The following is a 72,089-nucleotide window of genomic DNA, read 5'->3' on the forward strand; positions in this document are numbered from 1 at the left end:
CAGATCAAATCCCTGGAACCTGTTAATGTGATCTTATTTGGGTAAAGGGTCTTTGCAGATATGATTAAATTAAGGATTAGGTAATAAGGAGATAATCCTGGATAATCAAGGTAGGTCCTGAATGCGATCACATGCATCTTAATAAATTAGACATGCAGAGAACAGACACATACAGAAGAGGAGAAGGCATGTGATCACAGAGGCAGAGATCAGAGGGCACGGCCACAAGCCAGGGAACACCCTGATCTACCAGAAGCTGGAAGAGACAAGGAAAGCTTCTTCCTTGAAGCCTTGGGTGGGAGGACGGCCCTGCTGCCACCGTGATTTCTGCCTTATAACCTCCAGAATGGTGAGAGAATCCGTTTCTGCTCTTTTGAGCCACCCAATTTTCGGTAATTTGTTACAGAAGTCCCAGGAAACTATATATCCTATAAAGGGATCATTTTGAGCATGAAGAAAAGTATTGGTTGCAAGATGACCCAAGGCAGCTCATTTTAAAATTCAGTGGAGCAGACCCTCTCATGCCATCAGAATGACACAGGCAAGTTCTTCGTGAAAGACACCGAAACAAAGGCAGTGGGAATCCTCCTTCCAAAAACTTCCAGCTGGAAAGAAGGCAGCGGACAAGTTAGCAGGCTAATTAGTCAAGTTTGGAAGGGTGTCATTAGCCCCAGGTTTATTCGTGAATGTCCAAGGACGACTCCATCCCTCCCCTTCAACAAACAGGGCCCATGTGTGTCCTCCATGGGAGGCCACTTGTGGGGCTCTGAAGAGGGACACCACACAGCCCCTTCCTGTGGGGCTCATCATCCAGTGGGGGAGCGACAATGTTGGTCCCCGTGCTTCGAGGCAGTGCTGACATCCACTGCGAGGTACTGATACAGGAACAGTGTGTTAAAATGGTGGAAAACTACAGTTGGTAAAGAGCCGCTTACCTGGACCCCTGAGTGCCACCTGCCACCTTGACTACACCAGCCTCTCCTCTCCTAGGACCCACGGATCTCTCCATTATCCAGTAACCAAAGGGATAGCGGTACCCTGGTGCAGCAGAGAGGGCCTCCAAGATCCAACTTCTGTTCTGGCTGGTAAAGCCCCTGCTGTCCTGCATGTCACATACATTGAGTATCACTGCTGATTGGACCTTGATGCCAAGAGAACGAGAGGCTGGCTTTGAACCTCTGTCTCTCAGCTCTTTAACCCGTTACACATCTTGGAGTTGCGGGCCTTAGGTGCAAGAAAAGTGAGTGAGGGTGCACAGTGTGCCCACATCGTGCATGACAATGGCCCCAGAGGTGCCACCAGTTTTCCAAGGCCACTCAAAGGGTCTAAGGAGGGCTCTGGGACCCAGATCAGCTAACAGAATGGTCAAGTCCATCCCGGTGAGTTGCCAAGGTCACAGAAAGGTCAAAAGCATAGACCAGGCTGCAAACCTCACTGTGGGTTGCCCTGATGAAAGTCAGGGTATGGAGCTGGCAGGTGAGAAGGTGGGGCAGATGGAGGAGTCCAGGTAGGGTGCCGAGGTTGCCAACTCCAGTGCCCGCAGGAGCCAGGCAGCCAGCCAGTTGGTGAAACATTACTGGGTCAGCCTGAACACACTTCCAAAAACTGTATCTATAATTCTTGCAGCATGAAGAGCATTTTTGTGGTGGGAGGGCTTCTGGCCCATGAATATGTTAGGGAATTGGCTGCAGGTGCCATAGAAAGCGTGCATTCGTATATTCCTTCTTCAGCTTTCTCTATGAGGCCAAGGGTCTAAATAAGCAAGATTCTGGAATCATCCATTTGTTTTTTGAGAATAGAAGCTGGACAAGCCCTTTCCATGAAGGCTAAACAGGAGGTAACACCTGGTCATCCGCATGGTTGCTATTATTCAGGCGTGGGGATGTTGGGACCAGGAAAAGACAAAGTTTCCCAATAGTTCAGAAACCAAAGACGGAGTGGACTGCCTTGCCTCACTAAACCATCGATTCATTCCATAAATATTTTTGCAGACTCGTGATGTGCAGCCTCTAGGACAGCCCCTGGGGAACAAGGGCCAGTGGGAAACAAGTCAGAAGTGTCCCCACCCTTCTGGGATTTTCAGTGAACTGAGTACCTAGTATGTGCCAGGCCTCTTACAAAAATGATGTCAAATAATCCCCCCTACCCTCACTTCTGCAATGCCAGGAACTGTCAAGTTCAAGTACATTCTTCCAACTAATAATAGCAGCGACAGGAATTGATCTCTTGCCATGTGCCAAGCATGCATTGCCTACTTTGTGAATGTTACTGGAATTGAATCTCCAGCAGCCTCTCCAGGCTAAATCGTATTAGTGGCCCCTCCATCCACATAAGGACACAGAGGCACAGAGAGGCCTAGTAAGTGGCCAAGGAGGGGTTGGAACTTGTTCAGATTCTAGAGCAGATGTTTAATTATGCTGCCTGTGTATTCATTCTCAAAACACCCCTATGAAGAGTCATGCTTCACCCCCTTTTGCAGATAAGAAACTTGAGGCTCTATGAGGTTTCTGTTGTGGCTGCCAGGACTAGGCTGCAAAGGTTAAAAGAGCTCACATCACAAAAAACTTAGCAACCAAGATAAATAGTATTGAATGCAATATCTTTTTTAACTCAAAAGGAGCGCCCAAAGAATCCAGGGTGAACAAAACATTAACATTTTAAAGAAAGACAGGATTCCAGTCTGCCCTTGCAAGAGTTCACTTGCCACACCCTAACCCAGTCCTGTCTTAATTCACACGTTTTGTAATTTGTTCAGTCACAGATTTTTTGGCGTCATTTTTCAGTTCTTAAAAATATTGTTTTCAAATATCATCATTCATCATGAGGGCTGAGATGTTTGGCTTGCCCTTAAGTTTTGTACCTCGGGCGAGTGCCTCAGGCACCTCACCCTAGCCAGGCCCTGCTGTGTCACCTCTCAGCTGCCCTTCAAAGGGCACTCACTCTGTGTCAGGCTTCTTCTTGGGCTTCCCCTGTGTCTCCTTTCATTCCGTCCCTCCCCGCCCCCCAGCTCACCCCAGTCCTAGGAGGCAAGCGTTATCATCGCCCCTGTTTTACTGAGGACCAGAAAGGTCAAGAGCTTTGTTTAAAGGCACACAGAGGAAGGGCCGGGAACTTGAACTCAGCCAGGCTCCCCTGAGGAAGAGAGTGAGCTCCGCGTGCTGGAAACAGCCCAGGCACTGGCGGGGAGCCGACAATAGCCCAGCGTCCAGGGAATCCTGCAGGGCGTGGGAGGCGGGACGTCATGACCCCCGACTTCCCAACTACGCCCCATCCCAGCTTTCTACAATCCCATTGTTCACAAGAAACGGTCTGTGGCTCCGCGAAGCAGCCGAGCCTGGGCCCTGACCTGGGTCTGGGGAACTCGGAGTGGGGCTGCGGGGACCCTGCGCGTCCCCGGACGGCGGCTCCCGGGAAGGGGGTCCCCGCTGCTCACCGCGCCAGAGCAGCCCTTGGGGGGAGAGGCGTTGCGTGGCAGGAAAGCTGTTGGTAATAAGCAGAATTGGGTTTTAATGGGGTTCGCATAGACAGAACAGAAATCAAATTAAGGCCTAATTGGCATGCAGGAGGCAGGGAGAGCGGTGGCGGCGCGGCGCGCCCGACGCCGAGCAGCGCAGCCTCGCGGGGGGCGAGCGTCCGGCCTGCGGGGGCTCGGGGTGTGTGGAGACCCCCCTCTGCGTGTGATACAGCCTCCAGCGCCCGCGCGCAGTCCCGCCCCGCAAGGCCCGGGAGCGCCTGGGAGCGCGCATCTCACAGCGCCAGCCGGTAACCTTGCGCGGGGACCCGCGCTGGGACAGCCTCTCCCGGTGCCGGCCGCTGACCGTGACGCCGCTCCTCGAAAACGCCTGTGCGCCTGAGCAGCGTGCACGGCCTTTTTGTTGTGTGTTGATGGAAAAGGAAAAAGGGTGTAGGGGAGGTGGTCAGGGGAAGGAAGTAAAGGGGAGGGAAAAGAGTTAGCCGCAAAAGGAACCGAGAACCCGGTGAGTAAAAATAAATAGTAGTTTTAATAATAGTGATACTGGGTGCTGGCCCTGGGCCAGGTCCTCTGCCCGCAGTTGCATGGATTTACATCATGACCCCTATGAAGTTCGGTTCTCCTCTTTCTCTCCGTTTGACACAGGATGAAGCAGACGCTCAGAGAGGTTTAGTTGCTTACCCAGAGTTGCCCAGCGAGGACGCCATTGAGCTGACACTCTCACTCAGAGCTGGGTGACTCTGGAGCTTATGCTTGTATCTGTATCTGCCTCAAACAGTGCAAATCGTTTATTATTTTTTCTTATCTATTTTTAAATACACTTAGAAGATTCTCAGAAGCTCATGATGTGTTGGTTTCATTGCAGCAATGTGAAATGATTTCTTTCCAAGGTTTTCCAGTTTGGAGTTTTCACTCTATTCCCGTGAATCTTACATCTCTCATGTTTCCCTGCAATGTCCTTGGAAGGCCAAGCCCTCTGCAGCCTCCCAAGGTCCTGCGCCGAGAGCACTCTGAGTGTTGAGGGGTAAAATCAGACACAAGCCAAGAGACTCTCAATCCCACAGATGAGCCAAGCAGCGGGAGTGTGTGACTGATGGGGCAGTGACAAAAACTCTCGCTTCTCGTCCCCTATATAGTGCGTCTATTCCTCAAACAGTTCTTCAAGAGGAATTCTTACCCCATTTTTAAATGTGAAAACAGGCTCAGAGAGGTATAGGGACTTACCCAAGGACACACAGTGTGTCCATGATAGACATAGTATTCAAACCCAGGTCTGTCCAGCCCCAGATCCCACTTTTTTTTTTAAGGACCCGGGCACAGGGTGCTAAACAGGGAGCTCAGCATCTTTTCAGAAAGCACCAAGAGGCAGTGCGGGGCACCCTCTACGCAGCTGTAAAGTACGGTGTCTTGCTTCCATCCATGCTACAAAATTGTTGCCGTCTTTGGGGTATGACAAGATTGGAGAAAACTTGGAGTACCCAGTACTGACCATTTCAAGCCCGGGGTGGTGCCTTGATCTGTCTCCAAGTGGGATCAAATATTTCTTGGTGGCAGCTGATTGAGAACATTCTAGGGCAGCATTTTTCAAAGTTTATTCCATGAAACATGTCCAAAATTGTTCATGAAACAAAGGGCCCTGTGATCAAATGATCTGGAAAAATTTGTAGTTGAACAAAGTTAAACCTGCTTCTTTACTGCAGGACTTTTCAGAGCCTTTAATGTGTTCACAAGCATATGCATCTCCAAGAGGGTCAGTAGTGAAAAGCATTTTGCAAATCATAGACTTCTTTTTCTTAGAGCATTGTGCAGGACTGGGGTTCCACAGAACACACTCTGAGACACATGATCTCGTGTGCTCTGGAATTCATGCCTTAGAACTCTGGTCTGGATTGGGGGTAGAGCTCATCCTCTGCATTACTACCTACTGTCTCTTTTGTTAGGAGAGACATTTTAAAGTCCTGCTCAAGTATAAAAGTGTTCACAGTTAAATAAGGGAACCCCAGTCGTATAGTTCTTCAAAGCATTGCCAGCCACACTCTTCAATCAAAAATATTTATCGGTCCTTCTGCCTGCCCAGGACATCATAAAGAATCTGACTTACAAGTAAATGAAATTAACTAGACAATGTATGTAGCACATTTATTGCTCAGCAAATGGTGGGCTTAGTGTTGGGACTTCTGGTATCAGTACTGCCATTAGATCCAGCCCCTGCCCTCTTCAGCAGTCTGGTTGGAGAAATAAAATACACGCACCCAATGTGATAACTAACAGCTTGCTGTATCTGTAACAAAGGCCAATTGCAAATATTTTGGAAGCACAGCTATTCTATTCCCCAAGCACATTTAAAAGTCTTTATTAAAATTTTAATTATAAAATTAATACAGTGCCCACTGGAAAAAAAATAAACACTTCAGAAAGTTGAAAATGAAAAGCAAAAAGTTCCCATTCATATGTTCTACTTCACCACCCTGACTCCCCAGAAGTAATCACGTTAATGCATTATGTACCTTTCCAGACTTTTCTATGCCTAAAAAACATGTAAATGTAGGATTTTTCTATTTGCAAAAAATTGGGTCATAAGACATGTTGCTTGTAGCCTACTTTTTTTCACTTATGATTCACTGTAGACCTCTTCTTTCTAAATGCAAGGCTAACCTCCCCCCACTTCCAGCTCTCCCCTACACCCCACCCCCCAGGTGCAGGGTAGCCGGCTCACTTGGTGAACCCAAGAGGAGGGAAAAGCAGTAAGAGCCAGCTCATCTTCTGGACATTTTACGGTATCCCAAACACATGTGTGCTGGGGGATTGGGAAAAATGGAAAAGCATTTAGATGGAGGGAACAGCATATGCAAAGACATGCAGGTGACAATTTAGGTGAGTTGTACCAGGTGGGGAAGAGGTACCTCTCCATTTTGAAGGCCTGCAGGCCATCCCGTTCTGCACATGTACCGCGATTTATTTGCCTGGTCCCTTTCATCTGGAAAGCCTTTTTATACAGGAGGCTGGAATATAGCGGGTTTGGTGTGGCCATAGCACAAGCACCTAGAAAGCAGTAGGTCAGGTCTCCATGGGGTTTTTAATCCTTTCCCTGTGCATGCCGTGACTGTTAAATCTATTAGCCAATTTCATGATTGTTTCCAAAGGCACCGGAATCACCTGGTGTGAGAGACTCTTTCACTAAGAAGTGCACAGTCAAATGGTAGGCTCAGCGACACAAATGAGTGACTTGAGTATGTCACCAGCCACTTGTCACATTCATTCACACACTCAAGGGGTCAGTTGTAACTGCAATTAGCTGGTTAATCAGCATTTGTTGGGCTCTCTGGAGTTGCTAAAATACGGCGAGGATGGTGGTAGGGGGGATTCCAATCGCAAAGGCAAATATTCATCCCTGTGGTAGGGGGAATAGGGGAAAGGGGCCCCTTTAAGAGTCTCCCCAGGAGGCAATGGAGAATTAGACAGCAATCACAATTAGTCTTCACAGTGAAACTGGATGGGCCGAGTGTCAGATACCCGTCCCTTCTCGGGGCTGCGGACTCAACCAGACAGGTCTTCCTCTCATTCCCGCACTCCCATATCGTGCGAGGAGGCTGGGAGACTCGATTAAAAAGCCCAGATAGTTGAGATTCTCGAGGATCAGCAAATCCACACAGAAGGCCTTCCATCAGCAGAATCTGCAGGCTTTCGGCTTCAGCGGCTGGTGTGCAGCGCGTTTCAATTGTCTCCATTCAGTTCCTCGAGTGGATCTCATAGGCTGAATGAGATCTTTATCATTTGTCACAGGGGCGGTGCACGCTGGGCCTGCCGCAGTGGAGTCAGTCCCAGCCACATAAAGACATCAGCAGCTCGACAGGGCCTGGCCTCTGCCCGTCACTGCACATGGGATATGTGGTCCCAGCTGAGGATGGCGATGCCTCTGGCCTCACCCACCTGTCCAGAAATGGCGCCACCTCTTCTCCCATTCAGCTACTGCCCTCCCAGTGCCAAAGTCCAAACCTCAGAGAAGCAATCTGAGTGGCTTTTTAAAGGGGTCATCACAACCCAGCAGGTGACTGTAGATAGGTAGTGGGAAGATCCCTGAATCTAGGGGCTGTCCCAGCTCAGCCACTTGCTTGCTGAGTGTCTGTGGGTGTGTCATTAGTATTCTCAGAGCCTCCAGTATAAATGGGAATGATAAAACCTCCCAGACATCTTGAGATGGTGACATTCAGGTAAAGCAGAGACTTAGAGTCCATGACTGGTTCTCTGGGAGACCATGTCCCATCTCTGGGAAAATTCACACCATTAAGGCTTCTGACATCATCATCATAATAATAAAAACACTTACTGACACAATAATGTGAATGCACTTAATGCCACTGAACCGTACATTTAAGAACAGTTAAAATGATACATTGTCTGTTATTATTTTATACCACAATTCAGAACAACACTTATTAAACAACTGCTTCACAGCTCAGTGTTTCACCTGCTCTCAATCTGCACAACTCCATGAGGTGGGAGAAGTTATCTCCATTTTTAAGATGAGGAAATCATCTCCCAGCAGCCACCCTGCTAGCAAGTAGTCGAGTCAGGATTTGAACTAAATCCATCTGACTCCAGAACCTGTTCTCTTAACCTTGACACTTTGATGTCTTGTTTGCCAAAGGGTGGTACTGTTGGCCTCCTGCTCAGGTATCACAGTGGATCCCAGCTCCACTCATTCATTCAGTCATTGCACTTGGATGAGTGCCCAGTGGGTGCCAAGGACCATGTAGGTGTCAGGGAGGCAAAGAAGAGTGAGACCCCAAGGGTATTCTTATCATAGGCTAAGGCAGGAAACAGGCAGAAGAATAAAAAAAAAACAATAAGTCCAGGAAAACAATTCCATTCACAATTGCATCAAAAAGAATAAAATACCTAGGAATAAACCTAACCAAGGAAGTGAAAGACCTATACCCTGAAAACTATAAGACACTCTTAAGAGAAATTAAAGAGGACACTAACAAATGGAAACTCATCCCATGCTCCTGGCTAGGAAGAATTAATATTGTCAAAATGGCCATCCTGCCCAAAGCAATATACAGATTCAATGCAATGCCTATCAAAATACCAACAGCATTCTTCAATGAACTGGAACAAGTTGTTTTAAAATTCATATGGAACCACAAAAGACCCTGAATAGCCAAAGCAATCCTGAGAAGGAAGAATAAAGCAGGGGGGAATCTCGCTTCCCAACTTCAAGCTCTACTACAAAGCCACAGTAATCAAGACAATTTGGTACTGGCACAAGAACAGACCCACAGACCAGTGGAACAGAATAGAGAGTCCAGATATTAACCCAAACATAAACGGTCAACTAATATATGATAAAGGAGCCATGGACATACAATGGGGAAATGACAGCCTCTTCAACAGCTGGTGTTGGCAAAACTGGACAGCTACATGTAAGAGAATGAAACTGGATCATTGTCTAACCCCATACACAAAAGTAAATTCGAAATGGATCAAAGACCTGAATGTAAGTCATGAAACCATAAAACTCTTAGAAAAAAACATAGGCAAAAATCTCTTGGACATAAACATGAGCAACTTCTTCATGAACATATCTACCTGGGCAAGGGAAACAAAAGCAAAAATGAACAAGTGGGACTACATCAAACTGAAAAGCTTCTGCACAGCAAAGGACACCACCAACAGAACAAAAAGGCATCCTACAGTATGGGAGAATATATTCATAAATGACAGATCTGATAAAGGGTTGACATCCAAAATATATAAAGAGCTCATGCACCTCAACAAACAGAAAGCAAATAATCCAATCAAAAAATGGTCAGAGGAACTGAACAGACAGTTCTCCAAAGGAGAAATTCAGATGGCCAACAGACAATGAAAAGATGCTCCACATCACTAGTCATCAGAGAAATGCAAATTAAAACCACAATGAGATATCACCTCACACCAGTTAGGATGGCCAACATCCAAAAGACAAACAACAACAAATGTTGGTGAGGTTGTGGAGAAAGGGGAACTCTCCTACACTGCTGGTGGAAATGTAAATTAGTTCAACCATTGTGGAAAGCAGTATGGAGATTCCTCAAAAAGCTCAAAATAGAAATACCATTTGACCCAGGAATCCCACTCCTAGGAATTTACCCTAAGAATGCAGCAACCCAGTTTGAAAACGACATATGCACCCCTTTGTTTATCGCAGCACTATTTACAATAGCCAAGAACGGAAGCAACCTAAGTGTCCATCAGTAGATGAATGGATAAAGAAGATGTGGTACATATACACAATGGAATACTATTCAGCCATAAGAAGAAAACAAATCCTACCATTTGCAACAGGATGGATGGAGCTAGAGGGTATTATGCTCAGTGAAATAAGCCAGGTGGAGAAAGACAAGTATCAAATAATTTCACTCATCTGTGGAGTATAAGAACAAAGCAAAAACTGAAGGAACAAAACAGCAGCAGACTCACAGAACCCAAGAATGGACTAACAGTTACCAAAGGGAAAGGGACTGGGGAGGAAGGGTGGGAAGGGAGGGATAAGGTGGGTGGGAAGAAAGGGGGCATTACGATTAGCATGTATAATGTGTGGGGAGGCACAGGGAGGGCTGTGCAACACAGAGAAGACAAGTAGTGATTCTACAGCATCTTACTACGCTGATGGACAGTGACTGCAATGGGATATGTGGGGGGAACTTGGTGATAGGGGGAGTTTAATAAACATTATGTTTCTAAAAAATAAAAAACCAAAAAAACAGTAAGTCCTTTAGGAGTGGACTGAGTTGTAGACAGAGGACGTTGACAGGAGGAGTCTGAAGGGGAAGTACCATCTGAGCTGAACTTTGCAGAGTGTGGCGACTTTACCAGAAAGTGGGAAAGGGGATGGTTTTGGCCAAGGCACGGAGGCCAGTGGTACATGGCTAGTAGCAGGAACAGAGTTCAGAGGAACTCAGGGAAAGGATCTTGAGAATATGCTGGAAAGCTAGGCAGGGGCTGACGGTGTGCAGATTAAGCTGGACGGTGTCTTGCAAGCACTGGGAAGCCTCAAAAGATGATGGAACAGGGGAACAACATTATATTTGTAGAGCTACAGGGAGAAGAACCCAATTCACCTTTTTTTTTTAATGGTAAAAACAATCTAACTGAAACAACCCGAATATCTATCCCCTGAAGAATAAATAAATAAAATGTAGTATATTTGCAGTGGCTATTCCACAATGGATTATTATTCAGCCATAAAAAGGAATAAAGCAGGGACACATGCTACAGCATACATAAACCTTGAAAACATGAAGCTGAGTGAAAGAAGCCAGACACAAAAGACCACATATTGTATCATTTCACTTATAAAAAATGTCCAGGATAGGCAAATCCATAGAAACAGAAAGTAGATAACTTATTGCCTGGGGCTGGATTGTGGGTAAGGGTGGGTGGGGAGAATGGGAGTGACTAATGGGTACAGGGTCTCTTTGTAGGGTGATGAAATGCTCTGGAATTAGATCTATGCACAGCTTTGAGAATATATCCAAACCCACTGAATTGTGTGCTTTAAAAGGGTGAACTTTAGGATATATGAATTATATCTTAATAATGGTGTCATTAGAAAACAGTTTAACTGTATTAAATAAAAGTTTGAACAATGGAAATCACCTATAGTCCTACATGCACAACATACAGCTGTTTTCCACTTGTGCATTTCCTTCTTTGTTCTGCGCTTACCTATTTTATACATAAATATCCTTTTTTAACTTAGCATTTCATCATAAACATTTGTCCACATTCCTATGAGGTCTCCATAATTGTTTTCAGATCTGAGTTTTAGAAAGATGAATGAACTCATTCAACAAGTATTTTTTGAGCACATGCCAGGAACTAACCTAGGCCCTGGACAAGGCCCCTGTTATCAGGGAGCTTGCTTTCTAGTTGAGGAGACAAACAGCCAACGAACTGGTGAGTGAAGCAGAGAATCTTTGAGAGTGAGGAGTACAATATGAACGGAAATCTAAAAGGGAAATGAGACAGAGTCCCCGTAAAGAGGCAGGGTGTGGAGGTAACTTTACAAAGGGTGGTCAGGGACAGAGGTGACCCTTGAACTGACACCTGAATGACGAGAAGATGCCAACTATGTAAACACTGAAAGGAGGTATTCTAAGAAGAAGATAGAGCAAGTGCAAAGGCCCTGGGGCAGGCACATGCTTGGTGTGCCTTAGGAACGGTAAGAATTTAGCTGACTATATGGAGGGTACATTTGGGGGAGGAAAGATGTGGCAAGGGGATGAGGGAGGTGACAGGGGAATTTGAATCATTTGCAGCTACTGTGAACATCACATTGGCCAGGAGCAGGGACCAAGTAGTGCTGGGTGTTAAAGTCTAGTCCTAGAGTAGTTGTCGGTTACTTTTTAGCCTGTGCTTGAGAAGGAGCCCTGGGTCAGAGTTCTAACTTTCCCCGGAGCCCAGGTGCTTTCCAGCACAGCCACAGGAGGCCACACCCAGAAAGCCCCCTTGAGGCCTCTGGAGCCTGGCTAGTGCGTAGGCAGAACCGGCAAGTGCCAGCCCGACAGCTGACAGCAGCCCACCCTCCCTGTGGCCTCTCCACCTGCATATCAAAGTGGCAGTGCCCCTGCACAGCGCTTCCTCTGGTCCTGAACCAAACAGCTGCCACCACGCCCTCCTCCCAGCACAAAACCTCTACCTTCCACCTCCCACTGGCTGCCCCCAGTGCTGGGCTCAACCCTAACCCTAACCCTAACCCTAATCCTAATCCTAACCCTAACCCTAACCCTACAGCTCTCTCCTTCCCTAGCATCCCGGGATTGCTTTGGAGACAGAACAATGTGGGTTAGGTCCCCCGTGAAACATACAGCTCCCTGATTTCTGCTTTGCGACACTCATTCTTCACTCATTATTCTTTAGATTAATTACTTAAAAGCTGGCTCTCCCTTTTGACTGTACGCTACAGGAAGGTAGCAACTGTGAAACCATAACACTTCGTAAGCCACACAGTGCTGTCAGCAGACATATAATGAGAGCCATGTATGTAATTTAAAATTTCCTAACAGCCACATTCAAAAAAATAAAAAGAAACCAATAAGACGATTTCTGTTATCATGTTTTATTGAACCCAGTATATCTTAAACATTATCATTTCAACATGTGATCAATATAAAAAGTAATATATAAAATATAATATGTAAAAAACTTAAAAGAAAATATGAGATATTTTACATTCTTTTTACTCAAACTAAGTCACAAAAATCCAGTGTGTATTTTATATTTCAGCACATCTCGATTAGGATGTTAAATTTTCATCAGAAATATTTGATACTGTTTAGATGTCATCAAATTTACAGAGAGTAGGTTCACTTACCCAGGTTTTTCCGAACATACATACAAGTTTTCCTGTAGTTGAATGAACAGCTTTAAACATTAAGTGAAGTGATGTGAAATGAAATTAAGAATACAGTTCTTCAGGCACACTAGCCATATTTCAAGTGCTCAGTAGCCTATGTGGCTAATGGCCACCACACTGGAAAGCAAAGATACAGCAAGTGAATGAATGGACTGGTGTTTGTGGAATAGGTGGATCGAGAAATCCTGCTCACACCATTTTCCAGTAATATGACATGGGCCTTGGGGTGGTTTTTAAATACTCACAACTTCTATGATACTCCTCCTTTCAAAAGGTGGAGCCTGATTCTCCCTTGAGTGTGGGTCAAGCTTAATAAGTCACTCCTAAGGATTGGAAGGTGGCTAAGTGACAGTGTGTGACTTCCAAGCGTAGGTCATATTTGCAGTGGCTAATGCAGTGCATTGGGGGTCTGTCCACCTCTGCCCATGCTCCCATTTGTTCCATGTCTTAACCTCTGATTCCCCCAGAGAGAAGGTCTCTCTCACTGGTCACTGTGCAGTGGGGGCACCTCCTGTGGTCTCTCATCGAAGACCACCCCTCAGTCCTGCTCTTGGTGTCAGGCCCCTGCCTGTCCAGTTGTCTGTGATCAGGGTGGCAAGGTCATGAGGCCACGAGGACACCTTTCCTCAGGAGATGGCCAAGGCCCCAAGGACATAGTCGCCTTGTCTCACAGTGACCCTGGGTGACTCCGCTGAAGAACGTGGACTGTTTCCTTGTCTGTGCAGCCCTGGGTGACAGTGCTCTTCGGGCTGCCCCTTCAGGTGGCTCGAGGATCCAAGGAGGGAGCTCGTCGAAAAGCCCTTTCCAACAGCAGCGTGTCATTTCAGTATGTCCGCGGGGACAAAGGCATCCTTCTATGTACCTGGCGTAGAACATGTATTCATCATGACATGAATCAGGACTGTCCCTTCAAAGGGGTCACAGAGACTGAGGACCCTGGCCCCATTTTAAACACCAGTGAGATGAGAGATGAAGCTGCATTTAAAAGAAGAAGAAGGAGAAGCCGTTTCTTGCCTGTGGTGTTTTAAGCTTGTGCATATCGTCCTTGTAATGTTTCTTCTTCCTTTTTTGTTAATGGCTTGGGGGTTTGAACACTGTTTTGTTCAGCCACACGGGGAAATGTTTAATGAATCCTTGTGAATATTCATTAAATGCTGTTAATATTTTCTGGGGGGGGAGGCCCTGCTGCCCATCCGGTGGGTCTCCAAACGGCAGCTGGGGAAACAGCCCACCGCTTGATTTGTGCTATTTGTTTTCCATTTCGATTGCCCTATTTTCTGAGACCTCAGGTGGTTTTCAGGGGCCAAGGGTTCCTTGCCTCCTCTCCCCAGACCCAGAGGAGTTTTAGAGAGGGGTGGTGCGGGGTCAGGGATGCATAGGCTGTGCACACCAGCAACCACACTCCTCCCAATGTACCGCCAAGAGACCCTCACACAAAGAAATATGCAGGGGATGCTCGTGGCGGCACTGCTCGAAATAGCAGCAAAGTGAGAAACCACACAAATGTCGGTTAACGGGAGAATGGAGAGACAAGTGGATTACTATGCAGCAGTAAACACAGATGACCAGGCCTACCTATTAGCTTCATTACTGGGATATAATTCACACACTGTAAAATTCACTCTTTGAAGTGTTCCTTGCAGTGGTTTTTAGTATATAATATTCAGTTTATTACAGTTCTAATTCCAGAATATTCTCATCACCCCAAAAGGAAACCCTACATCCATTAGCTGTCACTCCCCATTCCTCCCCTCCCCAAGCCCTCAGGCAGCACCTAATGTGCTTTCTGTCCATATGGATTTGCCTGTTCTGAACATTTCATGTAAATGGACTCACATCAATATGTGGCCTTTTACATCTGGCTTCTTTCACTTAGCATTGCGTCTTCCGAGTTCATCCACGCTGTGGCATGGATCAGTGCTCCCTTCCTTTTTATGGTTGAATCTCCCACTGGGTGGATATGCCATGCTTTGTGTATCCATTCATCAGCTGATGGACATGGGGGTTGTTTCCTCTCTCGCTACGATGAGTAAAGCTGCTGTGAATGTCCACACACAAGTGTTTGTGTGGACATCTGCATTAAACATCTTGAGTATATATACCTAGGCATGGAATCTCTGGATCATGTGGCAGTTCTATGTTTTACTTTTTTTTTAGAAACTCTCAGATTGTTTTCCAAAATGACTGCACCATCTTCATCCCTACCAGCAATGTATGAAGGCTCCAATTCCTTCCCATCCTCACGTGGCTGAGTTTTATACAATGTAGAGAAAAAAGCAAGTCATGGGAGAATCTGCTCAGTATGATCCCATTTCTACATAGCTTAGAAACATGTACGACAATACCATATATTACATAGGCCTACATTATGTGCAGTTAAAATATAAAGAAAGTCACAGGAAAAGCACTGAAATATGGGTAGTTGTTCCCACTGGGGGTGAGGAAAACAATGTTATCGGCTTATATGAACATATGGGGCCTTCCATCACATGAGTATTGTTTTATTTCTTAAGCTAGGTGGTGATTCATGCAAGTTGTTATTCTTTACCCTTTGTTGTATATTTTTAATATTTGCTAATAAATTACTAGGTTTAAGTTTATTTTTAGGTAGGACATGTTTATGCAGGTATGCCTACCTTTAAGCAGGCCCACTCTGAGATTCCTATGGAACTGGACAGTTTCTGAGTTGCAAAGTTTTCCGAGAATGTGGGTCTGCCTTACCTCCTGCACCGTTTCCTGCCCAAGCTGGCAGTGTCATGTGCTGTCAGGAATATTGACTTTGGGATCTTTACAGGCGAAGAAGACCCAGCTACAAGTAACTGCAATTCACTACAAAAATTCTTTGATATTAGGAGGTGGAGCTTAATTTCTCTCTTCTTGAGCGTGAGCTAGCCTAAGTGACTTGCTGCTAATGAATAGAAAAAGGCAGACGTGGCAGTGTGTGATTTTAGAGATGAGGTCATGAAAAGCCTTGTGGCTCTTTCCTGTCTCTCTCTTTTGGTCACTCATCTTGGGGAAAGTCAACTGCTGTGTCGGGAGGATGCTCAAGCTGTCCTAGGGAGAGGCCCATATTGGGAGGAATTGAGGCCTCCTGCCGATAGCCATGTGAGTGAACCTTCTGCGGAAATGACACCCCCAGCCCCAGACAAACCTTTGTATGACTGCAGTCCTGGCTAGCATCTTGACTGAAACCTCGTGAAAGACCCTGAGCCAGGACCTCTCAGCTAAGCTGATCCTAGATTCTTGGCTCTCCAAACTGTGAGATCATAAATCATTGTTGTTAAGAGCTGCCATTTTTATAACATAGGGGGGCAATTGTTTCATGGTCATAGATAACTTAACTGATAAGGAATTTATTATCTCACATAACAAACCTCTGGAGGAGGGATATTCCAGGGTGGTTAATTTAGGGACATATTGATGTCACCAAGGACCCATGTTCCTTCCATCTCCCTTCTCTTCCTTCTTGAGTGCATTGGCTTTTGTCTTCCTGTTTGTCTTCACAATCTGAAGGTGGCTGCCATAGCTCCAGACATCACATCCCCATACAGCTGCACCAAGTGAAAGAGGAAAATACACTTTTCTAACAAGTGCCCCAGTAGACTTTCCCATGTGTTTGATATGTCCAGGCACATCATATACTCTTACCTAAACCAAGCATTGCCAAGGGGAGTGAAATCACTCTGAGTGACTTGGGCTGATGCCATGCACCTGTGGTGGCCTTGGAGGTGTGCCTCTTAGATCTCCCTTCAAGAGAACCTGATGCAATGAGGGTAGTTGTCTGACAGCCTATAGGTGCTATAACGTTCATGCAAACACCCTGTTCTTACTGGACTCTGTGGTTCTAGAGCCAAGTAATTTCTGTGCAGTGTGGAACCTTAATTCCACATTAGGCTGGTGGAGGCTTTCTCAGAGTTGCACTGCAGTCTGAGACTCCTTGTTCCCACTGTTCCTTCCTTCTTTCCCTTCCTAGGTGTCAGAGCAGCATTGCAGTTGAAGGGCTCTCCCTGCTGCTGTTGCCCCCTCCCTTCATCCTTCACAGTCATCTTCCCTAATAAATCTCTTGCATGTCTAATGCTGTCTTGGTGTCTGCTTCCCACAGGACCCAAATTATCACATTCCCTCTGGGTCTAGTGATGGAATGGTGTACACCCAGACAAAATCAGCAGAGGGTGTGCAGAGGAATGGCTGTTAGGTAGATAATCTACAGGGCATGCACAATGTCAGATGTACAGCATGCTCTGGGATTAAGGACCACTTTGAATAGCATGTGTAAACTCCTAGCATATAATAGTAACAGCTGCCATTTGAATTGTAGTTTAAGGCACTTAATGTAGTTCATTTAAAGTTCCACAATCACCGTTTGGGTGGGTAGCCCTTTTTACCAAAGCTGAAACTCAGAGAAGTTAAGCAGTTTGCAGAAGTCCCACGTGACTAAGTGGCAGGACAGCCAAGGAAAACAGTCTGCTTGTAATGCTTACGGGGGCCTCGGGCTGCTCTATGCACTGTAGGCGCTTGACAGGCACTGTTGTAGATATGGAAGCTCCATCACGAGCAGGTCAGCATGATGATGGCCAACATTTATTGAGCACCAGCTGAGTGCCAGGTGCTTTGAGTAAATTATCTCAGTTAAACTTCACAGCAATCTGTGCAGGAGGGTTTTTGCAACCCATTTTGCAACCCATTTTACAGCCCAGGAAACAGATGCACAGTGAGTCAGGGATGAAGCTGGGATTGCAGCCAGACAGCCTGACCTCAGATACAACAAGCAACTACTGCACTGGGTCCTGAAAAGAGCCAGAGCTTCCAGAAAAGGGTGGGCCTGGTTAGAATCCCAGCCCCATCTTTGAGTCTGTGATCTTGGGCAAGTTACTTAATATCCCCCAGCCTCAGTTTTCCCAACTCTTAAACTGGAGATAAATAACACCTACTTCAATAGTGTTTTTTGTTTCCTTTTCTCTATGTGTGTGGAATTTAAATGAGAAAACATCTTTAAAGCTAGGACAGTGCCTATTACACTGGTAGGCTCTTAATTAATCATCCCAGGATTCCAGCACTGTTGACATTTATCTCTGATTTTTGTCTTTATAGAAATCATAAATCTGGTTCTGATTATCACCTCACACACAGATTCTTCCCAAAGATTCAGTCTTATTCTTTTATCTCTTCTCTAAAATATGATCCAATTTACAAAACTTTGACTTACAACTCCTTTGGAAGCCCAGCTTGTGCATAAAATGATGTGCTGTGCAGCCCACTGCCCCACAAAACACAGGACCCCAGGGACCTGGTGAGAAATGGGGTCTTTAGTTCTTTGACATAATAAAGGGTCCTCTTGTAAAATGAGGAATACCAGATTGTGTATCTTTTGGGACAATCCACATTTTCCTGCTTAAAGCAGAATCCTTAGCATCTAAATCCCATAGGGGGGCTCAGCAGAATAAAAATCAAATTGCCTTACCCCCAGCTCTTCCAGACCTCCTCAAAGTCATGGGGCTGAAGAGCTCACCCCCCTCTCTGTTTCCTCATCTGTAAAATGGGCACGAATATTTACATTCCACAGTATCTGGCACCTTGAAGGATAAATGAACCCAGGCATGGAAAGGTACTTGAAGAGGTGAATATTTGTAGACTCTGAATTGATTTAGTCATTCATGACACTCATCAAGAGCTCACTGAGCAATTCTTTGGACCCAAAAGAACTGTAAGATGTGATCACTGCCCTTCAGGAGGGTTACTGTCCAGTCAGGATGACATCTTATTACATAGAGCAGTATTTCTCAAGGCTTGGTTAAACCTGTGCCCATCTCTCCATACACTCAACTATTTCATGTACTGATATTATTTGAAATTGTAAAATAAATGAAAACGTGTCCAGGGAAAAAAAAAAAGAAAAAGAAAGCAAAAGAAAAGAAAAGAAAAGAAAGCAGGGGGAAAAAAAATGAAAAGAAATGAAAATATATGTCCACTTAAAAGTTTGTAACTGAATGTTCATAGCTGCATGATTCGTAATAGCCAAAAGGTCAAAACACCCCATATGTCCATTGGTGGAGAAATGGAGAAATAAAATGTGATGTATCCGTAAAATGGAATATTATTTGGCCGTAAAAAGGAATGAAGTACTGATTCATGCTAATACATGGATGAGCCTCGAAAATATTATGCTATGTGAAAGAAAACAGCCCCAAAAGATCCAGGATTGTGTGATTCCCTCCACACACAGAAGTCCAGAATAGAGAAATACAGAGACAGAAAAATAGATTAGTGGTTTCTTAGAAATAGAGGCCTTGAATATTGGAGAATTTAAGAAAATAATAACAAAACATTGACAGTGCGTGTTCAGTGGCGCTCACCCATGTACTGAGATGCTTGCCCCAGGGACACCCTTTGAGTCTATAGAAATGCACGTCCCTAACTTGCCAGTGTGGTAGGAGGTACCTGGAGACGAGCGTGGGCTAAATGGATTGAGGAAGCCTTAGAGAGGAGACAGAGGCACAGAAAACATAGCCCCTGTGTGGGTGAAGGCTGGGAAAGCAGCACAGAGGAGCGCCCGCTGGGAAGGTTGGGGTGGAATTACCAGGGTGAGCTCAGAGGACGTGGAAGAGACTGCTGCGGAAGGGGGCCTAGTGGGTGAGGTCAGGGTGCAGAATAGGGTGGGGTCAGGGGGTGAATCCCAGGGTGCCGTGACTTCCTCTGGCAGCTCTGGGAGCTGTCAGACTTGGAGAAATTGCTCAGAGCAGGCAGGCTGTCAGCTGTCTGCTAGGCACCTCGTGGGGAGCTGACATGATGGCATGATTTCAGATGCAATAAGGCTGTCCTCTTGCTCTGAAGGCTGCACACACACACACACCAGCATGGCTCCCCAGGTTTCAAGCCTATCTGAAGGAAGCAACCGGTGGTCTAACCCACAGTTTTGGGGTGGGGTGGGGTCCTTGGGGATCCATTTCCAGGGCCTCCTGTCTTCAGAATTAGGCAAAAAAAAAAAATTAATCTCAGCCCTTTAAACGACTGCCCCAGGAGCCCCAGCATGAATAAATTCTAGGCCCTCTCCCAGAAGCTGGCCCCTGAGAGAGCCCCTAGTGTGGAGCTGGGAGGTGGGGGAAAGGCCCCGGGGTTGGGATGGGGACCAGGTCAGCCCTCACCTGGAGGAGACTGGTGGAGAGGAAGGGCAGGGGAGAGAGGGAGGACGGGCTTCAGGGCCCGCAGGCCAGGTGTGAACGCGGCTGAGTGCTCCGCGGAGGCTGCTTGAATAAGTGTTAATCTGTGTGCATCCCCAGGGGGAGCCCCAGGCCTCCATCTCTAATCAGGTCGCTACTCTCATTTAGAGGGCTTAATGTACCATCCCTCATAGTGGGACACGCAGTGTCAACCCTCTGGATGCTCCGAGGCCGAGGAGCTGCTCTGCCGTCTCTTCCTCCCCTGCCCACGAATCTCACCTGGGCCCTGCATGGAAGCCGGGCTGGCCACCTCGCTCCCCCTCTCTCTTCTAAGTTGTCCTCCCCTGCACTGCTTAGGACACTGATAGTCCTAAGGCACAAACCTGCTTATACTTCAAACCCTACCTGTCTCTGGGTCGCCCACCCCTCGCCTTACTCCAGCCGCCCCTCCAGTGTTATCTCCTGCGCTGCCTTCGCCAGCTCCCCCATTGGGTGCCCGGCAGCCAGCTGGCAGCCCACCTGCTGTGTGCAGTGTCTCACCCGGGCACTGCTGACATGGGGGCCGGGTAATGCTTTGCAGTGGAGGCTGCCCTGTGCACTGTAGGGTGTAAAGCAGCACCGGGCTCCACCCACTAGATGCCAGCAGCCTCCCCCCAGGCCCCCAGTTGTGACAACCAAAAATACCTCCAGACATGGCCAAATGTCCTCTGGGGGGCCAAACCACCCCGCCTGAGTGCCACAGCTCTGTGGGAGTGGACAGAAGGCATGTGCTTCCAAGCCCGACAGACCTGGATCTGCTCCTTGGCCCCTGGAGCCGCACACACTGGGCAAGTCACTTGAAATGAAGATAAAACGGTGCCTGTCTTACAGGATTGGGTGATTGTCAAATGAGGTGATCCATGAAAACAAGCTCCCCAGCCAGCACATGGCAGACGCTGCCTGGCATTGTTATGTTCTGTTTTGTTCCAGATTCCTGGAATTTCCTTTCTTCCTCTTCTCTTGGCCAACAAACTTCTGTTTGTTCTTCAAACACCTGCCTGCAAGCCCTTAGGGGTAGAGGACACCTGCAATCATGTTCAGCTCCTGTTTGGGATGGAAAGGCAGGAGACAGTGAGTGCTGGTGTGGACACACTCTGATCCGCGGACATGGAGTCCCTGTGTCTGACCTGGGTTAGCGCAGAGGCCACCACATAGGGGGCAGGACGCTCCTTAGCTCCGAGAACGTCACCCCGAGGCTTGACCTCATCAGTTCAAGGCAGTGGTAATGCAGAGAAAGTGCCGTGTGCTCCAGACTCAAATTCATTCTCTGCAGCTGGCAGAGTCGGCTGATGCTGGGATCTCAATTTTCCCATCTGTATAATGGTGATGATGACAGCTACCTCCACCCCCCAGGGTCACTTTGAGGGTGGAGGTGATGTGCTGAGAGCAGTTTGCCTTTATAAGGACGTGCATTGAATGGCAAACCTGGCAGAGGGCAAGGCCTTGGAAAGCTCATTTCTTTACTAACTACGGCAGACCCGCCTGTGGGGGTGGGGGTGGATGGCACTGGGTTTGCACGTGAGGGAGCGTTTCCTCTCCTATGTTTGTGGTCTTAATCTAGGAGATGGATGGAGTACACCACTTTTTTTCCTGTTGAGATGTACAGAAAGGTCTCCGTGTCCACAAAGGATAGATGCAAAAGAAAGCCACTTAAGTCGTAGTAGCCGCTATCTAGCTTGGAATCACCAGCCCAGATAATAGTTTTGGTTCCTGGAGGGTTTCCTGTCTATTAAAGCCCTCCCGTTCCTACAAGGCAGTGTTTAACTACCACAGCCTCCAGGACACCTATTCCGCCACCTCATTGCCTGGGGTTCTCATCATCCTTTGGCCTCTAGAAGCTCTTACTGCCTGTGCCCTGTCTTGGTATGTGTGTGTGAGTCCCAGCTAGATGGCAGAATCCTTGAGGGTAGGAAGCTATGTCCTATACTTTGTGGTAGCTTTCTCTCCTAAACTGCTTTTGTAAGGTATTCAATCAATATCATTCCTCATCCAAGAAAACAAGTTCTCAAATTGCACAGATAACAGATACTCACTCATTCTAGAAAATTAGAAAACCCAGCAAGCCACAAGAAACTTAAAAAATTCACCCCAAACCCCTCTACCCAGAAAGACCCAGTGTTAACATTTCTCCACGATTCTTTCTTGTTTATTTTTAAAATTCATCCAGGTATTATATGAATGCATGCAAATTACTCAAAAAAGAGGTAGGATATAAAGCAGAAAATGTCTCCCCCAATCCCTCCCCAGAAGCGTGACCCCAGTTAACTGTTCAGTGTGAATCTGACTTCTGTCCATGCATTTATAGACATGCGTGTGCATATAGATAGATACGTAGTTGTTTTTCAAACAGCATGACAGGATCGTGCAATGAGTATGTTTCTTTGATTTGCTTTTTTTTCCCTCCACCTAGCAGTATGTCTTAGAGCACTTTCAGTACCTACTCATTTAGCTATTTCTTATTCTCTTTGACAACTGGGTAACATTTCATTACATTGACAAACTGCAATTTATAGACCCTCTCCCCTACTGATGGGCATTTAGATTGTTTCCGATATATCACTAATTTACAGTGCATATCTTTGTCCCCTTGTATAAGTACTTTGGTGGGAAACATTCAAAGAAATGAAGCTGTCGAGTCACTTGATTTAAATTTTGATGGACATTGTCACATGCCCCTCCAAAACGACTGTACCAAGTTATACTTCTCCTTACAGTGCGTGAGAGAATCTAATCCACCAGGCTCTTGACAAGACTGGAAATTAGCAGTCTAATTCTGGGGTCAGTTTCTTGGGTAAACATGGTATTGTCATCTTATTCCATGTTTCCCTGATTACTGTGAAGCTAGGCATCTTTTCACACGTTTATTGACCATCGGCCTTCTTTCTGTACATAGGCAGACATACACGCTTCTCTAATGTATTGCACCGCTTTGTAGTCATCTGCCTTTTTTCTCCACTGTGCATAAAGGACATCTTTCTATGTCAGTTCACACACTTTTGCATCATTCTTAATGCCCATACCGTGTGTCAGTATCACACTTTTCAATCAGTCCCTTATTGTTGGGCATCCAAAAGTCCCCTTCTTTTGCTGTTTTTGCCAAAACTGGGGCAAGTATGGTTGGAGCTATGCAACATGTTGAGCACGCTCTTATTTCCTTGGGGTGAATTCCTAGGAGTGGAATTGCTAGTCAAGGGGCATGTGTACTTTAAGGCTGTTGCTACTTATTACTGAAGTGTTGTCCAGGACAGCTGGCTGGCAAGGTGACGTTCCCACGGCAGTTCGTGAGAGTGTCCATAACCAGACATTGCCGAACGTCCCCTGAGAGGGCAAAACCGCCCCCAGTTGAGACCCACTTCCTTAGAGACAGAATAGTTTGAATGCCCCTGCAGCTGTAGATAAACATTTCTCTTCTTTCCTCCTTTGGTCTGACTCAGTGGTTCTCAAACCTGAGTGGTCCATGAAAGATACCCTACATACCCTACTTTATAGGCAGGGATTTTTCAAGGGTAATTTGATTCCATCCGTTTTTACCGTACTGTTTTTACTGACAGGAGCACCTAACCCCCTCTTAGGTTTAATACCACTGGCCTCCTGAGGAGCCCTGCGGTGGTCACAAGGGTCTTTCCAGTCCTGGCTTTGCCGCCTCTCTCATGCCCAGGCTTTCTGTGAAGCCAAAGGTGACGGCCGCCATTTTGAACACTTCCCATGGGGTTGGGCCAAGTCCTCACGCTGACTCTGTGAATTAGGATTATCACCGCCCCATTTCACAGAGGAGACACTGAGGCTCACACAGCTTCAATAACTTGCCACAAATTACACAGCTAGTAAATGGGGGAGTGCTTTTGATGCCAAGCTATATTGCTTTTTGATAGAAAGCATGCACCAGCAGTTAAAGAGAATGTTTGTCACCAGCTCTTGCTTATTGGTTGACATTTCTGCCTTCATGATTTCAAATTGACTAGGTGAAAAGCAGGAAGCGCAGCCTCCGTGGCTACTGCTCTGTGTGTCTTCAGGGGGACAGAGAGCAGCGTATGGTGAACTACCGGCAAAGAGAAGGCATCCGTCATGGCTGGCATGGAAGTGGCCATGCCTCGAGGCAGGGCACTGAGCCGGTGGCCTCCTAAAGGACTATCTAAGTCCCTGGGTATTGCTGGAGGAATTTCCACTGCAGGGTTAACTCTTTACACGAGAGGACTGCCATTTAACATCAGAAGATGATGCTTCTCTTGTAACTGGGAGGAATATTTTTTGCAGCTGGGAAAACCACCCCTTGCCCTCTTCCCTCACCTCCAGAAAGACTCTTGACCCTAATACGAGTGAAGCCTTGTGAGCTCCTTGGGGGGAGGTGTGGCTCCAAAGCCAAGGATGTGATTAGGTCAGCCAGGATCTTCCTGTTCCAACCAAAACAACCAGTTAGATGATCTAATGGGAATCCTTTTTGTCATCCAGGAATTACATGATGGTGTGAAGCCACCCACTATTATGTATCCTTGATGATAATAATAACATCTCTTTCCAGGGTCACATAACAAAGTGTAATAAACTCTCCCAACAGCCTCATTTTTAATGAGCCTGCACCCATTTTGCTGTTGGGTAGAGTGAGGGAAAAAAAAAAAAGACGGGGGCCTGGCTCACATTCCCTCAGCTGGGAAACTTGTCCAAAGCGCTCATCGAAAGCAAGGAGTCTTGTTTCCTATGCTGTCAATCTGAAATTCCAGCTACAGAAAATTTCCCCCAAGTTTTTTGGAGAAAAGTAGTGTTTGGGGGCAAGTCTGGGAAATGCTTCATTTCTAGCTCTCCATTGGATTTTCTAAGAACATTAGCGTATTAAAGCCTCTGAGAAGTTCTGCAGTGAAGACGTCTTTTTTTTTCTTTATCATAATTTTATCATAGTTGCAGATGTACAGCATAGTTCAAGGCATCTTTCGCATTGTGATTAACCAGATATTTCCAAAATTTTCTTGACCACAGAATTCTGCCCTCATGTAGTGGCCCTTAATATCCTCTAGATGCCTTTCTGGTAATCCTGCGTTTGAGATATTTCAATGGCCTGTATTGTCCTAAACCCTTTTGCAGAGAGGCCCTTTAACGTGGTACAAGGGAGCAGAGGCCATGACTGGAGAATGGGCTTGGTCCTCAGGATAGCAAGACAGCTAGCTTCTGGGGAATCTTTGCCTCCTTAACAAATGCCCTATGTCTATGAACCTAAAGGCCCCCAGACAGGAAGGCTGCCTTCACCCACACCAGCTCAGACACAGCTTCATCATTGGGAAATGTCAGTATTTTCCAGCTATTTTCAAACTGGGGAAGAATTGTTGCTTGGTGCCAAAGTGGATGGGAGTGTGACTTGGGAACAGTGTTGGCCGAACTGAGAAGGGTCCACAGGAAGGAATGAAGACAGAGCCGGAGAACAGGCGTGATGCCCCAGGAGCAGAGCAGGCTAGGACGAAGGGTATGAGGGGCCCCTGAGATGCACCTTGAGATCATGGCAGACAGGCAATGCCGGTGTGAAGGAGCCGAATGCCACCTGCACTGTGGCAACATGGCGGCACGGCTGGCTAGTGTCCGTGTGTCTGCACACCTCCTTCTACAATTGTCTAAGGCAAAATGTCACTGAGGAGGACAGCCAAGTGACATTAACTGGAAGGAAGTGGACAGGAGGAGGTAGGGCAAACAGACAGGGACAGAACACAGACAGGAACGAGGCTGGTACAGTGACTGCGACCACAGTGTCCTGGGCAGTGGCCGTCTTGAAGCTGCCTGTCAAGTGCACACATGCAAGATGTGCGACTGCCTGGGCGGGCTGCAATTTACTGAGCACCTGCAATGGGGTGGTGCCTCTGCTAAAAACATTTTTTATTTTTTAGCAATAAAGAGACTAAACACCTTATATTTTCTCCTATGAGGAAGGCTTTTCATCTATTATAGAGATGAGGAAACCAAGAGGCCCAGAGACTAAGCATTTGGTCCAAGCATGCACAGCTGGTAGGGATGGAGCTGGGGTTTGAATCAGGGCCTTTCTGAAGCCAAAGGCCATTATCTTGATCCGGTTCTCTTGACGTCTTGATCTGTGTATGGCCTGAGCCATGTGGACGAACTGATGTCCCCTTCTTTCCTTCCATCTTCTTTTACTGAGATAGAGGACCTCCATATACAAAAGGACCTGAACCATATATGTCAATATAAGAATAGTTATAAATCGAACGCTCACCTATCAACCACCTACCTAAGAAGTGGAACATAACCAGTGCCTCGGGGGCCCCTTGTGTGTCTCCCCCCGAGGTATCCAACATCCTGAATCTTCTTTAGATATTCATTTTTAATTGTCTTGCAACATATGTCTACAGCGCTAAACTATTTTGTTTTGTTCTGTCTGATTTAGAACTTTATATAAATGGACTCATGCATAAATTATTTTTTTTCCTCTTGCTGCTTTGTGCTTGACAGAATGTTTGGGAGATGCACATGTACTCTTGTTTATCCATGTAGTTCATTTATTTTCATTGCTCTATTGTATTCCTTCTTGTGGACATGCAATAGCCCATCCCTTTGACCTTAGATGGGCATTTGGGTCATTTCCAGATTCGGACAGTCATGCCCGCAGTGCACTGTGATGTGTGTGTATGAGTGCGTGTGGGAAAGAGTTTCTCTAGAACATATACTTGGAGTGGACTTGCTGGGTCGTAGAACATGTCTGTCTTTGCCTCTTCTGGTAAGTGGCTGTATGTAGAGCTCCTGTTTCTCCACATCCTCACCAGCACCTTTTTCTATCCCTTATCTTTTATTCACTGTGCCCATCTGCCACCTCCATCCTTCACCAATCTGTTCATAAATCTGCAAAGGCAAGGGAAGAAGCTTAGCATATACACTGGCCGCACATACCATGGACACTGTTATTTACAAAATCAGAATCACCAAGGAAGCAGCCCAGGAATCCATGGTTTTCACAACCTACCCCAGTGGTCCAGATAACCAGCCCTGTCTAAGGACCACAGATCTAGAGCCTTGACATATTTTTTTAAAGTCCTGGAGTCTTTTTTTCAAACTCAGTCTTATACAGAATGCAACATATAAAATAAATAAAACTGGAGCTGTCCTGCTTGGAGTAGGAAGTTGGATTGGCAGGTCCCATGAAACAGACTGGCTGGCTCTTCACCACACCCATTCCTCTTCCTCCTGTAACTCCACTAGACTGTATTTCCCAGCTTCCTTTACAGGTAGGGTGGCCACGTGGTTGAGCTCTAGCCAGTGAATGACAGTGGAAGTGATGAGGGGCATTTCGATGGCCCATGAAAGCCTGCCCCACCTGTAGGCTAAAAGCAATGGATGCTGAGGCAGAGAGGTGAGCTGAGTCAAAAGCCAAGTCAGCAACTGGAAGCTCCCCACGCATGGTGCAAAAGGCTGCCTGCCAATCAGCAACGCCCATTTGGGATTCCATATAATGAGAAATAAATGTCTGTTGTGTCAAGTCATAGGTATTTGGGGGTCAGTTTGTTACAGCAACTAGCGTTGCCTTAGCCCATCCCTGCTGTTTGCCCCCCAGGGCACCTCCATGGAATCTTAGTCCCCTGTACGGCCACGTGGAAGACCACAGGTGCGGATGAAAGAATACGTCACATGCAATCCAAAGACCTGGGCTTTGAGTGTCCAGGCCCTCAGAAGAGGAGGGGGTGGGCACCCTGCCTCCCTCCACTCCAGTATGGATTTAATGAGATAATATATTTGGAAAGCACTCCGGGTGCAGTGAAAGGCATTTCAGATGTGAGTTATATTTAGTTATTGATACTGTGTTTCTGCATGTGTTTCTTTCACTACCTCCACAGCCAAGCTTCTCTCCAGTGGCTACTCCACAGAAACTGGAGAAGCATTAATGCAGTAAATCTCAGAACTCAGCCCCTCGCTCCGTTCTCTGGGCTGGGCTGCAGTCCCCAGAGCAGCTGACCCTGAGCATAATGCAAATGCTGTGTTCCATCAGGCTATTTTAAGACAAGCAAGGAATAACTCCCACTCTCCCCATAAGAAATGTACATCATTCCCTGTTCTTTAATTTCCTTTTGATTAAAAAAAAATCAGCCTATCTGAAAAATATCTGCTCTCTCTTCTCTATACTGAGAGAGATGAGAATTAAAAAAAAAAGACAAATATGCTTTCTGGCTCTTCAGAGTCATAAGGAACAGTTAGGACTTCTTTTCTGTGAGAGTTGCATGGATTTCTTAGTGAGTAATGAGTGTATGGAAATCGGACTTTAATAGGCCATCAACTTAGAATCATCTTGGCAAGGTCAAGTTCTTCTGAAATGTGGGATGGAGGTCATAACCTCCAAATTAGCCAATCCCTGTCTGATGGCTGACGGAGAAGAGGAGGCAGTCTCTGCTCTCCTCCTGGCCCCCAAACTTGGCTCAGGCGCCTTATATTCTCTCTCTTCTTTCACTCAGTCCATCCCCATGATATTCAAATGCCTGTTCACAGATTAGCACCTAGTAGGGTGGACAGTTCCCATTACCACAGGCACTGTTAGAGCCCCTACTGTGTGCCAGGCAATGAGCACAGCCCTGAGCCCATTCCTGTGGATGAAGCTCTCAACCACAGCAGACTTTCTAACTGGAGTCCAGTCCTCTGTCCCCTTTTCCCCTGCATCAGACCAAAGCAGAGAAAGACTGGGCCCTGGAGCCAGAATCCCACATCTGCCTCTTAGCTTCCAAAGTATCCTAGGGCTACCATAACAAATTACTGTAAATTGGGTGGCTTAAAACAGCAAAAATGGATATTCTCCCATAGTTCCGGAGGCAAGAAATCCAAGATCAAGGTGTCAAGCAGGATGGGTTCCTCCTGGAGGCTCTGAGGGGGGATCTGCCCCACGCCTCTCTCCTCACTTCTTCCCGGCGGCTCCCAGCCATCCTTGGCGCTCCTCGGCTTGGAATCACAATCTCTGCCTCTGTGACCATGTCACCTTCCTCCCTGATTGTCTCTGTTTCCTCTCCTCTTTTATAAGAATACGAGTTATTGGATTCAGGGCCCACCCTAAACACAGGGTGCTCTCATCTTGAGACCCTAAACTGATTCCATCTGCAAAGACCCCATTTCCAAATAAGGTCACATTCTGAGGTTCCAAGTGGGCCTGAACTGGGGGGCAGGGGGCACTATTAAGCCCACTACATTCCATCCTCTGGCCTGCCCAAATTCACACCCATCCTACATGCAAAATATACCCACCCTTTCTCAACATATGGAAATGGAGGGATGGACACCGGCAAACGGGGGTAAAACATCATGCTAAGTATCATTTGGACAAGGAAATAAGGCATTAACAGGCTTAGATGATAAAGAAAGAAATGCACTCATGAAGGGTAGTATTTGTAATTATTACGACAACGTGCAATTGGATGGATTTTCCGAAGACGCTGCTTTTATTTTTTTTCATCACTTTTTCCTTAAAAACCAACAAGGTTTTCCCACTGCCTATAGAACAAAGCTGAGCTTGCTCTGTTGGTTGGTTAGCAAGGGCTTTGCAGTCAGCCTCGCCAGCATCTCCTCTGTCTCCTACCTCTTGCCCTGAAGCCTGCCTGGCACCTGAATTCTCCCAGCTTTTTCTTGTGTCTCATCTAGTGGCTCCTATCAAAATCCTCCCACATCCACTTAGCAGTGCCTCCTGGAAGCCTTCCTGCTCACAGTGAAGTCTGCCTCCACGGGGCTCACATAGCCCATCCAGGTGTTCATTTGGGACCACTGACTGACTTCTGGCTCTTTTTTGTTCTGTGTGTTCAGTTGTACAGCTTCTGGAGGCGGGGACTGTGTTTCTGCACCAGGCACTTTGTGCTGCAGAGCAAAGCCCATGGCTCCAGCCGCACAGCTTTGCCCTTTAGGCGAGAAACTTGACATCTCTGCACCTCAGTTTCTGAATCTGCAAAATAAGGGTAACTCTGTCTCCCTGTTAGGGTTCTTGAGGGGTTAAGCAAAGCAACCCAGGTAATGTGCCTGATACCAGGTAAGCAGTCAATAAATTCCCTTCCACTGCAGGGTGTTACCTGCTGCATCTGGTCGGCATGTCACGGTTGCTTGGGGCTTTGAAATGTTTGTGGCTCATAGGGAGCACTGAAGAGGAAAGGACATATTCTGGCATAAATTAGGACATAAATTTTTAGCCAAAACAATAACAGCGGGTCGGTACGTATCAGGTGTGGTTGTAACACTTTCCATGCATCATCATGTAACCTTCCCATCTCACCAAGGGAGGTGTGTCCGCACCAGGCCTGGTAGAGCACCTGCCATGGTGCAGCTGTCAGTCAAGGCAGCCCTGGGGAAAACTGTCCTGGCCAGGATTAAATCGGGATCTCTCCCCAACTTTATGGCCGCCCTCTATCCTCCAAAGCCATCTGGCTGCCCCCACACCCAACCAAAACTCCTTCCTGGCCCCCAGTCCAGTGCACCCTAGTGAAGTGCACCCAGACCCTGTCACCCAGGTGGCCCAGGTGCTGGAGATGTGCCCCAGGGCAGTGAAGGGGATGTGTGGGAAGGGGAGTTGCAGGAAGAGCTGCTGGAGAAATGGATGGGCACTATTCCCAAGCTGACTTCACAGTGGGGAAGCAGATGCTCTGTGTAGCGCCTCCTCAGCCTTAGCGTCTGGGGAGTGGGGAGTGGGACACTTGATCAAGGAACACAGCACCAACAAGCATAAATGGAGTAACAATTCCTGCTTTTCCTCTGGGCTCTGTGATTGCACAACGTGCTTTCCGGTGGAGGGCAAGGGAAGTACAACACTCCAGCCCAGCGTGGAGCTTGCCAGCTTCTGGGTTCCAAATTTGGAGTGTGGGCGGGACTACTTCTTAAAACAATCCCAGCTGCCCGCCAGGTTGGTGCCGGAGCCCTTCCTGGGAAACATGCATTTTAAGAGCAGCCTGCAGCAGACAGCGCATGCTGCCTTGGAGCCCATTAAGATCAAATATGGGAAGTTCAGGCCACCGTAGGCCAGCGGGAGGGCAGCGGGGGGCCAGTGGTGCTTTTTGCATCAGATGCATCCTTCAGATGGCCACCTGGGAATCAACCTGAGTCCAGGCCTGCAGAGAGGGGGCCCAGCAGCTATTCTCAACATTAATATTTACAGCTAGCAGTGTTTGTACACCTCACACAAAATGCCCCAAACAGCAGACATTACACTGTGCATGTGAAGGAAAATTACTGTCATGGATGTGAGAAGCTCTCCTTTCCTTACATCTCCAAGGATATGATTTAGTAAATGTTTCAACCCACTGTTCCAAAGATACAGGAAACACCAAAGGTAGAGTTGCTCTCTTATTGCAGAATAATCTGGTTAGTTAGAGAGTTGTGACTGAGAGTTCAGTCTCTGGAAAAACATGAATCTGAGTTTGAATCCCCTCTCTGCTCAGAGAGTTGCCACTAGCCCATAGAATGCCACCATGGGAATTGGGAAAGGCTGCCTGTCCCCTGGAAGGACACCATTGAGTCCAGCCCTGGCTCACCCTCTCTTTGACCTTGACTAAGTCATTTATCCTCTCTGAGCCTCAGTCTCTTCATCTGTGAAATGGGGAGAATAACAAAGTCTGCCTTATTGGCCAGTTTGAGGATTAGACCTAATATATGCCAAGCACTGTGAACGCATAATGTCCTGGGACTCAGGACATCCAGTGCTAAAACTGGGAAATGGCAAAGGGATGAGATGGTCACCCTGCAGCTGTACCCGAGGAGAATCACAGAGGCCATCCTGACCCAGGGCACATTCCGAGGTCCTTGTGCCAGCACCCAAGAAGGGCCCAGTTGTTGGGTGAAGACTCCACTGTCTGCATTTGGTTCTTCTCCCCAGAGGTGGGTGACTGGTTTGAAGTGCCCAGGAGGGGTCTCAGGTGTGTATTAACTCTTCCCCTTTGGGGCAGCCTCTCCAAGCCCAGGGGCCAGGTCCATTTCATTTGTCACATAATAGGTGCTCCATAAAGAGTTGCTGAACTGAGTTGAAGACTGTGGGTCTTGCAGACATAAATCCACCCCTTCCGTTCCCAGTCAGTGGGCTTGTGTGCGTTCTCTTGGCACATCCTATGTGACTTTGGGCAAGCTTGTTAACCTCTCTGAGCCTTAATTTTCTCACCTGTGAAAGGGCAATGTTAAGATCTGGCTCAGAGGATGGTTGTAGGGTTTGAGACTTAATAAACGTCAAGTCTTGGCATAGCTCCTAGTTGAAGCCCTGTAAATAACAGTCCACATCCGCTAGGTGCTTGCCTTGTGCCAGGCCATTGGCTTCTGCTCTCTCGAAATGCTGTCTCATACAGTCCTCACAACTTTCAACATTATAATCGATAGTTCATAGATGGGGAAAGGAGGAGAGGAGCTCCCCATTTTTAGAAACTCTTATTTGGCCTGTTTCTCTCAATCCTACACATCCTCGGACAGTACTCTTTGAATGTGGCTTCCTCATAGATAACTTGCAATCACACCATCTTTTTTGAAGTCTAGTGATACAAACCAGGTGTAAACTCTGGCGCTTCCAAAGGAGAGTTGTTGTTACTCAGCAGGGTCATCATGGAAATCAAACCACTTCTGTATGTAGATATGTTCAAAAGACATGCTCTGCCCCAGGGCTGCCCTAATGTGGATGGGAAAGGCTCATCTAATTGGTGCCCATAGACTGGTGCTCACCCATGGGTGCAGGGCCACTAGTCTGACCCGGCTTCATGCCTGAAGTTTCCACTTTAAGTGCCCACTTTGATGCTGCGACATCATGTGACTCTGTTACTCTCAGTCCCTTTTGACATAGGAGGAAACTAAGGTTTAGAGAGGTGAATTCAGGTGCATAGAGTCACAGAGCAGAGTGCCAGTGCCAGGATGTGAACCCGGATCTCCTGCCTCCAGAGCCCGTGATGTGACCACTTCCCTGTGCTGCCTCCATCTGCACTATTAAAGTCCTGGACTAGGTCAGGGCGACTTGGTGGGGTTTGGGGCAGCATCTTTTCTGTTTTAATAGACTTCATTTTTATGAAGTTATAGATCTACAGAAAAATTACAAAGATACAGAGAGTTCCCACAGACCTGCACCCCGTTTCGCCTGTAATTAACCATGTACATTTGTCACAATGAGTGAACCAGTGTTGATGCATTATTATAAACTAAAACCCATAGTTAATTACTGAGTTTTCTTTGTTTTCTCCTCACGTCCTTTTCCCATCCCCAGTGCCCCTCCAGGACACCATGTTACACTGAGACATGGAGTCGTCCTGGTCCCTGGCCTCCTCTGGTCTGCGGCGGACTTTCCTTATTTCGATGACCTTGACAGTTTTGAGGACTGTTTCTGTATTTTGTAGACTGTCCCTGTATTGGACTTCCTCTGGTGTTTTTCTCACATGTTTTGATCAAGTCAAGAGTGCGTACTAACTACCGCCTCGATTGGCACCGTCAACGTTGACTTTGACCACCTGGCTGAGGTTGGGATTGTCAGGTTTCTCCAAAGTCAAGGTCCTTTTTTCCCTTCTGGGGTTGTCTTTGTATCATTTACAAAGCACGTTCTTTCTAGCTAGGGGATCCTTCTTGACACCCTACGAAATCTTACGTTGAATCAGAGCTGACGTGACCCGCCGCCACGGCCAACCGCGCGGGGGGGCAACGGGGACGACCACACACGGCCCACACTTGGAGATTAATGCCCAACTGTCACCATTGTGAGATTCTTAATAATTTTATCTTTGGGTGTGTTTTGTAGGTGGAAACTGACGAGACAACATGAACAGTGGGCTCGGGCCTCACTTCCGCTGCTTCTCCCTCTCCCCGAGATGGGTTCTCTCTGCCTGTGCACCATCCCCGCCAGGGACTGCTGCCACCCCTGTCCCTGGCAGGAACCTGCGGGTGGTGCAGGGAGACTTGGGGTTGGGCACGTATGTCCTGCAGCATGTCAGGGTGGAGGAAGGGTGGTGGCCAGCTAGACCCCAGACTGGCAGCACCATGATGCACTCAGGGGCACCTCAGAGGGGGGTGAGCCTCTTGTCCACCCCCAATCCAGGTACCAAGTGTGCTCCAGCACAGAGGTTGCAGTGCCCTTAGGGGTCACGCATCCCCTATAGATTGGGGCAGCAGGTCCCTGTGGGGAGAAGATACCTGGCTCAACTTCCCCGCTCCCACCCAGGGCACAGCACGCTATTTTGGTGGCTCGTGGGAGGGGTCCCAGCAGCCAGTGAGCCGTGTGTGTGCGGGTGTGCCAAGTCATGGCAGGGCCTGGGCACCCGTGACAGTTTGCACATGCCCCGAGAGAGCACAACCTTAAGTAGCAAATAAAAACATTATGACAGGTCAAGAGAGAGAGGCCACAAAAGAAAGGGAAAAGCTTTTTATATTTTATTACTTTTAACAGCACTGTTCTAGAACAAGGGCTCGTATTTTCATTTTGCACTGGGTACCAGTCATGCAGCCAGCCTGCCCTTGCTGCTCCTAGCATCCCCCCCTGACGCTGCACCCCGGGTCTCTCTGAGGGACTCTGCACCACCATGGATGGAAGGAGAAAGCCCTAGGGAGGCACTCTTGCAGGCCCTGCTGGCTCTGACCTGAGGCCAGCCACAGACCCGGATAACACAGCTCTTCTAGGCCTCTCCAGCTCAATGTCAGCAAGTAGTGGGGAATGGGGGAAACCGAGGCATGTTGAGGAGGATGACTTAACTTACTCTGCACATAGGATGAAAGCCAGGGTTGGACTAGGGGTTTCATTCAGCTCAACCCAAAGCTGTCTGACAGCTGTGGAACGGTCAGGACAACCCTGAGGTCACGGAGAGAGCGCTGTGCTAAGAGTTGGACAGAGCTGGGGTTAGTGCTCAGCTGGGCCACCTTGGGTGGGTGGACTTTCCTCTCTGAGCTTAGACATGCTTATCTGTCTAATGGGTGTAAAATACAAGGTGTCTAGGCCTAAATTCAGTTAAGATACTGCACATGAGAATTCTGTGCACTGGAGTGCCCGAGCCGGATAAAGGCGCCCTTGCTGTACGCAGCCACCAAGTAGGAGCGCTTGCTTCTTCGAACCGTCCATTTCAGCTTCACACTTGGGTATTTTTCAATGTGACCATGCCGCCTGTTGGGGGTGAACACCCAGAGGCCAAACCCATGTTTAAGTCCCTCCAGGTCCTGGGTCAAGTAGACCTGGCTTAATAAGAACCTTGAACGGGGAGGGAGGTGTCAGCGTGCCCGCCTTGCCTGGAGCAGGCTCCTCTGTTTCAACTCCATAAACTGTGAAGGCGACAAAGCCCTTTCTGTATTTTGCGGGAGATACAGTTTGCAAATGATCTCATTACCCCTGCAGCCATGGGCAGAGTTATGTCAGGCCTTTCTAACAAGTGGCAGTAAAACATTTTATAGGCCCCTCTGCCCCCTCCCCCACCATGTAATTTGCTCTGTTTGGGGTTGGACTTGGTGTTTTCCCTCTTTCCCTTCTCTTTCTCCTTGCACTTTCTCTCATGTTAATTATATTAGTTGCCATGGAAACAGTGATGTCATTGGCACGGGAGCGCTCAATGACATCCAAAAGCACAGTTTATAGCATGGCTCGAAATTTATTCCATGGCTCGAAGCCTTGAGGGGGGTTATATGGCACTTATATCTCGGGCACCATCTGGGCATGAGGGTGGGAAGTGGTGGAGAAGTAGCTAGGTTGTGGGGTGCTTCCCAGAACCCCAGATCCTGGGGGACCGTAATATTTGGACACCGTGGAAGACACCTTGGGTACCATAAAGAATTGTCTCTTGGATTTTACCAACACTCACAGTCTAACAGCACCACGCCTGATGTTTGTCCCTAATTTAGGATTCAGAATCCTGCATGGAGCAGTGCTTAAAAGTGCTTCACAGCAGGGGTGTGTGTGTGTGTGTGTGTGTGCATGTGTGCATGCGTGCACCCACACATGTGCTGAATGCACCAAACCATGCTGTTAGTATGAAAATGTGATCTACAGCATACAATGCACGTTAGTTCACATACAGGGTCTGCATACACATGCACACACTTATTTGCCCATCTGTACTTCATTCTAGAAAGTGTGGTTTCACTCACATTAGTGAGTTTTGTGCCATGCCCCCCAGGCTCCACAGCTCACTTTTCAGTGAACTGCCTTTGACTGAACTCCAGGGCGGGGTGGGGGGTGGGGCTGTGCGCAGAGACAATGGGGTGTGGTGGAAGTTGGAGCTCCCTGTGAATCCGTTACAAGGAGATGGGCAGGTATGGGCTGGGTGAACTTGCTCCCCACACCGGGCCTTCCGTTCTTCTGTGGAGGGTCTGTGTGACTTGATCTGAATCTAAGCAGACAGACCCCAAGGGGAAAGCCACTTGGCAGCCCCCCTCCCTCCCTGGGGACCTGTGGATGTGTTCTCAGTTCCTGAGCTCAAGTGTCACCTTGAGTCTTCGAGGGAGCGGGGCAAGCACCTGCAGCTCTGAGGGGCCCCAGGTGCTCCCCCCCAGTTCTGGCACTCCCGGGCTGGAGATCAGGGGCTGAAGCGCTCTCTAATCAGGCTGGCTTGGAAGAGCAGGTGTAGGAGTGGGAGGCCTGAGGGGCAGAAGGCACTGGTTTGGGAGTCAGGGGGTGTGACGTAAAGGGACAGAAAGCTCACTCCAAACAGTGTCGATGCAATAGGCAAATTATTGGCCCCAGAAGTGGGGAGTTCAAGATGGAAACTTCAGGCATCACCTGCCCAAATGGTGATATCTGGGCTCTCACTCCATCCCTCTGTCCTGCCTTTCTCACTTTTGACTCCGCTCTGGTGCCATCAAGACTGCTGGGATCCCTGGGTTTGCCCTTAAGTCCACCTTGTTCCAAAAAACGTCACTGGCCAAGTGGAGTCCTGAGCCCACGAGCCAATTACTGTGAATGGGGGCGTGGCTTCCTCTGGCTGGCCAGGCCTGGTCTTGCAGCTGCACCTGGAGCCAGTAAGAGAGCGTTGCTGGGCCGTGTGGTCCAAGAAGTGTCCGGGGCAGGACCCTCTGCTGCTTTCTGCCTCCATCAGAGGCATCCCCCAGCCCCAAATACTTGCCCTCCTTTCATCAGAACCCTCAGAGGCCACCAAACCCCAAATCTGTCTGCCACCAGGACACAGATGTGTCAGCCATCACCCTTCCCCACCCCACCCCCAGCGCCCAGCCAGCTCAGGCTGGGAAATGAGACAGGAGCCTCTAGTGGAGGAGCCCAGGGTTGTCAAGCCCCAAGGAAAGTCTCTGGAGATCAGAACCAGGTCCCAGGGAATTAGGAGGAGGGCAGGTGCCTAGCGGAGAAAGCGGCGAGGTTGGGCAAGCAGAGAGAAGAGCAGATGCACAGGCGCAGAGGCATGGAAGGGCATGGCTTAGGGAAATGAAGACTCACATGCAGTGGTAATAATAACTGTAACAGCTGGCTTAGCACTGGGCTAAGGTGTGTCACTTTATCGTGATCCAGCTCAGCACAGCCTTGTGAGATAGGTGCTAGGAAACTAGTTCATACATAGACAAAGCCCTTATCCTGTTCCCCAGCACAGAGAAAGTCCCACAGAGATGTTTGCTCTGATATTAATAATAATAGTAATTGGGAACCATGGATGCTTTTAGCAAGGGAGAAATGAGAGTGAGGAATTTGGATCGAAGGAATAGCAGAGAAGGGTTGACGCGTGCTTCTCCACCAGGGGCATTTTACCCCCAGGGGAATTTGGCAACGTCTGGAGACAAAATGTGGGGGGAGATGTGCTCTGGCATCTGGTGGGTGGAGGCCAGGGGTGCTGCTCAACTTCCTACAGCACCCAGGGAAGCCCCCACAAAAAATGATCCAGCCCTCCTGGCAGTAGGTCTGAGGCAGAAAACTCTGGGCTTTGGTTAAGTATGGGGCCTAGTGCACAGTACAGTAGGGTTGTCAGAAGGAGGCTCTGGGCAGGACAAGGGCCCTGGGGGGCCAAAATCTGGAAGAGCCCCCTCCCTCCCCTCCGTCCTCCACCCCCTAAGTGAGCATTCCCTCCTCCTGATCTCCAATGGGGCAGGGGCCAGGGTGGCAGAAGGCCCAATGTGTGTGTGTCGGGGGATAGGGATGGCTGGGAGAGGTGTACGTCACCAAAATTTCTGCAGGCCCTGGCAGACAGGGCCACAGCAACCCTCTTTCCAGCTGCACATAAGCCCAGCCTGTTCCTGCGGTGGGTGGGGGTGCAGATGTCCTGGTGGGGGCTACCTGCCACTCGGAGCCCCCAGCCTGGAAATGCGGACCTCTCACCACTCAGCCTGCAGCTCACAAAGCCTGGGCAGCGGGCCTGCCCTTCAATCCTCAGGGTCCACAATGTTGATTTGTTTCAGTAACATGAGCATAGGGGAAGGAAGAGAGGAAAGTGGGCGAGAGAGAGAAACAGCGAGTCAAAAACAGGGACGCCGACCAAGACAGAGACCGGGAGAGACAGACTCAGCAGGCAAAGAACCTCCGAGAAAGAAAAACACAGGGAGACTGAGACTGAGAAGGATTGAGACGGAGATGGAAGGAGACGAATTGAGAGGAGAGGAGAAACAGAGAGAACCAGACTCAGAGAGAGCAGGACAGATTGGGATGAGCATAAAGAGAACTAGAGCTCGAGAAAGAGGAGAAGAGAGAAGGGCTGAGCTGAAGGGAGGACAGAGAGACTGAGCAAGAGAAATGTGTCCTCGCATACCCCACAATTCAGAGCCCAGTGACTCTCCAAGGCTTTGCCATATTTTAGCCCCAAAGCTGGGGAGCTGGGGAAGTTTTCTGGTGGCAGGTCTGGGACGAGCAAGCATTGTTCACGTTATTGCTGGCATTCCCTGCTCACTGGACATTAGCCAACAGGAAATTCCTGGGACAAATCTTTCCACTCAGAGTCTTTTAAAACTTTATTTATTTTAATTGTCCTTTTCTCAGCGACCAAAAAAAAAAAAAAAAACAAAAAAAAACAGTAAGAGAGAAAAGGGGGAAGAAAGGAAAAAGAAAAAGGAATCAACCACCTGGTTTAAGGAAAACTTATCTAGCAACAGCCCCAGCCAGGCCAGGGGAGGCTCCGAATCCATTGTGACTGCTCTGTCCATTCTTCCTCTGGAAGGATTTATGACCTCACACTCCCATGACATCACAGTGTGTTGCCATGGCCTCTGCTTTATTATCATAAACAAAGAGCTGTTCCTTGGGACACTGGCTGTCTGAGCAGGAGGGGAAGAAAAGGCTCTGTGTAATGTGTTTTCTTGGGACAGCAGCTTGTTCGGAAGTCTGAAAGGCTGTGAAAATAGTTGTACACACAGTTCCCTCCATGCATCCCTGTAGCTCCTGGACGAGGTTGGGGACGCGGACAAGGGGAATGAAGTCAGCTCCCTGCAGGAACACCCTCTGGCTCAGTGTGCTCTCACTGCCAAAGAGAAACGTCCCCAGGCTTCCCTAACAGCTGCTCCAAACAAGGTTTTCGTTCATTCACCAAAAATGCATTGAGCGTCTACTATGTGCTAAGCACTGACAGAGCCAGGTTATAGATCAAACCACAGACACAGGTCCTGCTCCTGTCAGAACCTCTGATACTCAAAAAGTAAGCAAATAAACCAAGAGGAATGTGTAAAATTGTAATATGGGTTAAGTGTGTTGAAGGAAGGGAACAGGAGAGGAGAATGAAAAGAATGGAGGGAGGTGGCTGCTTAGATGAGCAATCCAGGAGGGCCTCTCTGAGAAGGTGATGTCTTAGACAAGTCCTGAAGGAAGAGAAGGAGTCAGTCATGAAGAGTGGTAGCAGGTGGCAGGAACTGAAGAGGGACAGTAGTGCCAGGCAGAGTGACTGTTGAGATCTAAGTTCCCACGAGGGGTCCCTTCCTACATATTTTCTAGTATTCCTGGACAGCTGACTTAAATGAGAGGGCTTGGAAAGATGAGTCACTTTCCTGTGCATCCAGGTTGAGTACAGCTTCTGACCCCTGCTGCAGCAATGCCAGCCACCCCATTTCCAACTGCAGGGAGCTCTGCAGAACTGCCAGGTTGGCAGTTGGTGAAAATAAAACAGCCAGGAGTAGAAATACCTGTAGGACCCTGAGCCCTCTCTCCTTGGCTAAGTCAGTTAAATAGGAAAGAGGGATGCTCTTAAGCTGCACAAAGGAGAGACGCAAGGGCAGAGGGAGGGAGGGAAGACTGAGACAGATGTGGGCACTGCCATCCAGTCAGGAGGCCAGATGAAGGACAGGCAGGTGAGCCATCCCCACCTCTCCCAGGAGATGGGCCCCTGACATAGAACTGGATGAGACCCTCCAGACCATCAGCCCAATGATAGGGACGAATGGGGACACCAAGGCATGGAAGGGGCACAGGAAATTAGGTGCAGAGCTCTGCCCTTCATTTACTGTGTGACCTTGGGGAGCTCACTTCACATCTCTGAGCCCCCACCCCCATTGTAAAATGGGAAGAATGCACATAAAGCACCTTGCACTCAGCAATAGTTTAAATGATAATCATAACAGGACTCTTTAGATTCTAAGTAGGCAGGAACCCAACTCAAGCTGGCTTAGGCAAAATGAGGAATTTGTTGATGCACACAACTGCAAAGTCTAGAGGAAATGTGGAATGCAGGCACTGTTGGATCTAAGGGTGCAAATATCACTGGAACTCCACATTGCTTCCATTCTCTAGCTCCATGAAATGGCTGCCAGCAGCTCCCATCACAATTTCCCAGGTTCAAGTCAAACAGAGAAGAGTAGTAGCCTTTTCCAAAGGCTATAGCAAAAGTTATGGTGTTCCATTGGTTCTCACTGGGCCACATGGCCATGTTGGATCCAATCCCCCGGGCCAAGGAAATGCAGTGTTCTGATTGGCCAGTGCAGAGCCATGGAGCTGAAGGATGCACTTAGTATTATCCAAAACCCAGGGACTGTGCAAAGTATGACAAGGGGGCAGTTCCTCGGTAGAGGAAAATTGGGGTGCTGGGCCAGGGGATCCCCAACAACCGAATTCAGAAGCATTTCTTATGCCAAATATTTTTGCTTAAACAGCTCCAAACACCAAAGGAGTTAAATAAACATTGTTAGTCATGTTCCTTCAATGACAAATTGAGGTCCCCAAGAGTGAAGACAGCCCACATGTCACTGGCAAAGCAAACCCCGCCCTCCTTGCCAGCCCTGACTATTTCACCTTTGCTCTCAGCATGAGGTTTAACTACCTCCAAGTCAAGACAGAAGGGGTCATTTATTCAACAGATGGTTATTACAGCCAGCCACGCACACCACGTCTGTAAAATTCTCTTAGATCAGGAAATTGAAAGGCCTGGAAATTAAGGAGCAGACACAAAGCCTCAGGTTCTGGGGGCAGTGCTCCACTGCCCAGATGTGCCAGACCTTTCTGGGCCTCAGCAGAGCCTTGAATACTCTGCTCTGATGCTTGTAGAACTTGCTGTCTTCACGGCCCCAGAAGGGGGAGCAGGGTCAGATAAGAGGAAATCAGAAAGTCAGGGTCCTGGGTCCTCACGCCAGCCCCAAGCTGTGTCACCACAGGCTGCTTGTTTCTCTGGGCCTCAGTGTCAAAGGAGAACAAGACGGGTTTCGCTTACCCCTCACCTCTGCCGGGCTCCATCTGGCCTTAGTGGACTGCTGTACCTGCGTCGCCTCCTGCGTCTCCTGACCCGCCACCCCATCCCACCTGGCTTTTCTGTTCCTTGCACGTGTGCTGCTTGTTCCCAACTCTGAGCACTGGCACATGCTGTTCCTCTGCCTGGAACACCCCTCCACTCTCCGCATCTTCCCAATACTCACCCTCTGGATCGCTGGGGGCTCAGCTCAGGGAGATCTTCCCTGACCACTTGTGTCCCCTTCATTCCCCAGGTGAGACCCTGCAGCTCTCTCTCCGTCTCAGTATCTGGTTTTGCCTTCTCAGCAGTGGGGGTTCAATGAGCTTTTATTCATTGGCTGGAGACAATTACAGGACAAGAAGGGACTAGTTTGACCCAAACACTAAGGGAGACTTTGTGGCAAAAGCTTAAAGTTGCAAAAGCTGGGGCTCAGGCTTAGGATGGTGTCCAGTCTGTCCAGTGACTGGATGGCCTGACTTTTCTTCCTTCTCCTCGCTTCTCCCAGCATTGGTGGGTCCTGAAGCAGAGCCTGTGTCCCCTGGCTCCTCTGCACCCTCCCCCAGCACTCCATCTCAGCGGCCGGTGTCCTTCCCTGTCCCCAGGCAGGGTGAGCACAGGGTTTGCTCCCTCCACTCAAGGCCCCGGGGTCCTTCCCCAAGTCCTGCCAGTATCTCCCTCTCTGCCTCTGCAAACCAAGTTCCTTCCCTCCCTTCCTGTTACCTTGCCCATCTTCATCTTGACCGCCTCCCTGGGTGGGTTGGCACCACCTCTTCCCAAGAAAACACCATTCTTGCATTTCTGACGGGCACCCTGCATGGCTACCTGTGTCCAGGCTGGTCCTTTTACCTCAACACCCTTCTCCATTTCTCTGAATGACTCCTGCCAGCTCTCCCTTTGGAGTCAGTTCAGTGCCACCTCTTTCCAGAAGATTCCTTGCCCCTGACCCAGGGTGGGCTTGGGAGTCCCTTCTCTGTCCCCAAGGCCTCTCCACCTACTGAATGTGGCAGCAGCCCCTCCTGCCCTGGAAGGAATTGCCTGCCACCCTGTTTCTCCCCCACTAGATGTGAGCATCTTGAGATCAGAAATGATGTCATTTGTCTTTGCCTTCACTGTACTTGAGAGCCTGGCACACAGTAGGTATTCAGTTGATGCTTTATTGGATAAATGGATAAATACATGCAAGTATGCAGGCCAGTGCTATGGGGGCAGAGGCTGTGTCCAGTGTCACCAGTGCCTAAGAGTCTGGCCTTGGTGAACTCTGAATAAACACTTAGAGAATGAGTGAATGAATGAATAGGTGGATGGATGGATGGATGAATGGATGGATGAATAAATGGTTCCTTCAAGGCCTAGGTGAAGTTGCTTTCTCTGTTGTAGGGTGACCAACTGTCCCAGCTTGTACAGGATGTGGGACTTCCAGTGCTTAACCCAAGCAAGCCCCAGGCAAACCGGGATACAGTTGGTCACTCCACCCTACCATCTACCTCCCTGACACCCTGAAAGACCTGACTCTAATCAGGCTGCACTAATCCTAGTCATTTGCAATTATCACATATTTTATGGCTTCCTAATAATTTCACACATTTGTGTCTGGCCTTCCAATTTTGCTAGAGGGCAGACACCATCTTTCTTTATAGCCCATAACAACTGTTCAGGGCTGGGTGGAAAAAGGCTAAGAAAGATTATTATCACCCTCAGTTAGTAAGGTCTTGTCTAAGCTCTTCACCAACATTTTCTTCTTTAGTTCTCCTAATGACCTCACCAAGTGGGCATCTTCTTTCCTATTTTACAAATGAGGCTATCAATCCCAGAGTGGAAGGCCAAACAAAGCTAAGCTTGCAGACCTAGAAGTTGCAGGGTTTGAACCCGGGCCTGGCAGAGGCTGTAACCTATCCTTAGGGAGCTCCCCAGGGGAGCCCCCTCCAGCACCCCGGGCCCAGGTCCTGTGGGGCCTTGCAGCTTCCTGAACACCCCGCTTAGCCCCTGAATGCACAGCTGGATGGAAGCCCCCCACCCCGAGAGCCCTGTCTTCCAGCTGCTCATCCGGGGACCTGAGTTCTGGAGAAAAAGAAGAGAATAAAAATGACCCCCAGGTGGGGAGAGAACAAGCCACTCTCCAGCCCTGGAGATTCGACAAGACCGGGTTTGGGGGCCTGGACCTCCTTTGTTTCTAGCAGTCCCCACTATCCCACCAGACCCAAGAGCTGGCAAAGGGGGTCCCTTAAGACCCGGAGGTTGTGTTAGTTTCCTCGGGCCACTGAAACTAATGACCACAAACGGGAGTTTAAGACTACAGAATTATTCTCTTACCACTCTGGAGGCCAGGAAGCCAAAATCCAGGTGTCGGCTGGGCTGGTTCCTATAGGGGAGAGTCCCTTCTGTGCTCTTAGCTTCTGGTGGCTCGGGGCTCTCCTGGGCGCCCTGTGGCCTGGAGCTGCTCCACTGTGTTCTCTGCCTTCACGGTCATGTGGCCTCCTCTCTGTTCATCTGTCTTCTCATAAGACCCTGATCATTGGATTTTAGCGTCTATTCTAAATCCAGGATTATTTCATCTCAAGATCTTTAACTAATTATCTCTGCCCAAACCCTGTTTCCAAATCAGGTCACACTCTGAGGTTCTGGGTGGACACGCACTTGAGGGAGGTCTCCATTCAACCCATTAAAGAGTGCCCTGGGTCCTCCCAGCCTCTGCTGCAAACCTTACCTACTCTCCCAAGCCCTCCCCTTCAGGACGCCCCTGCGACAGGCAGCTTCGCACCCCCTCGCTGCAGCCCCATGGACCCTCCTGACATGGCCCCCTGCCCTCCCAGGCCCCCTGGAAGTCTGACGGCTCCCTGACAAGCCCCGTGCGCTGGCGGGAGATGTGTGGGGAAAACCACAGTTGCAGAATCCCAGCGTGAGAAGAGGGAAAGTGCTGACTTAAAAATTGAAACCCTGACAGATGTAGCACTTTTTAACTCTGCGATGGGCCTGTTGGCACTTGTCAGATCCCAGCACGTTTGCTAATGTGCATTTTCATCAAAGGGATGCTCCTGCTCGGGCTCCGTGCTTGCCTCTCTCCCTGCCTCCCCTTCCTTCGCCTGGTGGTCCGGCCTGTCCTGCGCACCCCCAGCCCTGCCTTTTGGCTCTTCCTCTCTCGGCCACTGTCCTCCCCTCCCCTCCCTGGCCTTCCTCGCTGTCTCATCATCCCCGGTCTTTCTGCCCACCCCAGGTCCCCCACCGTGGCCTCTTCTCCCCTCTCCACCTGTTCCCTCTCTCCTCTTTCAGTCCAGCACATGAAGGATGGAGCCGCTCCAGTACACGGAGCACTGTGCTAACGACGGGGAATGAGGGCAAACAAGTAACACTGTAGTACCCCTTCCTGCCCTGCCACTCTGCTCCATTCTCTGTGTCTCTCCCCTCCTCCTTCCTCTCCTCCCTCTTGGGATCATCTGTCTCTCCCCCCGTTTTTCAGGCCAGCTCACCAACTCTTCCCTGCTTGGTCCCAAGCACTCGGTTAGGTGTTGGGGATACGGGTGGGCTGAGACCCACACTGTCACTTTGCTGCCCAGCGTCCTTGTGTGTGTGTCTCTCTTCTTTTCTTCTTCCACCATCCATACCCTCATGCCTCTACAACCCTCACCTCCGCTGCCCATTTTCTTTGCCCAGTCTCGGCCTTCAGCCTCCTGAATGAGAAAGGCAGCCTACTAATTGCACGGCCCCCTCTGGCTTTCTCAGCTGATGGGGCCACGTTGCAGGGTAGAAACAGCTGATGTGCATGGACAGACAGAGGATGCCAAAGGCCCTTGCCCTGCTGGCCCCCGGCCCAGAATTGCTGACCTGCCAGATCTGTCTGGCTGAGCAGGAGCAGTTCTGAGAGGCCTCAGCCCTGTGGGCAGCCGGAAAGGGCTGATGCGGGTGGACACATGATCAGGAGTAGAACTAACTTCTCTGGCCTGGCTCTCTTTGGAATAGATGTGTGGGGTCACGTGCTGGCTGGACACCAGGCATGCAGAGGAAAACCAAGGGAGGGGGATGCCCCGGTGCTGGAAACCTGGGTTAGGAAGTCAGAGGTGGGGGAGGGCTGGGCTGGAGGTTTACGGAGCAATTCTTCCCAGCCTGCTTCCCGAATATCCAGGAGGTGAAAGGGAAGTGGCTCTGGGCCCAAACCCTGGTTTGATCACTGTGGTCAGTCCCACGGCTCCCATGTCCCCAATATCTATTCTATTCAAATAATGACTTTAGGCATAGGACCCCCATTCCCCTTGCCCGTGGTTGGTCCACTGGTGGCCTTAGGACCCAGCAGCAGCCAAGGAGACACTTGGGAAAGCCTGCCAGGGTTTGTGGGAATGCTCCCCTCACCCTACAAAGGAGCTGCTGGATGGTCACTGATCGGTCTGAATGTGGCAACCATGCAGCCAAGACACAGTCAACACGAAAGATGTCAGATCAGAGACCAGAAGCACTTGCAACGCTCTGCAGCCATGGGTCATGATCCTGGAGGGTGCCCTCCTCCCTCGGATTTCTTACTATGTGAAATGATGACTTTTCTTATTGTGTAAGGCCATTCGAGGCTGTCTAAGTTGTGTTGTCTGTAACTTGCAGCTTAAAGCATCCTGAATAACAGACTAGCCCCGGTGGCAGACAGGAGCTTACCTTGGCCCCCATGAAAAATCAGTTACCATGGAAAAAAAAAAGGAAGAAAATAAGTGTTGGTGAGGATGCGGAGGAACGGGAACGCTTGTGCATTGTTGGTGGGAATGTATAATGGTGCAGTTGCCCTAGAAAAGAGCAAAAAGTTCTATATAGAATTACCGTATGATCCAGCAGACCCACCCACTCAAGGCATATACCCAAGAGAGCTGAAAAAATAATGTCCACACAAAAATCTGTACAAATGTTCACAGCATTATTTATAAAAGCCAAAAAGTGGAAACAACCCAACAGCCATCAATGAATGCATAGATAAACCAAACATGGTGGAATACTATTTAGCAACGAACAGTAATGAACCGTCCGTAGGTGCTACCAAGTGGATTAGCCTTGAAAACATGAGGCTCAGTGAAAAAAGCCAGGTCACATATGATATGATTCCATTCACATGAAATGTCCCGAACAGGTAAATCCACAGAGACAGAAAGCAGAATAATGGTTGCCAGGGCCTGGGGAGAGTGGGAGAAGGGGAGTGACTGCCTAATGGGTGCAGAGTCTCCTTTTGGGGGTGTTGGTCAAGTGTAGTCTGATGTATAGTAGGTGTTGAACAAATGTTTATTCTCCCCTCCCCCATCCCACCTGCTCCCAAAGGGAAATAAAATTCTTCAAACCATTGTAACTGCCACACTTGAACCTTTGGACTGAATCTTGTCTGCCCTTAGGGAGGGTCTTGTTTACCTTTGTGCCCTGACCATAAGCCTGAACTTTGGGATCTGCCTCACATTCAGCGTCACGGGCTGGAGAAAACCCTGCCCGGCTCCAGCTCCAGCCAGTGTGATTGTAAGTCATGCTGGGTCTCCCCACACTGTTTACAGAACCAGCATCTTAACGAACTGTTTCTTGGGCTCTTTTGGGCCTGACTGGGGTGCAGCAAGCTGCCGTGTCCTGGCCGCACCTTCCTCTCCCTGCCACTCTGGAAAGACCTGGTTTTGATGGCCACCGGCCAGAGTGCCTGCACGCTTTGGGAGGGGTTCGTTCTCCCGCGCTTCCTGAGGCCCTCTGGGCTGGAAGCCATTCTTCTGTTGAGGATCAGCGGGGGTGGGGACAACAGCTGTGGCTCTGGCCTGCTCTGTCTCTCCCGGCCAGAATGTGAACACCTGCTACCTGCTGGGCAGGGACCAGGAGGAGATGCAGAGATAAGGTCTCTGTGTCTCAGATCCCAAGGAGCTCAGGAAAGGAGGGAAAAGGAGAAGTAGGTGTTGCCCCCTGTAAGGTTCTGAGCAAAATCAGCTATGTCATTTTCGGGTCCGATGCAAAATGAAAATGTGGGGCCCCTTGTTAAAATATTTAAGAATTTCAAGATAGTGACAGAGCATTAACAAGCACTAGCCTTCTAAGTGCCAGGCCTTGTGTAACTGCACAGGTCGTACACCCACAGAGCTGGCCCTGGCTGTGAGCATTAGTAACAGCCAGCATACATTGAGCACTTACTGTATGTCCATGGCAGTGGAACCCAGGGGTTAGGATCATGACTCCTGGGTCAGATTCCAGCTCTGCCTCTTATTCTCTCTGTGATCTTGGGAAAATTATGCAGTCTCTTTGTGCTTCAGCTTTCTCATCTGTAAAATGGGGACACTATTAATAAAGAGTATATACCTGTGTCTGCCACATAATAACAGCTACGTAAGCATTCACTGTTATTATTTAATTTTCATGGACAGATTCAACTGACCTTCATGGCAATGTAAGAGGTGGATTACTATATCCATTTCCAGGTGCAGAAACTGAGGCACAGGCACACATAGGTTGTGCAACTTAACCTCAGTCACTAGCAGATAAGGCCCAGATTTGACCCAGATGGTCTAGCACCTATGCTTTGGTCACATTGCCATAAGGAGAACAGGGTGAAGGAGTGCAAAGGGGAAGGTGCTTCGGGGCCAAGGGAGGCTGAGCACCCCCAAGGGGCCCTGCTATGCTGGCTCCAATGCCGTCAACCGGACAGGACTGAAGCTCTGATGCTGTAGGCAAACCTGCTTTGTGCTGAGCATGTTCTTAATGCTTCCTTCACATCATAGATGTTATGAGGGCCTTAAACTCAGGGCTGGGAGATGTCTCCAGGCCAGTGTCACCCAGCCAGGAAATGGCAAGCCAGAAACTGCCCTCCCAGGTCTCTCGGATTCCAAACTCCTGGCTCTTTCCAGCCCAACCTGCTCCCCTCCAGAAGCTCTGCCCAGAAACACGCATGCTTATTGCAAAAAGTCCAAAGCATTACTTTCAGAGAACTCTGGGAGCAGGGGTGGGGAGGGTGAGCTTAGCAGTAGCTGTTGAGCCTTCCCAGATGCCAGGCTGCGGTGGGACACTGAGCAGGCAGCCCAGGCCAGCCACTGGCTCCCAATCACGTGTGCCACCAGAGGGAGAGGAGAAAGGGGCAAAGTCGGCTCTGAGTCAGGGATTTCCAGGGAGAGCCCTGCCCACGAGGTGGTTGGTTCTTTCCTCTTTGAGGGCAGCTTTGCACACACCACAAATTGCTTCTTAAAAAAAAAAAATTCACTTTTCAATATTATTTCAGACTTACAGGAAACTTGCAAGAACAGTACAAAGTATTCCCACATAAGCTTCACCCGTCATATATTTTAATTAATATAATTATCAATAGCCGGGGGGTGTAAAATCAACACTGAAATGGCATTATCATCTTACCTACAAACTTTATTCAGCTCTCACCATTTGTCCCTACAATGTCCTATATAACAAAAGGAAATTCCGGATCACACTTGCATTCATGTCTCTTTAACCTTCAATCTAGAACATTTCCTTGGTATTTGTACTTCATGACATTGACATTTTTTAAGAGAACGGGTCAGTTATTTTATAGAACACCCCTCAGTGTGCATCTGTCAGATGTTTCTTCCTGATCACATTTAGGCTATGCACTTTAGGCTGGATTGTCACGGAAATGTGCTTTTCTCTCAGTGCATCCTAATCAGATGGTACATGCTGCTGCCCCATTCTGGGGATGCTGACTTTCATCACTGGGTTAAGAGACCCTGCAGGTTTTTAAAGCTAAAAACAAACAAGCACATAAAAACAGAAAAGCTTGAATTCTCATAATCTCCTTTCTAACTCCCAGCTCAGAAGCCACAGATACCATCCCTCCCCCTCTAAATCCTTTGCTCCCTCAGAAAAAAGTTCATGTATTAGTTACCTTTTGCTGCATAACAAACCACCCTGAAATGCAGTGGCTTAAAATAACAGCTATTTTATTGCTCATGATTCTGTGAGTCAGGAATTCAAGGGGAACCCAGTTGGGCAGTTTCTTGGCTTTGCCTGGTGTCAGCTGGCTTCTCTCAGGCACTCTGCTGGGAGCACGGCTGGTGCTCTAAGATCCCCCCACTGACATATCTGGTAGGGGCTGTTGGCTGTCAGCTGGGGTGTTTGCTGTTCCTCCGTGTGGCTTTTCCAGCGGCATAGCTGGGGCTTCTTTATATGGTGGCTGGGTGTGAAGAAGGCAAAAAAAAAAAAGAAAATAGAAGCTGCAAGCCCTCTTGGGGCAGAGGCCTGGAAGTTGCCAAGCCTTAATTTAGCTTTATTCAAAGTAAGGCACTGGGCCAGCCCAGAGTCAGGCAGAGGGTGAATAACCCTGCCTTTCCTTGGCCTTTGCAAAAGAGCATGTGAGATGGGGGTGATTTTCTCAGCCATCTTTGGAAACAACCTACCCCAGCTGGGGACGGAGCACACCAAGGGTGCCTGCTCACTCACCCAGAATCTCCTAGGGAGTTGCCAATGAGGAACTGGGCCATCAGCCTTTGCTATGCCTTTCCCAGAGGAATATCAGTCCCTGTGCTTGGAATGTTTCATTTTTACTCCTCTTTTCAATTCAGTGCAATTCCCAAAAGCCTTTCTTAGGCACCTGTTAGGTACTGATATTTATTGGGCACCTATGTGGATGCAAGGCCCAGTGCTGAGGATAGAGGGATGAAATGAGTTGGACCTTGCCCTCTAGGTACTTACCTGCTTAGAGACAAAACTGACCTATAAACAAACGATTGCAGGTCATTGTCAAGGAAGTGGGTGTGCGGAGGGTAGAATACAGAGGAAGGAGTGGCTAAGTATGTCTGGGAGCTCCAGGGAAGGGACACAGATGGGACAATGCAGGAACTGACTCCTAAATAGATAGGCCAGGCAGAGGGGGCAGCCTAGGGTGGGTGGTGGGTGTGCTGGGGACTGGCTCTAGCCAGGAATGGCTATCAACAAGGAATAGTGGGGGGAACACAAAGTAGAAAGACCAACTGGCAATCACGGGCTAGAACTCTGCAATCTATGAATGCTAGTGTTTCTAACCATTTCTTTGTCCCCCAAGTTTTTGCCAGCCCACATCTAAATCCTTAGCCTTACAGACTCTGTAGAATCCCCATTTAAAGCAGCCGTTCAATGAGACACGTGAGAAAGGTGGGGAGGAGAACTTTATAGAGAAATGTAATGTGATAGCTAGAGTACAGTTCTTTGCATGCAATTAAGTCCATAGAAGGAGCTATATGGGGCCCCATAATTTATATGGGTTACGTATTTTTATACACGTGCACAGTCATAAGGGAGGTCACATTTTTAAAAGGAATGTATTCTTGAAGCTCTTTACATAATTAAAGCCTCAAATAATTCAAGCACACCCCGGGGAGGGGTGGAAAACATTTCTCTTTATCCATGAAAATGTCGCTCACACATGGCTACCATTTAAATTTCACTTGGGCCGCTCCATCTTGAAACGATGCAATTACTGTTTTGCTTTGTTTTTAATTGGGGGAGATTTGCATTAGTCCACACTTTGCACCTAAAGAGAGGTTCTCTTTCATACATATTTTTATATTGCACTATTTCAAATTTGGGATTACCTCTCATTTCATATATTCCCTCTCTTACGTTAGACCCACACGCACTAGAAAAGCCCCTCACTTACACCTGTGGGTTGGTATCTTCCCGTACTGGCTGGATAACACAGCAGTTGAGGACTTAGCTCTTGGAATCTCAGACACTTTCCAGCTTTCTGACCTTGGGCAAGGCATTTTTCACCCCTCTGCGCCTCAGTTTCCTCAGCTGCAAAAAGTGGTTACTAAGAGCCACCTCAAGTTGGAGGAAAGAGGTAACAACTTCTTGGCTCACAGGGCTTGGCTTGCAGTAAATGCGCAATAGCGCGTTAGCCATCCACACAATGACAACATCACCTGGCCTCTCTGGGATCCTTGCTTATCTGTTTCTCTTTGGTTTCCCAGCCAGGCTGTAAGTCCCCTGCGGGCAAGGCCTGTGTCATCTTGGTGTTGGCAGTCCCAGCCGGGCACTCAGAGCGAACCCAGTGACTGGGGTATCTGCCAGGGCCTGCATGGCACCCGGCAAGGGGAGGTTCAGCATGCCCCAGGGCTCCTTTCCTTCTTGCTTCTGATTCCAGCCCCAGGAGCTTCCTTACTATCCCTCCAGGTGGGAGGAAGCAGCCCCCACACCCCACTTCCTGCACAAGAAGTGCGCCTCTATTTCTCTGTGCCCTCACTCTTCCCCTCCAGGGTAGACGGAATACACTGATAAAAGTCACTTATGCAGAGGCCCTGGGGACTCAAAGGGGGCAGATCTGCCCTTTAAAAGACACTGAGGAGCAAAGGGCCATGAGAAGCACGAAGAAAGTGCTCGCTGATGCTGATGCTGATGCTAACGCTAAGGAGGGAAACCTGAAGACTCGGGCCAACTATCTAGAGAGACTCTCAGAAAAGAATAATCGCCTCCTTACTCAACCTACAGAGGCTCGTGCTGTCAGCACCTAATTATTGGTTTCTGTCGCATACACAAAGGTTGACAGAGACCAGAGAGAAAAGAAAATAACTTTTACAACATCTACTGTGTCTCTGACTTCACATCTTGCCAAATTCTCCAAACCCCAGAGGGGTTTAATGTGACCTCCATTTTGCAGATTAGGAAACTCATGCTCAGAGAGGTAAAGCGACTAGCTGACAGCACACAGCCTACCCATCGCAGAGCTGTGCCATGCCGAGGCCAGTGTTCTTTCTCTTGCATCTCTCAGACAGAGGCTGGGAGGCCAGCTCAGAGGAATGGAATGTCTGATGTTCACAGGCCTCTCTCACTTCCCCGGCAGCCCCTGGATAATCTTGACCCAGTCCTCTCAGCCTCATTGCCCCCAGCCTGACTGCCTCCTTCCCAAATCTTCCAGATGGCTCAGCATTCACTGAACATATCTTGTATGCCTCCTCAGCAACTTTGGTACACACTCTTCCAGAGCCTGGAATCCCCTTTCCCTGCTCCTTTGCCTTCAAAATTCCTTCACCTCCTTAAGTATCCAAATCAAATGTCTCTCTGATCCTACAAGTAGCTCATGTCCTTATTTTTACTCCCATAAAGCAAGGCTGTCACATCCCGTTGTACAGGTTGGGCACTGTACAACACTAGAGGCACCATTTGCATAGACCACAGGGGCATTGTTTAGATGTTCCTGTATTAGAATTGTAATAATATTTGTTTATGGTTGCAAACCTGAGGTTGGGGATGAAGTCATGATCAACACCACACTCAGTACCTAGCACAAGATCTATGCTCAATAGATGTTGAATGAATGAATGAATCCTACAAGATACTACTATGACATAGACTGCAAACACCCCTAAAAAACAAGAACTTGCCCTTTCTAACAAGTGTTTCCCCTGCTGTGATCACTCCTCTGGGGACTTGGTCCCTTATTCCAGTGCAGCTACCAATGCTCAAAGCCCTTTTGGAGGTCTTATCTGGGGATTTCCTTCAGAGCCAGGTTCTGAGCCAAGCACATAACCCCGGCTCATTATTCAGCAATCACAGATCTTTTATCACCCAAAGCAATCCCAGCCAGCTTCATTTTCCCAACTTGTTCATCAGACCCAGCTCCATTTAACTTTGAGCTTTGTCCAGAAATCAAGTCGACCCTCCAAGAACAAATACCTACCACCACCCCTGAAGACCATCCGGAGGAGCTGCCCAGGGACCAAATCCTGGTCGGCAGCCAGCTCCTAACATGGGCTGTGCCACAGGAGCCTGCTGGCCTGGGGTCTGGCCTCCCAGGGGCTTCCTTGGAAGGATCACACTCACTTTAAGATAGATGTTCTTGTGTGTTGATTTTCAAAAATTCACTCTTAATTTCAGTCAGACTTTTAAGGAATTAATTGGGCGTTAGTTTACTGAGCATTCCCTAGCCACAAGGAATGTTTCTTATGAAGGTTGCCTCAGTTAATCCTCATGACCACGTGGTGGGATGGATCGCGCTCTCCCCAATTCACAGATGGGGAAATTGCGGCTGGGAGAGGTAAAGCAGCCGGCCAGGTGCTTTCTTGGGTCACTGGGTTGCTGAGACTTGGACCCTGATCTACCACCCTTTAAAGCCCATGTGTTTTTTATTACAAGCACCAGCACTGCTTTTTTATCCCGCCTCAGACACTGTTTCTTGTAATACTTTACTCTCCTGGAAGTAGAAACCTGGAGTTCATGTGCTTTGCCCCTCCCACAGGTGGCTGAGAGTGCCTCTCCAATGAGAGCAGGACCTGCTGGGTTTCTGCCCCCACCGCTCTGACGGGGTTAACTTGTGTACATCCCTCCACGCGCCTCCCCTGGTCCTCCTCACGATCACGGGCACCCAGGTCTCCGCTGGGTCGGCGGTGCTGTCCGTGGGAACGAAACCAGGGATCAAAATTTGGGCCACATGAGCCCCAGGCTCTAAAACAGGTATAACTCAACTCACAAACTTGATTTTTTTTTTTTCCGGTTATCCACCACCATTCCCCACCCTTGGATCATTTATTCAACCGTGTAGGTGTTCCGTTCATTTCTGCCCTGGCTTGGTCTTCCTTGTTCAATACATTTCGAAGACACTGAGGATGCAAGACTCAACCAACATTAGGACTCACCTCATGCTGGGCTCCTTCATGTTCTGGAGCAGGAGTCAGCAATATGGCCCTTGTCCAAATCTGGACAGACACCTATTTCTGAAAATGAAGTGTTATTGGAACACAGCCACCCCTGGTCACTACGGTGTGTCTGCAGCTTCCATGCCACTACAGCTGAGGTGAGAGGTTGTGACCCCATGACCCTCCAAGCCAAAAATACTTATCCTCTGATGTACAGGAAAGAATTGCAGCAGTGTTCCAGAAGACACTGGATATTTTTCTGACTGCCCAGCCTCCAAACTCCTTCTTATTACTGAGGACTCTCCCATCCAGTGAGGCAGAGCTCACTGCCTACTGTAGAAGCTGAAAACACAGATACTAGAGGGGGCTGGATGGAGGCCCCAAAAGATACGTCCACATCCTGAACCCCAGAACCAGTGAATATGGCCTTATTTAGTAAAAGGGTCTTTCTGACACAATTAAGTTAAGAATCTTGATAGGAGATCGTCCTGGATTATGCCAGAGGGCCCTAGAGCCAATGACAAGTGTCCTTTAAAGAGACATGCAGAGGAGAGACACAGAGAAGAAGGAAAGGCCATGTGAAGACAGAGGCCGGGCTTGGAGTGTCATAGCCACAAGGAACGTGGGCAGCCACAGAAGCCAGACAGGCAAGGAAGGATTCTTCCCCAGAACCTCCAGAGGAAGTGCAGCCCTACCAACACCTTGATTTTGGACTTCAGGTTACCAGAACTGTGAGAGAATCCATTTCTGTTGTTTTTAACCACCTGCTTGTTGGTGATTTGTTACAGCAGCCCCAGGAAACTCATACACCGACCTTCCCAGCAGCTAGGGCACAGACATGTGACTTGGCTCTACCAATCAGATGTACTTTCCTCAATTAAACGAGAAGCTAATGTGGGAGGAAGCAGGAGCCGCACCCGTCCCACACCTTCTCCATGTGGCAAGGTGGCAGCTGGGTCAGTGACTGCTGCCTCTTCCAGAGACATCATTGGTTTCAGTTTTAGTGGCATTGACCAGTGTCTGCAGTTGTTGGTGATGACAGAGCTTATTACTGTGCCAGAAGGGACAGCAGTAGCATCTGCACTACTGGACTATTTCTGGGGTGATTTGGGGTGTAACTCCTTTTGCACAAACTCTAAGTCTAATTTGCCAGCTGGAAATTCTGCAACCTACTCTTCGGGTACATCTCTTTCCCCGTAAATTTAGCCAGAGCTGTTGTCTGTTGTCTTGAGAGCTGTGCTGGAGCTGGCTCAGCTCTAGCTGAGAAACAAAGTTCAGGAGAACTGATGTTCACACTTCTTCCCAGCTCCTCATTCAGGGATGTCATGTTGCTGGTTTAAAATCAGCTAATGGGAATATTTACACCATGCAAATTGGCAAGTACTGCAGATCAGAGCTTTTTGATTTTGAAGAGTTGATTTATCAGCTATCCTCAGGTTGTTTCCAACTAAAACTCTGATTGATAGCCATAGACTGTCTCATTTCATCCACGAATCCAGATGATAAGAAAGATTTTATAATTGTCTTTCTATGAAGGAATCTAGAGGAGATGAAGTGATTGCTCAAAGTCATGCATCTATGCATGGTAACTCAGGACTTAACCGATTTCACATTCTCTGAATCCAAATAGGGCTAATGACCACTCTTTTGAAAGTGAAGATTTAAAGACAGACTGCACCAATGAACAAACAAGAACCATGCAACCCTCCCCAGCACCTGAGGGCCACTATCCAGACTAAATTCACCCGAATCACCCGGTGTCTGGCAGAAGAGGGGTCCCCCCGGGCAGAAAGTTGGCAGGTCAGACTCAGGGTCAGAGGCATCTAGATAGGATCTGAAGCACAGCCCACTTTGCAGTTCAAACTCCCAAGATGTTGTCAAAGAAGAAAGAGACAGCCTTCCACTTTTGGAGAGGAATAGATTGCAGGTACAATTAACAGGCTTGAGGGAGGCAGACAGTGTCACCCTGAAGCTCTCAGAGTCCGGGGCTTGTGCTACAGGTGCTGACAGATTTACCATTAGTGGGATAGGTGGAGAGCCTCGGCGCTGCGTCTCCAGGAGGGAGATTTATAATGCCTCCCCAGCTGTCGGAGCGCAGTTCCTGCCAGATACCACTTTCTGGAGGCAAGGCTTCCTGGCTGAAGACACAGCCTCACTCCAGCCCTCTCGGCCTGGGAGCCTGGACCTCGGGAACAACAGATAGACTCCTGTGGATGTTCCCCTGTGGGAATCCCACAGCTCTGTCTCCTTGCCTTCCACTGGACATGCACTTTCCTCTTTGGGGGAATACCATTTCCTAGCCTCTGCCCAGAAAACAGGCAGGTGTACCAGTGAATCTGGTGGTGATGGCAGGGGGCTGCACATGCACCATGCTTGTGCCCTGATGTTCCCAGGAGGTGCGGGGGGCACTGGTGTGTATCAGGGTGGAAACACCTGGAACCAGAGCTTTATACCAGCTGCAGGGGCTGGGCAGTTCCAAGATAGATACATCTTCTAGTCATTAGTTCACATGTTCTACATTAGTCCAAATCCTTACAACAGCCCTGCTGGGCATGCATTCTACCCCCATTTTTCTGATGAGGAAACAGGCCTGAAGAGATTAAAAAAGATACCCAGAGTCCACAGTCCAGAAGAGACAAAGGCAGGATTTGAACCCAGGACTTTATGACTTCAATGCTTGTATATTGAGCAGAGATGAATAGCGTCCCTCCAAATTCAGGTACACTCTGAGCCTGTGAATGGGACCTTACATTGCTGAGCTGTCGACAGGGAGGCATCCCCAGACATACCAACTGCCTTCTGGAAAACTGCAATGCAGCCCGTCCTCAGAAGCCCAGAGAGTGCACAGCGTCACCTGGCCTCCCGGAGGTAAAACTCTCCGACATCACACAAAATCAGCGTGTGGGCCGCCACATCACCAGCTGTCAGCCAAAAAACCCTCAGAATGTCATTTAGTGACAGAAACAGGCCTTTCCCCTCACTGTGCATAGCTGCAGAGGCCCGCAGGGTTGGCTGAGGACAGACTCCTGAGGAAAAGGAAGGGACAGTGGGGGGACTGGTCGTGTTGGCTGGGGGTCTTTGGGTCAAGTGAGAGTTCTCTTCGGTTTCCCTCCCCTTGGGGGCCTATAGCTGCCAGGTTTGCTCCTGGTGGAGAGGAAGGAGATGAGCATGGATGAGGTGACGGCAGGGGAGGCAGGGCATGTGGCCTAGGCAGCCTCCCCTGCCTCTCCCAGGTGGCCCGCCTGCCGGGGAAGCGTCTGAGAGGAGCGTGTCCCCTGTACTTGAGGGAGCACCTCTCAGGAGAGGGCAGTGATCCGGTCACATCATCACCCTTCGTTTGCAACCTCCTCTCGTTTGACAGTGGAGTGGCTGGCATTCCATTTCCCACTGAGTTTCCAGGATCTGGCCTTTAGCAGGTTCTTTGTACATGTTTGTGGGCTGAACAAAGCCCCACCTCACTGTAGAGAGCCCTTGTGATCGTCTCAGACCAGTCTGCTAGCGCATTGACTTGGTGCAACCAACAGAGCCGCCATGCTGGACCTGCTCCCGTGTGTCCACCGCCTGATATTCATCATCCCGAGAGAGCGTATTACCACGGCCATCTTTACAGACGAAGTGACTGAGGTCCGCAAAGGCAGCCTCCTTCGCTCAGGCCCAGACAGCTGAGTCACTTCAGAGGCAGGATTTGAACCCTCGTCTGCAGAACTCTGGGGTTCCTGCCAAACCCAGTCCCTTTCCAGGACACCAGACCAATCCAGGACACTGTGGACACACAGCCTCCATCCAGATTTTTGAGGGTAAGTTGAAAAGACTCCATCTTGAAGGCCAACATTCTTGATAATAGGTTCTCGAATCCTCCTCATCCCGCATCACCGGGGCCCCAGGGGATGGTGACCTCCTACCGGGAAATCTTGTTGTTACTTTGGCCTAGTGATCTCATCCTTCAAAGCCCTGCCCTGGAGGGTTCAGGAGTGTGGTGTGGGTGAGTTTTCTTAGCCCCCTCAGATCTTTGAGCTTTGAGGATCTCAGGATCTCCATTGCTAGCAAAGTCATCTTTTCGTGAGGATGTGATGATACTATAACTCTAGCAATGAGCACATCTTGGGTCTGTGCCATACAGTGTGCTAAATTTTTTCACATCTATTTAGTCCTCAAACAGTGACACCCAGGGCAGAGGGACACTATTTTGCCCATTTCACAGGCAAGGACACTAAGGTCTGTCTCACAGGACTCAAACTCCATTCTGACCAATAAGCTGTCTCCTACCCCCTAACCCCCTGCTGCCTTTGGGGCTGACCACAGAAGGGTCTTCTGGAATATTCTAACAGTAGCCTGCCTTCAGCCTGCAGGACTTTGCCCTCAAGACATCAATGAGACTCAATTTACCGCTGTCCAGAAATCATCAGGGTGCCCCTGTGTGCCGTGGCCCCCAGGTAAGGGGGACCCAGCATGGGGCTGAGGTTTCCATGACCCCTGGGGTCACATCGGCTGCGAGGCACCAGCCTCCCTTTGACTTGTCAGTAGAATTCCTTCCAGTCACCCCAGTTTTCCTGTGTTTAAAAGAAGACTAATCATAGCTAAACAGTTTGAAGTCCTGGTCTGAAAAGCATCATTATTACTTGCTCGAGAATCTTGGCATCTCAGGGCCTCCAGGAAAAAAGAAAGAAATCCACATTGATTTCTAATGCAAATTGGTTTGAAGAGGATGGCTGGGCTCTCCGGAGTTCCCAGTCACCCACAGAGGAGGCACACCCCAGGGGGGACTGTTGCCTTGGCCAAAGAATTTCCTCTCATCAAGACAAAACCCAGATACGGTCATTTCTCCTCTTACAGACCCCACCCGGCTGCCCGCCCCACCTTCCGCTGGAACGGGACTCCAGGCAAAGCAGAATCCCCCAGTCTGTGACCTGGGGGCTGCTTCCCTCTCCCTCCTCCACCCCATTCCCTCCCACCCCCTCTCTCCGCCCCGCACGCGTGTGCACACATACACTCATATGTTTGCTCATCCACAAAAAAAACACGTACAGACATTCCTACACCCCCCCACAACACTAATGCAGACTCACCCACGTGCACACATGATGCTCACGCGCGCGCACACACACACACACACATTCAATGGCCCTTTCTTGGGACTTTCTCTCTGGCATCATTTTCCTTGAGGTTTGGCCTGCTAATCAGCCCCTCTCTCCAGACCCTGGGGTCTTCAGCCAAGGTGTCGAAATACCTGATGCCGGTGAGCCTCAGAGAGACAGGGCAAATTCTACCTCGGGCTTGCCGGACACCTGCTTCCCCCAGTAGGCTCTCTGCTTCGCCCTGCCGAAGGCAAAGGGGAGGAAGGAGGGCCTGGAGGCCTCTCAGGTCCTGGCCTGGGCACAGCTTGCCCATCCCCAACCACTCGGAGAGAAAAAGAGTATTTTTTCTCATATCTCAGATGAGGAAATCAAGGGATAGAGCAGCTCACAACTCACCTCAGATGAATTAATTCTTTCAAACAAATCTTTATTGAGTACCTACTCTGTACCAGGCCCTGTTCTGACAACGGGGGATGCAACAGGGAGCAGAACGAAGAACCTGGCTCAGCGCTTACAGTCACAAGGCTAGTAACCTGGGAAGCCAGGGATCCCCTTGTGGCTTTTCTAACCCCGGTGTCCATGATGCTCTGTTGCCACGAGGCCACCTGTGTGTGCCCTGCGCATGTTTGCCTTCGTGGGCCGCTTCCTCCACAATTACATTGTATGGCTGTGTTGGTGTAAAGACAGATATAATCCAGGCCAAACTGATACTTAAAACATTTCTTTGACCCTATGAGTTCCAATTTGAAAAGAAATTAAGACATTTTCACGGGTCCTCATCACCATGCCTGCTGTGCCAAGTGGATCTGCTCGTCCAATGTCCCTAAACTCCAGGGTGGGGTTACCTCCCCTTAAAAACTAAGTAGCTGAAAGATGGGAACACCCAAATACCCATCCACAGATGGATAAGCAAAATATGGCCTATCCAGAAAATGGACGGTCATTCAGCCGTCAGAAGGGATGAAGTGCTGACACACGCTGTTACGTGGATGAATCCTGAAGACATGACGCCGAGTGAAAGATGCCAGGCACAAAAGGTCACAGGTTGTGTGATTCCATCACATGAAATGTCCAAAACAGGCAAATGCACAGACAGAAAGATCAGCGGTTGCAGGGGGCTGGAGGGAGCAGGAAATGGGGAGTGGCTGCTAATGGGCACAGAGTTTCCTTTTGGGGGAAGGAGAATGTTCTGGACCTAGATCATGATTGATGATGGTTGCACAACATGTGGAAGTACTAAATGCCACGAGTTGTACACTTGAAAATGGTTAATTTTATGTTACATGAACTTCATCTCACTTAAGACAAAATAACAGTGAGGCATGGTATGTCCCTTCCCAGCTCACAACAGGAGATACTGGGTATGAAGGAAAGACTGTACCCACCTTGTTTCCATTCCCATCTCCCCCCTCATCCTCCCTCCTTCCCGTCACGCTTCTACTGTCCTTTTACTGATCTGACAAGCGAGCACTTTGGCCCCGGGAACCCTGGCTGCATATCCGATGTGCTGTGGGGCCAAAGGCCAGAGATTGCGCACTGGTGGCTCCAGGGCCCGCTCTGGCCTGTCAACCTATTTTTCTTGGCTCATACAGTGTTCTTAAGAATTTCCAGTTCGTTGCCAACATTTAAAAACTGAGAGATTTCACATGAAACACACACAGGTTTCCAGCTGCTCTGGAGCATTTCAGAAGCCCTGCCCTTCTAGGTCCTTGTTCCTTCACAGCTGGGGGAAGCAGGCTGCTGCTGCCTTGTTAGAGGAGCCCCCTCTCTCCAGTTTGCCGCAGTCCCCACCATCCTTGTAGTCTTAGACGGCGCCTGTTTCTCCTGGCCAGCCCGTGTGGCACTGGATTTTGCAACCCGAGCTTTAGCCAATGACAAAAGCTCTCCAGGCCGCTCCGCAAGGTCCGAGTGGATGAGGCCATCTCTAAGTGGCTTTCCAGGTGCTCGCCTGCGGTCTTTAGCTGCACACGGCTTCTCTACCTGCAGCTTTGCTGGGCCTGGGAGTCTACCTGATGGGAAGGTTTGGGGACGGAAACAGTGTTCAAGGAATTTTTTGTGCCTTGCCTAGAACCCCTTTATGAGGCCAATGTGAGCCTCATTCCCTCTGCCCCTGGAGTGTTGGCTGCTTAGGGCTCACAGCTGTCCTCAGCCAAAGAGGAGCAGCCCACAGACAGTGACTGGCTGACAAGGGTGTGAAAGGCCTGCCCACCTCCTCAATGGTGGGATTAACTCTATGGTTCAAGTCATGCTCCAGAGCGCCACATGGGACCAGACTAGGACGCCACCAGCCACCCTCTTACTCAGCTCTTTCTGTGGCCTGTCCTGCCTCCATATCCCCTGTCCCACATGGGCCTGTCACTCAAAAAAACCACACACCTCAATAAGCGACATGTATTAAAATGCCCTGCATGTGAAATTTGGTTCCAATCAGTTGGGGAGGTGTACACAGGGCTTGGGTAGTTGCCTGTCACCTCAGGCTTCCGTGATAACCCAAGTCCATCCCTACTCCTGCATGTAATACATGATGTGATAATGCACCCAAAAGAATTGCGTCTCATTCATTTCTAGAACCCCAGCACCTAACACAGTGCCTGACCCATCTTAAGCACCAGAGAAATGGTCTGTTGCTTTGAACTGAGTGAAGATTGTGTGTGTGTGTGTGTGTGTGTGTGAGAGAGAGAGAGAGAGAAAGAGAGAGAGACATCTTCCTCTGGGTTAGTATGAATATAAGTAATTACTATTAGTATCTTTATAATGACTATCAGACAATATGCCCCATCCCCATGACAAGCCTTCCGAGGAGGTGGCATAATGGCATCCCAGGAGAGAACACCCACCCTCAGCAAAAGGAAGCTGTGATACTGTGATACAGTAGGAAACACCCATGTGGTCTTTGTCCGGTGTTCTGTTCCTGGCACAAAGCTCCTAAAACCTTGTAATTTCCTCAGTGATAAGAGCCCTGGGAGTATTTTTTTATTATATAGCCCCAGTTCTTGAAATAGCTCCAGAGCAACAGAGGTAAAAGCCGCATCTTACCTTCTGTTATCTGTAACAAGCCCTTCTCAACCACACCTAAGTTTATGCTAATGAGGCGACTTAGGGCGGTGCCCCTAGACAGCCTCAGGATGGGACAGGCCACCAGTAAGAGCACATGATTAGAGGAATGGACCTCTGGGGAGAGTGGGAGCAGGGGGAGAGGTTGTAGATTAAAGGTCTATAAAAATACTTGATCTAGGAAATTTAATGAGCTTACAGGTTGGCAAGTTTAAAACCACGTGCTGGGAGCAGGGTGCACCCCAGCCTTATAGGGACAGAAGCTTCTGCGCTCCTGATCCATCCAGACCTGTCCCTCTCCATCTAGCAATTCATCTATATCCTTTAAATATCCTTTATATTAAGCATATGTCTCCTTTACAGTAAGTAATGTTTTCTGAGTTTTATGAGCTTTTCTAGCAAACTGTCAAACCTGAGGAGGGCACCGTGAGATCCCTTGATTTATAGCTGGTTGGTCTGAAGCACAGGTGACAACCTGGATCTGGAATGGGTGTCTGCGGTTGGGGCAGTCTTGTGGGACCGAGCCCTTAACCTGTGGGGTCTGTGCTAACCCCAGGGAGTTAGTGTCAGAATGGAATTGGACTGTAGAGCACCCAGCCAATGTCTGGAGAATCAGGGAATTAGTCGGTGTGGTATTGGAAGACACTCCAGACAAGTCATGTACGTAAAGTCACCTGGCCAATGAGTGGCCAGCCCAGGACTGAAATCCAGATGCTCTGAACTCTGCAACCTGGGCGGCCCAGTTGCTGAAAGGCTGCAGGTAACTATACACTCCTGGCACTGGGCAGGTGTGCGCTTGTCTCTCCATGCAAGACCCTTTCTGGTTTTTTGTATTATTATTTTGTATATTGCATACATTATTATTCTATATGTTTCATATTATTATAATATATAACTTTTAATAACACATACATATTAATATTTGGTATTATAATATATTTTATATTATTATTATTATTCATCCCCCATCCCCACTCCCACCATCATCTTCAGCTGCCCCCAGCCTCAGCACCCACTGAGCTAGCACGCGCCCTTCCAGTCCATCTCACCACTGACAGAGCCCAGTACTGTATGTGTTTCTTTACCTGTAAGTGAAAATCAATATTGCTTTGTGTGCCTTTAAGTTATAATTGTTTATTTCATTTTATTGCATTTCACATGAAAATTGGCTGTATGTAGTTGTTTGTTTACATGCCCTTGTTTGCCTCTAGACTCTGAGATTCAGAAAGACAGAGGTTGAGAGTAAAAAACTAGCAAGCACCACCCCCAAACCTCTGTAGTCTCACCCCCGCAACCACAGCTCCCCTTTGTGGAATCAGCTCAACCGGAGGGAGACACACACTTGGGAAGGAATGGGGGACAAGTTTGAGAACTGGAGGAACTACGTACCAAGTCCCTTCCCATCCGACGGCTTTGCATTTCTGTGACCATGTGACTCCTAGATGCCCGGAGCCTCTTTGCGCTGAAGTCCCCCATTGGGAAACTGCCTTGAACCCAGTTGGGTAAGTTTGTCGCTCTGAGCTCGTAATGAGGTCGTCGCGGAGACACAACCACCTCCACAGCTCCTACAGAGTACAAGAGAGCTCCTAGAAGGGAAAAAATCGCTCAGCTTAGGCCTATGTGCAAGAAATTTACATAAATGTTATTGAGCTATAAATCCCGGTCTGTTGCCTTTTTCACTCAACACCGTGCTTTTGAGAGGCATCCATCAGAAACCATCACAGTCTCCCCTCCTCAGGCTGCCAGACTTAGCAAAAAACAAAAACAACAGCACCCCGTTCAACAGGAATGCCAGAGAAACAATAATTTTTGTTTTAGTCTATGTACATCCCATACAATAGTAGGGATATATTTATACTAATAAGGCCTCTGTGTTTTGTCTGGCAGTACTCCCTTCTACAGATGAGGAAGGAGGCTGGCCGGGAAGGGCGGGGCACTTTGCCGGGTTTGTGGTAGAGCCAGGGGCCAGCGCTGGGTCAGTCTGAGTGAAGAAGACTCCTCGGCCTTCTGGCCTCCGGCCTCCGGGAGAATCGAAGTCCAATTCGCCCTTGGATAACGTGGGTTTGAACTGCGCAGGTCCACTGAACCCATGGATATTTTTTCAATAAATATATTGGAAATTTTTTTGAAGATTTGTGACAATTTGAAAAAACATTTTCTTTTCTCTAGCTTCCTTTATAATAAGAATACAGTATTGCATGCATACAAAAGGTGTATTGTTTATGTTATCAGGAAGGCTTCCCATCAACAGTAGGCTATTAGTAGTTACATTCTAGAGAGTCCAAAGTTATATGCACATTTTCTCCACTGCATGGGGGGTCAGTTTCCCTAACCACCACCCTCACCCCCCATGTTCTTCAAGGGTTAACTGTAGCTGATGCATAAGAAATGTGATTTAAAAAGCATAAGCCCTACCTGGTTGGGAGAAGGGGCTACTTGTTTCTGCATCTGTCTTCCTCTGCAGACTCTTCTGTGGATTTTCTTTTGGCACAGCATCTAATACGGTAGCTGGCGCACAGTGGGGCTCATGCAGCATTTTATCCCAGCCAAGCAAATGGTCAGTCCTGTATAGTCCTGGCATTTAGCACAGTACCTGGTGCATAATGGGTGCTCAACAAGTATTCAGTGACTAGGTGATCATTTTTACAAGGATAATCAACACTTCCCTCTCTGGCCTTGTGTCAGAGTCATCTCCCCTCAGGACCCACAGTGGCCGCCCACTGAAACCCATAAACCTTAATGGCGTGCCGCCCCAACATCCGCCTCCCTCACCTGTGAACATTCTCTGTAACTCACTCATAATCAAGACTGAAAGCAACATGTTCCGATTTCCATATTTAAGAAAGGGGTGGAGCTCACCATAAAAGATTCAAGATATGTCCATCAAATGACAATACAAATGATGCATTTATTTATTTTCACCTCATAGCTGGCTTGCTTTGTTCCTGAATTCTCCTTTTGGGGGAGGTTCTTGTATCCCCCTTGTCTCTTTGAAGTGTGTTGCCTAATATTTTATTCATTATAGAATTTAACAAAGCCTGTGTGGGAAAATAATCCAGGTTGGTGTTTATAATGCAGTGCTTAGGAGGACTGTATAGGCACCTTAGACCTCCAGGTGGTCCCAGAAAATTCTGGTTCTTCTAAATTGATTCAGTCATTGCAGGAGGCAGCAGGGATATAGCAGTGAACTGGACAGACACCATCCCTGGCCTCCTGGAGCTGACATTCTGATTGTGACAGTTACTGTGTTCCCCAGGTGGGATAATTAACCCTTCATCTACTGGCCTTGGCCCCAGTTCCTGCTTCCAGAGGGCCCAGGTAGCCCCCTTCAGTCAGTTTGCTGACTTGGAAAGGGATGAGCAGTGCTATCAAAATGTGCATCTTCTTTGATGCTATTGTTACAAACAATTCATCTTTGAGAAACAATTGAGAATGTGCACAAAGACTCAACCGTATGGGTCTGCCTCTTGACCTCCTTTACAGGGGTGAAAAATGAAAACTTCTATCCATGCAGCAAACTTTCCAAGTGGCTATTATTGTTACCCCCAGTTTCCTGATGGTGAAACTATGCAAACTGAAGTTCTGCACTCTTGATCCATAGCTTCTAGAAAGTTTGAAAGAATGAAGGCAAGAGTGGTGTTCTCTGACCGGTGGACCCCAGGCGGTTTTGATTTTTTTCCGTTTGGCCTATGTGTATTCTGAGTTTTCTACTAAGACCATCCGTGACTTACATACTCTGCCAAAAATTAAAAGAAAGGAGAAATAGCATATATTTAAATCGATCACTCACTCAATTGGCTGTGCTATTTCAGTGTGTCTTATGCTGTGAATGAACCACCCCATGTCACAGCCAAAGTCACTTATCCCCAGACTTTGTGGCCAGAGGGGGCCCTGCCCTGTGATGTCAGCCAAGGCTTACATCTCAGTATCTCAGTCCATGTAGCCTCCCGGTGCCATGTGGAGCTCGTGAAATCAAGGCTGGTTGCGTAAGAGCGGCTTGCCCTGGAGACACGGGGCTGTTTATCACCCCGGAGTTATTTTTATTGGTGTGTAAACCGAGCTCTTGGGTACTTCCTGGGGCCGTAGAGAATCCTCGAGGCTCCTGCCAAGGGTGGATGGTGTTGGTCAGAGCAGGGCAGGGCCTTGGCCTGGGATTTTGCAAGGGGCCCCTCTCCTGGTCAGGAAAGGGTGTCAAAAGGAGCATCCCGGCATATGATGATGGTAGATGCTGATGATGCCAATGTTACAAACAGAGCAGACAGTCCGTGCTTTGCATGGTTGTGCAGACTGTAAGAATCACCGTGCATGCTGCAATTGTGCAAAACGATCTTAAAGATCAATGAGATAAAAAAAGATTATTCTGTGACCTTTAACATTTTTTGTCAAAACAATCAAAAACTCTTGAACCGTCAGTTATACATGTTTAAGGGAATGAAAAAATAGTAAAACCAACATCAATTTTGTATACTTTAAAACATTGGAAACATCAAGAATTGTTTTCTTTGTATAAATATGATCAAGAGCAGTTTGAACAGGGCTTGCCTTCTTCTTGTTGTTTAACTAATAATACACAGGGAGCATCTTTTATATGCTTTGCAAATTGTCATACTTCTTTCTAAGACTGGATCAGTTTCCAACACTTTATCCGTTGTACTTGCAATGTCATGAAATGCTGGGAGTTCCTGCTGGCCTCGCCTCCTCTGGGGCATCGTCATCCTTGTCACACCTACTTCCCTCATTTATGTGGGTAAATCTGTGTTCCTCTGGTGGCAGATCTAGGGCCTCTTAAATAGATACAGTGTTGTCGACATTCCCACCGTCTTCTATCTCCTCTATAAGCGTGTAATTCTCTATTGGTCACTCTTGTGTCAACTTAGCTGGGCCACAGTACCCAGACATTGGTCAAATATTATTCTGGATATTTCTGAGAAGGTATTTTTCAGATGTGATGAACACTTAAATTATCAGACTTTGACTAAAGCACACTACCTGCCATGATGGCGGTGGGCCTCGCCTCATCAGCTGAAAGCCTCAATAGAAAAAGACTGATTTCCTGCACTCCCCCTGGTTCCCCAGGAAAAGGAAATTCTGCCAGCATAAGGCCTTGGACTTGAGCTGCAGCATCAACTCGGTCTCCAACCTCCCAGCCTACCCTGCAGGTTTTGGACTCACCAGCCTCTCTGTCTGTCTATAGATGGTAGAGAGACTGTTTATACATATATCTGCGCATCGTGACTTTGATGTGCACCATAGCTGGCAGATAGATGGCTACATAGATAAATCAACAGATTGGCCTGTTAGTCCTGTTTCACTGGAGAAGTCTGACTAATACAAAGCCTGGTGATGTTCAATTTAAATGTCATTTCCAGCATTTCCAGCACCACTCTTCATTTCTTTGTTTCACTGGACTTTCATCTTTATTGGTCACCTCCTTCTTTTTATTATCTGTCCATGTGAAATGTCACATGGGTTGTCACTGAGACACAAGGAGACCACACAGCTACACACTTAGTTGTCAGTGTGTGAACTGAATAGCAGATGCTCAGTGACAATCACCAGTGGACTTTGAATGAAGTGACATAAACAGTCACTGACCATGATGTGCATCTATTACTTATGTAGTAATTTGTGGACCGAAGAGCTAGCAGCAAAGTTTGTACTTTGTGCAAGTACTCGATATACCACAGTCAGTGAAATTTCAACCATACTGGTGGGAAGCTGGTCATATTTTTTAAACGTGGTAACTGAAACTCCTGCCTATCAGAACCACACAAAAATGAAGCCTACTATAATAGTAAATAAGAGTTTATGCTTTAGAGCCCTGACTTTACCAGACATAAACCCAAACCACACTAAACCCTAACCCTAAACCTAGTGCTTCACATGTATTAGCTCTTCGAATTAATGTAAAATGCTTAAAACCGAAGTTAGAACTTCAGTCAGCTGCTTACTTCATCCTGATGGCTCTGCCCCACGGCACGGATCACCTGCCAGGAGCACATATTCGAGGCCTTTGTGTTTTATCCATTCTGACTTTGCCATGACCTTGCAAGCCTCCACCTCTTTATACTTTTCGCAGTCTTTGGTGAGCTCTCATCCACCTGGATTGGGAGCCAACGTGACCTGGGGCAGAAGACATGGCTCTTTTGAACTTCAGCTTCCCAGCTGTAAAAGGAAGGATCAGGTTCTACCTCGTAAGGTTCAAATGAGAAAATAATGCATGTAGAGTGCATCCAAATTGGCACATAGCAAGTCCTCAATAAAAGTTAACTAGCTTCATTGTTATCAAGCTCAAGTTCCAGTACTTATATAGACCTGGAATTGTTTCGCTTCTGCTTTCCCAGTAGACCAGAAGCTACTTAAGGAAAATGAACTTTTTAATCTCTGGCCTCAACTCCAAGCACAGTGGCTGGCACAGATAGGTGCCCATTAGATGCTTGTTAAATGAGGGAATATAAACCAGGAAGACCATGTTCCAGCCTGCCCACGTTGAATGTAGCTGCAGATAATAGCCAATAACATTTGTGGGGAACTTGCCATGTGCCAAGAACTAATGGCACTGGTCCCTTTGTGTGCATGATCTAGTTCACCAGCCAGGTGGCCCGTAAATGGGTGTTACTATCATTCATCTATTTAAATTACAGAGAGGCAAGGCTGAGATTTCAACCCTGCCTGCAAGGTTGTCCATCAGATGGTCTCTGTCCAGCGAGGTCCAGCAGGCCAGCAAGTCGCAGTGGGATTGAAGGGGGTGCAGGAAGGGTGGGGAAATCCTCACCTATAGGGAACAGACCCGCAGTGACTGTGGCAGTGTAACCAGACTTGGGCCCTGCCTCCGTTTTCAGAACCTTCCTGCTGCATACGGCACCTAGCCTGTCCTTACCACCAGCCTCCCTGGGTGTCTCCTCCCTGTCCAAACTTGCCCAGACCGGGGTTTCTTCGCTCCCAGCTCCTGCCCCCTGTTCCTGATGATGGGCGGTGCTGGATATCTGCTGAACAGATCCACACTCTCTCTTGACCACCCAAGTCACTGCTGAAGCAATTAATCAGAGGACAAGACGTGGCCGTGAGACAGCTCATCTGTTGCTAGATTGAGCTGTTATTTAATTTTTTATTGTTCTTCAAGTTTTCACAAGTGGATTGTTTTGTAAGATTCTCTTGCTCTCCCTGAAGTGACACTTCCCCCAAGCCCCGGGCTCAATGCACAATAGGTATTCAAGAAATTCCTGTTTGGTTTTGCTGTTGTAATATCTCCCTTGGCGAATCAAACAGCCTGTACCTCTAGAGACAGAAGAAAAAGATCTGACCAAGGTGTGTGGGGAGCACAAGGCCCAGTGCCACTCACCCTGTCAATCCTCTCCCACCAACCAGCATCCAGGGGGCCCCCCAGGGCACACAGGAACCCAGTTTGAAAAGCCCTTGACCATTTTCTCAACTGGCTGACTTGTCTGTTTCCTCTAAACTTCTTGAGAGCAGCAGAGTGAACAAGAAAATGCCAAGAACTTGGAGCTGGGCCCGATTTGCTTTCTGGCTCTGCTACTTATTACCTGCTTGACTTTCAGTAAGCCCCTTAGCCCTTAGCCTACTGGGCCTCAGTTCCTCTTCTGCAAAATGGGGATAATCATAAATACCTACCCCATAGTGTTGTGATAATCCAATTAGCAATTGAATACCTTGTAAAGTACAAAACAAATGTATGTGGGTCTTTCTCCTACAATGGCCTGTCTGTGTGCTACTGGTACTTCATTGAAGTTGGATGAGTATAAGTAAGTGGACAGATCACATTTCCCAGGAACCTTTTGGAAGCAGATTGAATAGTAGAAATCTCTGGTGCAATGATAGGCCTGTGGGTGATTCAGGGGGGCATTCTGTGAGCCCGAGCCCCTCCAGTGATCTCAGTTGTACAACCACTACTCTGTTTACATGTCAGACTAGTCCTGTCTCCAGTACATCTGTGGGTCCAAATAGTAGCTCTCTAAGGCAGAAAGAGGCACTAGTGACTTCCTAGCATGGTCCCACCCCACTTCCCAGGCCCCCTCTTCACCCTTCCTCCTCTTCTCGGCACATGTTGTGTGGAGCCAGCTTCCTGTGGCCCCAGGAAAGGAAAACCAGGCTCCATCTACAGGACTTTAGCTGGGGCTCACAAGCTTACACATAGATGATCTTTTCAAATATGTTTCTTATGAGAAGTGTTAGCTGAGCATTTACTACGCATCATTTTCCATTTTATACTTTACATGTGTTCTTTAATCCTCACAACCATGCTGCAGGATAGGTACTATTATTAGCCCCATTTTGCAGATGAGAAACTGAGGCTTAGCAATGAAAGGGAACCAGGAAGGGAGTAAGTCAAGCTCTTTGGCCCAAACTGATGGGCTCCAGAGCCCTTGTGCTAACCACTGCCCTCCACTACCCCTAATGCCTAAGCCTCCCTCCAGATCCAGGGCACACTCACCCAAGTTCCCACTGTCATGGGCTGAGTCATGCTCACACTTCCCATGGGGCTTCCTTTTAGGTCCTCATAAAAAAAGAGACAAAATGGGCTATTTCAGCCCCAGACTTGAACATTAAAAACTATAAAACATCACTGAAAAATTGAAGGACCAACATAAATTGAAAGATATCCCATGCTGATGAGTTGGAAGACATAATATTGCTAAGATGGCACTACTATCCAAATTAATCTATAGATTTAGTGCAATCTCTATCAACATCCCAGCTGCTTTTTTGCCCAAATTGACAAGATGATCCTTCTTTACTTTTGTAAATGCAAGAGGCTTGCAAAATGGCCAAAACTACGTTGAAAAAGAAGAACAAAGTTCAAGGACTGACATTTCCAAATTTCAAAACTTATTGCAAAACTATAATAACTAAGACAGTGTGGCACTAGTGTAAGGACAGACGTATGGATCAGTGAACTAGAATTGAGAGTTCAGAAATTAACCCTTAATATTTGTTGTCAACTGGTTTTCAACAAAGGTGCCAAGACAATTCAGTGGAGAAAGAATAATCATTTCCACAAATTTTGTTGAGACAATTAGATGTCACATGCCAAAAAAATGAAGCTGGACCCCTACTTTATACCATACACAAAAATTAACTCAAAATGGATCAGAGGCCTAAATGCAAGAGCTAAAACTATAAAAGTTCTTAGAAGAAAACATAGGCATAAATCTTCATGACATTAGATTAGGCAATAGTTTCTTAAATGATAACAAAGTAAAAGCAAAAATGACGAAAGAAAAAATAGATAATGTAAAACTTTTGTTTCCTCTTCTCCCACAGAAGAGGAAAGTATTTGCACATCATTTATCTGATAAAGGGCTTATATCCAGAATATATTTTAAAAAACTCTTACAACTCAACAAAAAGACAACCCAATTTTTTAAATGGGCAAAAGATTCAAATAAATATTTCCCTAATGAAAATACACAAATAACCAATAAACACATGAAAAGATGCTTAATATCATTTGCCACCAGAAAAATTAAAATCTAAACCTCAGTGAGATACCAGTTCACACCTACTAGGATGGTTATAATACAAAAGATAGTCCAGAGCAAGTACTGGCAAGGATGGGGAGAAAGCGGAAATCCTCATACATGGCTAGTGGCCAAACAGAATGCCACAGCCACTGTGGAAAATTGGTTAAGCAGTTCCTCAAAAAGTTAAACATAGAGTTACCATATGAGCCATTAAATCCTCTCCTAAATAGGTACCCAAGAGAATTGAAACATGTCCACATAAAAACTTGTATGTGAACGCCCCAAGTAGCTTTATTAGTAATAGTGAAAAAATCAAAACAACCCAA

The sequence above is a fragment of the Manis pentadactyla genome, chromosome 14 (genome assembly GCF_030020395.1).
Source record: "Manis pentadactyla isolate mManPen7 chromosome 14, mManPen7.hap1, whole genome shotgun sequence".
Lineage (NCBI taxonomy): Eukaryota > Metazoa > Chordata > Mammalia > Pholidota > Manidae > Manis > Manis pentadactyla.